The 72,089-nt window shown below is 47.5% G+C and overlaps 2 protein-coding genes across 2 annotated transcripts; one reads left to right on the forward strand and one right to left on the reverse strand.

Annotated features, from left to right (window-relative positions):
* The first annotated feature begins 11,314 nt into the window (after positions 1 to 11,314).
* Positions 11,315 to 21,295, forward strand: LOC123145545 (dynamin-2B). The gene is made up of 22 exons (XM_044564976.1): positions 11,315 to 11,655; positions 11,742 to 11,792; positions 11,884 to 12,004; positions 12,103 to 12,201; positions 12,634 to 12,695; positions 13,046 to 13,163; positions 13,251 to 13,593; positions 13,851 to 13,998; positions 14,211 to 14,312; positions 14,398 to 14,517; positions 14,981 to 15,064; positions 15,154 to 15,281; positions 15,719 to 15,803; positions 15,928 to 16,030; positions 16,374 to 16,450; positions 16,595 to 16,651; positions 16,892 to 17,030; positions 17,104 to 17,261; positions 17,500 to 17,613; positions 17,690 to 17,757; positions 18,639 to 18,811; positions 20,736 to 21,295. The coding sequence occupies exons 1-22, from the start codon at positions 11,500 to 11,502 to the stop codon at positions 20,954 to 20,956; spliced, it is 2,727 nt and encodes a 908-aa protein (XP_044420911.1). The 5' UTR covers positions 11,315 to 11,499; the 3' UTR covers positions 20,957 to 21,295.
* Positions 21,296 to 21,903: 608 nt separating this feature from the next.
* LOC123145546 (endoglucanase 7) lies at positions 21,904 to 25,556 on the reverse strand. The gene is made up of 4 exons (XM_044564977.1): positions 24,674 to 25,556; positions 23,940 to 24,140; positions 22,934 to 23,188; positions 21,904 to 22,838 (listed from the first exon to the last, which is right to left on the reverse strand). Exons 1-4 carry the CDS (start codon positions 25,154 to 25,156, stop codon positions 22,143 to 22,145), a joined length of 1,635 nt encoding a protein of 544 aa, XP_044420912.1. The 5' UTR covers positions 25,157 to 25,556; the 3' UTR covers positions 21,904 to 22,142.
* Positions 25,557 to 72,089: the final 46,533 nt, after the last annotated feature.

Raw genomic sequence — 72,089 nt, forward strand, 5'->3', positions numbered from 1 at the left:
AGCACGACGGCGTGGTGGTGGAAGCAGCGGGGATCTCGGCAGGGCTTCGCCAAGCTCAGCGAGAGGGAGAGGTGTCACGGGAGGGAGAGGGAGGCGCCAGGGGCTTGGGGTGCGGCTGCCCTCCCTCCCCCCCTCTTTATATAGGGCCCCTGGGGGGCGCCGGCCCTAGGAGATGCAATCTCCAAGGGGGGCGGCGGCCAAGGGGGTGGCTTGCCCCCCAAGCCAAGTGCGGCGCCCCCACCCCTAGGGTTTCCAACCCTAGGCGCAGGGGGAGGCCCAAGGGGGGCGCACCAGCCCACCAGGGGCTGGTTCCCTCCCACTTCAGCCCATGGGGCCCTCCGGGATAGGTGGCCCCACCCGGTGGACCCCCCGGGACCCTTCCGGTGGTCCCGGTACAATACCGGTGACCCCCGAAACTTTCCCGGTGGCCGAAACTGGACTTCCTATATACAATTCTTCACCTCCGGACCATTCCAGAACTCCTCGTGACGTCCGGGATCTCATCCGGGACTCCGAACAACTTTCAGATTTCCGCATACTAATATCTCTACAACGCTAGCGTCACCGAACCTTAAGTGTGTAGACCCTACGGGTTCGGGAGACATGCAGACATGACCGAGACGACTCTCCGGTCAATAACCAACAGCGGGATCTGGATACCCATGTTGGCTCCCACATGTTCCACGATGATCTCATCGGATGAACCACGATGTCGAGGATTCAATCAATCCCGTATACAATTCCCTTTGTCAATCGGTACGTTACTTGCCCGAGATTCGATCGTCGGTATCCCAATACCTTGTTCAATCTCGTTACCGGAAAGTCACTTTACTCGTACCGTAATGCATGATCCCGTGACCAAACACTTGGTCACATTGAGCTCATTATGATGATGCATTACCGAGTGGGCCCAGAGATACCTCTCCGTCATACGGAGTGACAAATCCCAATCTCGATTCGTGCCAACCCAACAGACACTTTTGGAGATACCTGTAGTGCACCTTTATAGTAACCCAATTACGTTGTGACGTTTGGTACACCCAAAGCATTCCTACGGTATCCGGGAGTTGCACAATCTCGTGGTCTAAGGAAATGATACTTGACATTAGAAAAGCTCTAGCAGACGAACTACACGATCTTGTGCTATGCTTAGGATTGGGTCTTGTCCATTACATCATTCTCCTAATGATGTGATCCCGTTATCAATGACATCCAATGTCCATGGTCAGGAAACCATAACCATCTATTGATCAACGAGCTAGTCAACTAGAGGCTTACTAGGGACATGTTGTGGTCTATGTATTCACACATGTATTACGGTTTCCAGTTAATACAATTATAGCATGAACAATAGACAATTATTATGAACAAGGAAATACAATAATAACCATTTTATTATTGCCTCTAGGGCATATTTCCAATAGTCTCCCACTTGCACTAGAGTCAATAATCTAGTTCACATCACTATGTGATTGTAATGAATCCAACACCCATGGGGTTTGTTCATATCTCGCTTGTGAGAGAGGTTTTTAGTCAACGTGTCTGAACCTTCCAGATCCGTGTGTGCTTTACAAATCTCTACGTCATCTTGTAGATGCAGCTATCACGCGCTACTTGGAGCTATTCCAAATAACTGCTCTACTATACGAATCCAGTTTACTACTCAGAGTCATCCGGATTAGTGTCAAAGTTTGCATCGACGTAACCCCTTACGATGAACTCTTTTACCACCTCCATAATCGAGAAAATTCCTTAGTCCACTAGATACTAAGGATAAGTTCGACCGCTGTCATGTGATCCATTCCCGGATCACTATTGTACCCCTTGACTAACTCATGGCAAGGCACACTTCAGGTGCGGTACACAACATAGCATACTGTAGAGCCTACGTCTAAAGCATAGGGGACGACCTTCGTCCTTTCTCTCTCTTCTGCCGTGGTCAGGTCTTGAGTCTTACTCAATACTCACACCTTGTAACACAGCCAAGAACTCCTTCTTTGCTGATCTATTTTGAACTCCTTCAAAATCTTATCGCGGTATGTATTCATTTGAAAGTACTATTAAGCGTTTTTTGATCTATCCTTGTAGATCTTGATACTCAATGTTCAAGTAGCTTAATCCAGGTTTTCCATTGAAAAACACATTTCAAATAACCCTGTATGCTTTCCAGAAATTCTACATCATTTCTGATCAACAATATGTCAACAACATATACTCATCAGAAATTCTATATTGCTCCCACTCACTTCTTTGGAAATACAAGTTTCTCATAAACTTTGTATAAACTCAAAATCTTTGATCATCTCATCAAAGCATACATTCCAACTCCGAGATGCTTACTCCAATCCTTAGAAGGATTGCTGGAGCTTTGCATACTTGTTAGCATCTTTCAGATTGACAAAACCTTCTGGTTGTATCACATACAACCTTTCCTCAAGAAAATCGTCGAGGAAACAAAGTTTTGACATCCTATCTGCAATATTTCATAAATAATGCAGTAACTGCTAATATAATTCCAACAGACTCTAAGCATCGCTACAAGTGAGAAAGTCTCATCGCAGTCAACTCCTTGAACTTGCCGGAAAACATCTTAACGACAAGTCGAGCTTTCTTAATGGTGACACTATTGTCTGTCTTCTTTTAAAATCCATCTGCACCCAACAGCCCTACGACCATCAAGTAGTTCTTCCAAAGTCTACACTTTGTTTTTATACATGGATCCTCTCTCGGATTTTATGGCCTCGAGCCATTCGTCGGAATCCGGGCCCACCATCGCTTCTCCATAGCTCGTAGGTTCATTGTTGTCTAGCAACATGACTTCCAAGACAGGATTACGTACCACTCTGAAGTAGTACGCATCCTTGTCGTCCTACGAGGTTTGGTAGTGACTTGGTCCGAAGTTTCATGATCACTATCATAAGCTTCCACTTCAATTGGTGTAGGTGCCACAGGAACAACTTCCTGTGCCCTGCTACACACTAGTTGAAGTCATGGTTTAATAACCTCATCAAGTCTCCACCATCCTCCCACTCAATTCTTTCGAGAGAAACTTTTCCTCGAGAAAGGACCTGTTTCTAGAAACAATCACTTTGCTTCCAGATGTGAAATAGGAGGTATACCCAACTGTTTTGGGTATTCTATGAAGATGCATTTATCCGCTTTGGGTTCGATCTTATCAGCCTGAAACTTTTTCACATAAGCGTCGCAGCCCCAAACTTTTAAGAAACGACAGCTTAGGTTTCTCTAAACCATAGTTCATACGGTGTCGACTCAACGGAATTCCGTGGTGCCCTATTAAAGTGAATGCGGTTGTCTCTAATGCCTAACCCATAAACGATAGTGTAATTCGATAAGAAACATCATGGTATGCACAATATCCAATAGGGTGCAGTTATGATGTTCGGACACACCATCACACTATGGTGTTCCAGGCGGTATTAGTTGTGAAACAATTTCCACAATGTCTTAATTGTGTGCCAAACTCGTAACTCAGATATCTCTATGATCATATCATAGACATTTTATCCTCTTGTCACGACGATCTTCAACTTCACTATGAAATTACTTGAACCTTTCAATAATTCAGACTTGTGTTTCATCAAGTAAATATTCTTAGCATCTACTCAAATCATCTGTGAAGTAAGAACATAACGATATCCACTGCGTGCCTCAACACTCATTGGACTGCACACATCAAATGTATTACTTCCAACAAGTTGCTCTCTTGTTTCATCTTACTGAAAACGAGGCCTTTCAGTCATCTTGCCCATGTGGTATGATTTGCATGTCTCAAGTGATTCAAAATCAAGCGAGTCCAAACGATCCATCTGTATGGAGTTTCTTCATGCATATCTACCAATAGACATGGTTCGCATGTCTCAATCTTTTCAAAAATGAGTGAGTCCAAAGATCCATCAACATGGAGCTTCTTCATGCGTTTTATACCAATATGACTCAAATGGCAGTGCCACAAGTATGTGGTACTATCATTACTATCTTATATCTTTTGGCATGAACATGTGTATCACTACGATCGAGATTCAATAAACCATTCATTTCAGGTGCAAGACCATTGAAGGTATTACTCAAATAAACAGAGTAACCATTATTCTCCTTAAATGAATTACCCTATTGCGATAAACATAATCCAATCATGTCTATGCTCAACGCAAACACCAAATAACAATTATTTAGGTTTAACACCAATATCGATGGTAGAGGGAGCGTGCGATGTTTGATCACATCAACCTTGGAAACACTTCCAACACACATCGTCATCTCACCTTTAGCTAGTCTCCGTTTATTCCGTAGCCTTTTATTTCGAGTTGCCAACACTTAGCAACTGAACCGGTATCTAATACCCTGGTGCTACTAGGAGTACTAGTAAAGTACACATTAATATAATGTATATCCAATATACTTCTGTCGACCTTGCCTACCTTCTCATCTACCAAGTATCTAGGGTAGTTCTGCTTCAGTGACCGTTCCCCTCATTACAGAAGCACTTAGTCTCGGGTTTGGGTTCAACCTTGGGTTTCTTCACTAGAGCAGCAACTGATTTGCCGTTTCATGAAGTATCCCTTCTTGCCCTTGCCCTTCTTGAAACTAGTGGTTTTACTAACCATCAACAATTGATGCTCCAACTTGATTTCTACTTTCGCGGTGTCAAACATCGCGAGTTGCTCAAGGATCATCATGTCCATCCCTGATATGTTATAGTTCATCACGAAGCTCTAATAGCTTGGTGGCAGTGACTATGGAGAACCATCACTATCTCATCTGGAAGATTAACTCCCACTCGATTCAAGCGATTGTAGTACTCAGACAATCTGAGCACATGCTCAACGATTGAGCTTTTCTCCCTTAGTTTGCAGGTTAAGAAACTTGTCAGAGGTCTCATACCTCTTGACGTGGGCACTAGTCTGAAATCCCAATTTCAGTCTTTGGAACATCTCATATGTTCTGCGACGTTTCAAAAACGTCTTCGGTGCCTCAATTCTATACCGTTTTAACATTACGCACTGAACTATCACGTAGTCATCAAAACGTGTATGTCAGATGTTCACAACATCCACAAACGACGCTCGAGGTTCAGCACACCGAGCGGTGCATTAAGGACATAAGCCTTCTGTGCAGCAATGAGGACAATCCTCAGTTTACGGACCCAGTCCGCATAATTGCTACTATCAACTTTTAACTAAATTTTCTCTAGGAATATATCTTAGTAGAACTAAAGCGTAAGCTACGACATAATTTGCAAAGACCTTTTGACTATGTTCATGATAATTAAGTTCATCTAATCAAATTATTTAATGAACTCCCACTCAGATAGACATCCCTCTAGTCATCTAAGTGATACATGATCCGAGTCAACTAGGCCGTGTCCGATCATCACGTGAGACGGACTAGTCATCATCGGCGAACATCTCAATGTTGATCGCATCTACTATACGACTCATGTTCGACCTTTCGGTCTCTTGTGTTCCGAGGCCATGTCTGTACATGCTAGGCTCGTCAAGTCAACCTAAGTGTTTTGCTTGTGTTCCGAGGCCATGTATGTACATGCTAGGCTCGTCAACACCCGTTGTATGCGAACATTAGAATCTATCACACCCGATCATCACGTGGTGCTTCGAAACAACGAACCTTCGCAACGGTGCACAGTTAGGGGGAACACATCTCTTGAAATTTTAGTGAGGGATCACCTTATTTATGCTACCGTCGTTCTAAGCAAATAAGATGTAAACATGACAAACATCACATGCAAATCATAAAGTGACATGATATGGCCAATATCATCTTGCGCCTTTGATCTCCATCTTCGAGGCGCGGCATGATCACCTTCGTCACCGGCATGACACCATGATCTCCATCATCGTGTCTTCATGAAGTTGTCTCGCCAACTATTACTTCTACTACTATGGCTAACGGTTAGCAATAAAGTAAAGTAATTACATGGCGTTTTCATTGACACGTAGGTCATAATAAATTAAGACAACTCCTATGGCTCCTGCCGGTTGTCATACTCATCGACATGCAAGTCGTGATTCCTATTACAAGAACATGATAAATCTCATACATCACATATATAATTCATCACATCCTTTTGGCCATATCACATCACATAGCATACCCTGCAAAAACAAGTTAGACGTCCTCTAATTGTTGTTGCATGTTTTACGTGGCTGCTATGGGTTTCTAGCAAGAACGTTTCTTACCTATGCAAAAGCCACAACGGTGATATGCCAATTGCTATTTACCCTTCATAAGGACCCTCTTCATCGAATCCGATCCGACTAAAGTGGGAGAGACAGACACCCGCTAGCCACCTTATGCATCAAGTACATGTCAGTCGGTGGAACCTGTCTCACGTAAGAGTACGTGTAAGGTCGGTCCGGGCCGCTTCGTCCCACAATGCCGCCGAATCAAGATAAGACTAGTAACGGTAAGCAAATTGAACAAATCATCGCCCACAACTACTTTGTGTTCTACTCGTGCATAGAATCTACGCATAGACCTAGCTCATGATGCCACTGTCGGGGAAAGTAGCAGAAATTCAAAATTTTCTTACGTGTCACCAAGATCAATCTAGGAGATGCTAGCAACGAGAGAGAGGAGTGCATCTACATACCCTTGTAGATCGCGAGCGGAAGCGTTCAAGAGAACGGGGTTGATGGAGTCGTACTCGTCGTGATCCAAATCACCGATGATCCTAGCGCCGAACGGACGACACTTCCGCGTTCAACACACGTACGGAGTAGCGACGTCTCCTCCTTCTTGATCCAGCAAGGGGGGAGGAGAGGTTGATGGAGATCCAGCAACACGACGGCGTGGTGGTGGAAGCAGCGGGGATCTCGGCAGGGCTTCGCCAAGCTCAGCGAGAGGGAGAGGTGTCACGGGAGGGAGAGGGAGGCGCCAGGGGCTTGGGGTGCGGCTGCCCTCCCTCCCCCTCTTTATATAGGGCCCCTGGGGGGCGCCGGCCCTAGGAGATGCAATCTCCAAGGGGGCGGCGGCCAAGGGGGTGGCTTGCCCCCCAAGCCAAGTGCGGCGCCCCCCACCCCTAGGGTTTCCAACCCTAGGCGCAGGGGGAGGCCCAAGGGGGGCGCACCAGCCCACCAGGGGATGGTTCCCTCCCACTTCAGCCCATGGGGCCCTCCGGGATAGGTGGCCCCACCCGGTGGACCCCCCGGGACCCTTCCGGTGGTCCCGGTACAATACCGGTGACCCCCGAAACTTTCCCGGTGGCCGAAACTGGACTTCCTATATACAATTCTTCGCCTCCAGACCATTGCGGAACTCCTCGTGACGTCCGGGATCTCATCCGGGACTCCGAACAACTTTCATATTTCCGCATACTAATATCTCTACAACGCTAGCGTCACCGAACCTTAAGTGTGTAGACCCTACGGGTTCGGGAGACATGCAGACATGACCGAGACGACTCTCCGGTCAATAACCAACAGCGAGATCTGGATAGCCATGTTGGCTCCCACACGTTCCACGATGATCTCATCGGATGAACCACGATGTCGAGGATTCAATCAATCCCGTATACAATTCCCTTTGTCAATCGGTACGTTACTTGCCCGAGATTCGATCGTCGGTATCCCAATACCTTGTTCAATCTCGTTACCGGCAAGTCACTTTACTCGTACTGTAATGCATGATCCCGTGACCAAACACTTGGTCACATTGAGCTCATTATGATGATGCATTACCGAGTGGGCCCAGAGATAGCTCTCCGTCATACGGAGTGACAAATCCCAATCTCGATTCGCCAACCCAACAGACACTTTCAGAGATACCTGTAGTGCACCTTTATAGTCACCCAGTTACGTTGTGACGTTTGGTACACCCAAAGCATTCCTACGGTATCCGGGAGTTGCACAATCTCATGGTCTAAGGAAATGATACTTGACATTAGAAAAGCTCTAGCAGACGAACTACACGATCTGTGCTATGCTTAGGATTGGGTCTTGTCCATCACATCATTCTCCTAATGATGTGATCCCGTTATCAATGACATCCAATGTCCATGGTCAGGAAACCATAACCATCTATTGATCAACAAGCTAGTCAACTAGAGGCTTACTAGGGACATGTTGTGGTCTATGTATTCACACATGTATTACGGTTTCCAGTTAATACAATTATATCATGAACAATAGACAATTATCATGAACAAGGAAATACAATAATAACCATTTTATTATTGCCTCTAGGGCATATTTCCAACAGTACTCACCCGCTGTCCTGAGCTAGCACAATACGTGTCAAGAACCCTCTTAAGAGTGTTTGCATTATGGTTAGAGTCTTTCATCAGAACCAAGGAATCATCTGCAAATAAGAGATGGCATCCATGCATACCTTTATACCTTCACTACCTCCTGTTTCCTCCTCAAAAGATAGCATGCTCGACAGCCCCTCAGAACAAAACAAGAACAGATAAGGGGATATAGGGCCCCCCCTGTCTCAAGCCCCTGGCTGGTATGAATTCCTCCGTTTCAGTGTCATTGAATCTGATTCTATAGCTTATCGAGGAAACACACTCCATGATAAGTTCTATCCATTGGGTATGGAATCCCAACTTAATCATCATTTGTCGCAGAAAACCCCATTCTACCTTGTCATAAGCTTTTAGCATATCCAACTTAACTGCACAGATTCCATTAGAGCCATGGGTTTTCTTTTTTATCAAATGGAAACACTCATACGCTACTAGCACATTATCAGTGATTAGCCTGCCTGGTACAAAGGCACTCTGGGTGGGGGAAATTACCTCAGGCAGGATTTTCTTCAGTCTGTTGGCTAGCATCTTCGAAATTATTTTGTAAACCACATTACATAAACTGATGGGTCTGAACTGGGTTATTACCTCCGGGCTGTCCACTTTTGGGATTAGCACCACATTTGTGGAATTCCACCCATCCGGAATCTTCTTATTGTTGATTGCATCAAGCACTTCCTTTGTAAGTTCATCACCTACAATATGCCAGAACCGTTTAAAGAAAATCGCATGGAGCCCATCCGGTCCCGGGGCCTTCAAATCGCTTATCTGGAAAAGAGCTTTTACTTCATCCTTTGTATAAGGTGCAATCAACAGTGCGTTCATTTGCGGTGTAACCACCGGCTTGACAGTGGATAATAAGCCATCATCAATCAACCCTGCGTTAGTATTAAAGAGATTAATAAAAAATCAAGGGCTTGAGGTTATTACCCTCAACCCAATCATTATTAATATTTTTCAGCTTCTTGATCAAATTACGGCGTCTACGGGCCGAAGCAAACTGGTTAAATTTTTTGGTGTTCCGGTCACCGCGACGCAACCAATTCGCATGACTACGCTGGGCCCAGTATATCTCCTCCTGCCCTAGGAGATTCTCTATCAACATCGAGAGATCCTGCTGTTTTGCCTTCACCTCTGAACTATATGGCTCTCTCATGAGCATATCTAGCTCCCGCTGAGCTGAACGTAACCTGTGTTGTGGTCCCTTCAGAGCCTTGCGATCCCACGTATGAAGTTCTTTATGGACAGCAGCAAGTTTATCGCTGGCCGTAGGACAGAGCCCACGAGTAACCGCCTTTAGCCATGCAGTTTTTACCACTTCCTCAATCGCTTCTTCAGCTAGCCATCTCGCTTCGAACTCGCGACCGGCACTAGGGCTCGGCGAAGCTACACCTGCCAAATACCCAGTATCCAAGCAGATAGGTCTGTGATCCGACTTGCCCATTTTTAAGTTACTCAAACCGCATAATGGGTGCATCTCCATCTAGTCTGCATTCGACACCGCTCGGTCGAGCCGTTCCCTTAGTCCTCCTCTGAAGAAGGTGAACTTATCACCATGGTAACCAATATCCTCGAGGGAACAGTCCATGAGCGCGTCCTGAAAAGCTTGCATCCGGCTGTGTTGCCAAGGGGCTCCTCCCTCCTTTTCCGACGAGAATAGAATCTCATTAAAATCACCAACCGCCACCCACGGGAGAGTGGACTGAGCATGGAGATCGCGCAAGAGTTGATACGTCTCTCCTTATTGTCCCAGTTTGGTTCACCATACACTCCCGTTAACCTCCACATTCTGCCATCACTTTCCTCCACTGACACATCAATGCAGCTAAAGGTAGTAGTCCGGGAGTAGATCCTCGCCTCCTTCCAGACTAATAGCAAACCACCCTTCCTGCCATCGAGACATGGTGCCACAATCTTGTGATCCATTCCCATCGTCCTCATCAGAGCCTCCGCCTTATCCTCGTCCAGGTGCGTCTCAGACGAAAAAAACGCATCTGCATTATTTTGCCTCTGGATATCCAGAAGCGAGCGAGCTGTCGGGGCACCGAGAAGACCCCGGCAATTCCAACTTATGAGCTTCATTGTTTCTGTAACTAGTTGACTTAGCAGACGAACAAAACCTGTCGTAATCTGAATGATATTGAGGGACAGAAAACCGATCACAACGCCTTGAAAGGCAGCGGAGTTGCGCCGGGGCAGAATACCGGCTTCGCGAGACGCGCGCCGGGACAAACTATCAGCTTCACGAGGCTAACCAGGTGACTGATCCTTGATAGCAGCCATGTAGCAGACCACAAGAACAAATAACCAGGCTAAATCAGCTGTTCCTCTTCTCTCATGAGGGCAGCAGGTTCGCCAACACTGGGAACCCATAGCCCCGCGAGGTCAGACGACAGGCAGAAGGGCAGGCAAGCAGCACGCGAGGGAACGCGTCGAGTATTCTTCCAGCTTCATGCGAGGACAGGCGTCGGGCTGGCGGCGGCGGCAGTCAAACCCTAGATCGCCAACAAATCGCCTCCCTGAGGAAAACAAATCGCCTTCTCTCAAAAAAATTAGATGGCGGCTTATTTCTAAGCTGGGGAGAGACAGCTTTATTTTTTAAGCTGCCCAAAAAAACTGTCCCTAAATAACAATGTCCGCCCTAATCATATAAATAACCCGCAAAAAAATCTTACCTAAGTATCTATGTGCAATTAATATACCGTGTCAAATATCAACACATACATTTGCCAGTCACAGCACCAGTAGCATTTCCTCTTCAGATTCACCAGTAGCATTTTATTCAGATTGTGAGTAATAATTAATAAAGCTCCCGAATTGCAAAAAAAAAAAAACACGCAGCAGGCTGAAACGTAACCCAGCCCGTTTCCGCGTAGAGCCGAGCTCCACTGCCGAGCCAGATCTGCAACCAAACCCGACCGACGCGACGGAACGAACAAAACGTCCCACACCCCACCGCACCGCACCTCACTGGTGGGTGGTCCCGTCACTTGAAAAGCAGGGGCGTAACTGCAAGTGCGCAACGACTCCCCCTCCCCTCCCCCGTGTGCGCGTGTCAAATCCCATTCCCATTCCCAGCCCCCCCTACACTCGCCCGGCGGATTCCAACTGTTTGCAGGAGTCCGCCTCCAAATTCCTCGCAACAGCAGCAGCTCCCCCACCCCACCCCACCCCGAGATCTCCCCGACCAGCCCCTCGAGATCCCTGCGCCCATGTCGTCGTCGGCCATGGACGCCATCGTCGAGCTCGTCGAGCTCTCCGAGTCCATGCGCCAGGCCGCCTCGCTCCTCGCCGACGACGACCCCTCCGACGACGCCGCCCCGCGCCGCCCCTCCACCTTCCTCAACGCCGTCGCGCTCGGCAACGTCGTAAGTGCCGCCGCCCCAGAACCCTCCCTCCCGCCCCCGCCCCGCCCGCGCCCCGATCTGACGCGATCCGGTTTTGTTCCGTGCAGGGGTCCGGCAAGTCGGCCGTGCTTAACTCCCTCATCGGCCACCCCGTGCTGGTGAGTGCCTCGTTCGTCTCTAGCTCTGTCGCTATCCTCCGCCGCTTTAGGCGTTCGTTTGTGCTGAGTACTGGTGGCTGGTGTGCTGCAGCCGACGGGGGAGAACGGGGCCACGCGGGCGCCCATAGTTGTCGACCTGCAGAGGGATCCGGGGCTCAGCACCAAGTCCATAGTCCTGCAGATCGACAGCAAGTCGCAGCAGGTTTCTTCGAGTGAGTGAGATCTCCCCCTGGCTAGCCAGATCTGGCAATGTACGCGGTTGGTCGGTGTGCTCAGTTTGGTGACACTTTGTGGTTGTGTTGGCGTGCAGGTGCGCTCCGGCATTCGCTGCAGGATAGGCTTAGCAAGGCCACCGGACCCGGGAGGAGCAGGACTGATGAGATTTACCTCAAGCTGCGGACAAGCACAGGTTTGTCGCTGGATCGCACATGTTTACTCTAGTAGTTTGGGCAATGTTGCTAATCTAGTTGAAGCTGTATAGTCAGGCATTCCTGAGGGTATGGTATGTTTGAGCAAGTTTCCAAACTGTTTCCATTGGTATTGATAGCTTAAGTTTTATGTGCCATTTAAAGCTGAAGTGGTAAGACCTTAAGATTGTGGAAGGTGCCAATTAGTACTCAAATCTAGCGTGTTCTGGTATGGTTATTACTAGTTACTCAAAAGTGCGCTCTCTTAATTTTCCAATGGTGCAATTAATCTGATTCGGAATGCCAGCTGCATATAATTAATCTGATTCGGAAATACCAGTTCAATATCCGAGAGTTGTGCTACATGCTAGACAGTAATTCCTTATCTTTCCTTTGCAAATGATTTCTCACTGTATCTCTCTTTGTTTTTCCAGCTCCTCCACTAAAGTTGATTGATTTACCTGGCATAGACCAACGAGTTATTGATGATTCAACAGTGAGTACTGCTCACACAGTATTTTTTATCTTACCCCTCAAGTAGTAAGCAACGCCTGACCAATCTTTTGAATATCCATAATCCTTGTGGTTAAAATATGATTGTGTCATTGTACATCAACTTAACCAATATAAACTGGAATAATATTTAACGTATAGGAATGGCTGGAATATCAGATCAGTGACAGCATGTTATGCACTTGAACTGAGAATCACTTACTGCCTGGCGTAACTATGCTACTCATTCCCCCTCCCCATCCGCTTACAGCGTGGAAGAGAAGCAGCAAAACTGCAATGTTGTCTATCATGTTTCTATAATCTCATGTTAACATACTGTTGTTAACATTTCAGATTAATGAGTTCGCTGGCCACAATGATGCAATATTGATTGTTGTGATACCAGCAATGCAAGCCCCTGAGGTTGCATCATCCCGGGCTCTTAAACTGGCGAGGGATATTGATCCAGAGGGTCTGTCATTTGAATCTGATCATACATCCTCCAGAAAAGCACAGTCACTCTCTTCATAGCAACTGATGTCTTTTCTTGTCCTTGTAGGAACCAGAACAATAGGTGTCTTGAGTAAAATCGATCAAGCCGCATCAGATGCAAAAACAGTTGCATGTGTTCAGGCCATTTTGTCTAATAAAGGCCCACGCACAGCAGCTGAAATTGAATGGGTTGCTTTAATAGGGCAATCTGTTGCAATTGCGTCAGCTCAATCAGGGTCAGTTGGGTCTGAGAATTCACTGGAAACAGCCTGGCGAGCTGAGGCGGAAAGCCTTAAATCAATCTTAACCACTGCTCCTCAGAATAAGCTGGGAAGAATTGCTCTTGTTGATACCATTGCTAAGCAGATACGTAAGCGGATGAAAGTGCGGCTACCTAACTTATTGACTGGGTAAGCATCATGACCTATATGTTGAAGCTGAAATGTTAAAGTATACCATCTTTCAAACTCCTTACAGAAATTTGCTATGGCCACTGAACTATTCTGCTCAACTAGCCATCCATTCTATTTATCAATTTAATTGGTCATCAGTTCACCATGAAACATGGATATTTCTTGTCTTTTGTCTTTTATGTATAAAAAATAACCTCATTGTGATTTCTGGTGTTTAATTTTGCAAATAACTGTACCCTTGCTCTGTCTGTCAGGCTTCAGGGCAAGTCTCAGGTAGTGAAAGATGAACTTGCAAGGCTTGGAGAATCGATGGTACAAAGTCCGGAAGGAACCAGGGCTGTTGCTTTGGAGCTGTGCCGAGAATTTGAAGATAAGTTTCTCGCTCATGTTACTTCTGGTGAGGTTAGTAATAAGCTTGAGTTATGATCATTGTCTATACCTAATTTAGTACTCCCTCCGTCCGGAATTACCTGATGCTCAAGCTGATGTAGGAATTACTTGACGCTCAAGCGGATGTATCTACATCCGTTTGAGCGTCAAGTAATTCCGGACGGAGGAAGTACTTGTCAAGTAAAGTACTGATTACAATTCATTGTGCTGTTCTCAATCAATAGGGGTCTGGTTGGAAAATTGTTGCAAGTTTCGAGGGCAAGTTTCCAGATAGGATCAAACAGCTTCCGTTGGACAGGCATTTTGATCTGAACAATGTCAAAAGGGTAAATCTAAAAGCTCTTCTATATTAAATACTAGAGTGGAATACTATATTGGCCAACAATGGAAATCATTCTCTTCATATTCTAGATTGTCTTGGAAGCTGATGGTTATCAACCATATTTGATATCCCCGGAGAAAGGTTTAAAATCTTTGATTAAAGGAGTGCTTGAAATGGCAAAGGAGCCATCACGACTATGTGTTGAAGAGGTATGTCTTGGCTTAGACATATGTTATGCCTTTGGATGAAGAACAATGTAGTTTTCTTGATGAGCTATTTGTACCCTGCTAATATTCAGTATTATGTTTTATCTGTAAAATGCTCCTTGCTCAAATATGCAACTGTTTGTGTAGCTTACCAGTTATTATGTTTGTCAATACACTAGTATTAGAACTATCCAAAGAGCAAAACACTTGGGCTCAGACATTTGTAATTACCTTAAGCAGTTAAGCTTATAGAATGGGGTTGAGCTAGGCTCAAATGGACACTATATATATTCAAGCCTTATCAATCGGAGCTCAAGCCCATAATGTACCCATGTGTGTAGAGTTAAGTTAAGGAGGCAAGTTCCAAGCTTGAATACAAACATAGGCTTGCTCAGCCTAATAGGTATATTTTGCATTGGTGGGTACTGTCTATGTAGCTTCTGATATATCAGTTTTCTTAAACTAGGTACACCGTGTATTGTTAGACATAGTAAATGCCACTGCAAATGGCACGCCAGGGCTCGGAAGATATCCTCCGTTCAAACGCGAGGTATCAACTTACTCCCCCTTTTACTGTTTGTATACATAAATCTTACTTATTAGTTCTGATCACAACATTCCACCATTTCTTTTGGCAAGATCATTACAATTGCATCTAATGCGTTGGATACATTCAAAAGTGACGCGAAAAAGATGGTGGTTGCGCTCGTTGATATGGAGCGTGCCTTTGTCCCCCCACAACATTTCATCCGTTTAGTACAAAGAAGGTAAGGTTAGCTGGGGCCTTAACAAATATGTTGGTAATTGGTTTCATTTTATTTGATCAACTTAAGTATAACTTTGGCAAGTAATCTGTTTTTTCTACTTCTATTTTCCTATTATTGGTAAATTGGTAAGGGAAGTTTTTAAGATTCTTAACTCATTTTTTTAAACCAGAGAAAGCTAATGTTAGATCATATTAGTGACAAATAGAGATAGCACTAGCAACCTAAATTATACTGTGAAAATGCTGAATCTTTTTCCTTACAAAGCGACACAATAAAGTGCACTACTTCATTTTTTAACTTCTACGTTAAAAAGATTGATCTCACTTGTAATGATATGTCGTACTATAAGCAGTCTATAAGTTGAGCTGCCCTTTCAGAGCTTTCATGATCATATTCACATAGTTAAGTTATCTTTTTGCTTGGCATGCTATTCACAGAATGGAAAGGCAGCGCCGTGAGGAGGAGGTGAAAACTAAATCATCTAAGAAAGCACAAGATGCTGAGCAAGCCATGATGAACAAGGTATCACTTCTGCGTCTTTGCTTGCATGAATCTGCATACCTACAAAACTGTATGCAGATTGATCACCCTATATTTGTGTTGGTCTGGCTGTTCATAACTTTACATTGGTTGTATTTCATATTAGGAGCAAGCTAAGTCGTCAAAAGACAAATCCAATCAGCAAGATAAAGATACCAAAGAGGGACCTAATCTGCAGGTTGCTGGTCCTGGCGGCGAAATAACTGCAGGTATAATACTGCACCGTAGTTTGGCTCAACTTTAGCTTTTCTCAGAACAATTTGCTAGCACTTTTGCTTATATGCGACTATGATTAAAACTGGAAGTCACAGATATTTATCTGACGTAGCTCCCATGCCATTTTTTATCTAGTAAAATGAAATAAGCCTTTTGATAAGAATCAACCTTTTTGGCCGCTTGTTAATTCCATGCTTACTCTGACATAATCTTCCATTGTCTAGTATACAATGCATGCATAAGGATGTAACAAATTACATGATTTTGATGATTTCTTTTCCAGTAATTTGGGTTTGATTTATTGATACACAAGCATATGTTTTCTTCTCTCTTTAGGTTACCTATTGAAAAAGAGTGCAAAAAACAATGAATGGAGCAAAAGGTGGTTTGTCCTAAATGAGAAGAGTGGAAAGGTAAATAAATCTGTCCTGGTGCCCACTAGTCTCAACTGTTCTGAACTTCTGAATGCAATCTTTTGATACTATTCTTGACATTTTCTGCTGATTTTTAATATTTGAGGTGGTTGGTGTCATTTACTTTGAACTTTCCCTGTCCAGCTTGGCTACACCAAGAAACAAGAGGAGAGGCATTTTCGAGGCGTCATTGTCTTAGAGGTGTGCTTGATTATATATTTTACCATGTTCATTTTGTTCTACTTGACATTGAGTAATCTGTGATGCATTACTTTACCATTCTTGGTTGTAATAGACACAGTAAATGTTTTCTTAGTCATCGTGGATAGTTCCAGTTTTTAAAACTTTTTTAAAAAGATATTTGGACTTAGAAATATCATGTCTACAACTATGGGAGCTGTCATATAAACTTTTGTAGTAACAGTATGTCGTGTGATTCAGGAATGTAACCTGGAAGAGATAGAGGAGGAAGAGCTTTCTAAAACTTCTAAGGATTCAAAGAAGGCGAATGGGGCAGAGAAAGGCCCAAGTCTCGTATTTAAGATTACTAACAGGGTTGCCTACAAAACTGTGCTGAAAGGTTTCTGCCTCTAAACCAACTATCTCAAGGTTTACTCTGACTCTACCGCATTAATGTTTATTTCATGTTGCAGCTCATAGTGCCGTTGTATTGAAGGCTGAGAGTATGGCTGACAAGATTGAATGGGTGAAGAAGATAAAAGGTATTATTCAGAGCAAAGGTGGGTCTGTCAAGAGTTCAAATACTCCTGAGGGCGGTTCCATGAGACAAAGCCATTCAGATGGATCTCTTGTAAGCTCCACACTATGTTTGAGTTGTGTCCTTTTCCAGTATCCACCGTTAAGCTTTTAGAACTTACTTTCAAGAGTTAGTTGCCTCAGCTTATTTTCTGTGAACTGTCTTGTGTTCATGCTTATTTTGAGTTAGCATGTTTCTCATTTCAATGTGTGATCTTATCAAACAAAAGCTCACCTCTTGTTGTTGCTTTGTTCTACAACCAATGACACATGATTACACCTTTTCTCTCAAGGATACGATGGCCCGGAGGCCTGCTGATCCTGAAGAAGAACTCCGATGGATGTCTCAAGAAGTTCGCGGTTATGTTGAGGCTGTGTTGAACAGCCTGGCAGCAAATGTTCCAAAGGTATATTTGCCCCTGTCGTTTATTTTAACATTGTTAAATGTGGTATTCATTATCTGATGCATGATCAATTGATCAGGCCATTGTGCTTTGCCAAGTGGAGAAAGCAAAGGAAGATATGCTAAACCAGCTGTACAGCTCAATAAGGTTGGATTCTCTGTTTGTTCTGAAACAAAATTTGATACCTTGGTTCCGTGTCCACTTGTCCATTCATCAGTATCCTCTTTCGTTTACCCAATTGACTGAAAAATGGACCACCCAGTTGGAAGAACCATAATGCTTTTGTGTACTCCTACCTAAACCCTAGTTTAACTCGCAGTTAAGGCCTTATGGGTCCTTGCTACTAATGGGTAGGTTCATTTTGAATAGCTTCATTATATTTATTTTCCTTCTAATTATGTTACTTTTATGAGGTGTATTTTATACTGGGAAATGCTTCACGACTAAAAAGTTGCATCCTTATTTACAAAGTGATATGCACCGATCCAATTGATTCACACCGTTCTGGCTCCAATCACTTTCCGCAGTCGCACGCCTACACCTAATATTCACCAACCCAAGTATAGCTCATCTGGGTTTTGCTATTTAACCATTTTTTGTGACTTGATAGTCTGCCCTTGTTTATTTATGCTATTCACACTGTTTTGATTAAACCCAAGTCTGCAAAGCTCAATCATGTGATGGTCCCATTCACACTTGGGTCTTGCAGGTGAGCAGCTGCTAACCCTTCTCCGCAGAACTCTTCACATAACATTTTTATTTTTATTTTTCTTATTTTATTTTATATTTGATTCATTGCATTTTGGGGCATGAAATATCCAAACTAGAAATAAGGCGATGGCCATGGTGCAAATCCCTCCCAGCTACCTACCCAAAATACTGTCTTCCACTTGAAACATTATTCATTTCTTACTCCGAACTTGTAGAAATGTTGAAAAAGTGTGTGCCTGTTCCATTGTCACTCTATTTAACTATCTTTGTATAATGTGTTGTAGTGTTGCTAACGCTGTCTCAATTTTCACTTTCAGTTCACAAAGCAATGCAAGGATTGAAGAACTTCTCCAAGAGGACCACAATGCTAAACGTAGACGGGAAAAGGCCCAAAAACAATCGACTCTCCTGTCAAAACTTACTCGTCAGCTCAGCGTCCATGATAACAGAGCTGCAGCTGCATCATATTCTGATGATACTTCTGGTCCGGGTAAGCGGGTTATTTCAATTATCTGTTTCATACTACCTCCGTCCTGGTAGTATTTTGTGCCAAATTCTGACCATGGATTTAATTAACTAAATGTTAATGCATGTCACAAAAAATAGTATCATTGGAAACTATGTTTAAATACGAATCCAACGATATAATTTCTTATGACATGCATTGACATTTTGCTAGTTAAATCTATGGTCAAATTTTGGCACAAAATACGAAGAGGACCAATAAACCAGGACGGAGGTAGTACCTACAAAGCATGGATACGGCAGAAACTGCCGTATTGCCGTTCTAGTACGGGGGGACACGGGGATACGCGTGGATACGCCGGGATACGCGAATCCCGCAGTATCCCATCTTCTCTGAATAAAAAAAAGAGAAACAAATCGGGATACGGCATAGATACGGAGGGGATAGGTTGGGGGACTCGGGAGCCGGCCTCCAGCGACCACGACGCTGCTTAGCTCTCCTCTGACGGATGCCACGCTCGAGCTGGCAACCTCGACGGTTGCTAGCAGGGAAGAAGATCCAGTCAGAGAGGAGAAGGCGAGGTGGTTGCAGGCGAGGAAAAAGCTCCGGGCAGGGGGAAAGAAGATTTGGGTGGATTGAAAGGGAAGCTGTAGACGAGCAAGAAGGTACAGGCGAGGAGCGGTCGTCTCATCTCCTGCTACAGATCTTGGCGGCTGGGACAGGGAGGAAAGAGGAGCACGGGATAGGGAACAGCTGGAGGAGCACTTGTGTAGGGTTTCCTGGAATTGGGCCTTTGTGGGCTCTGAGTGGAGAGCTACATGAGCTCTGAGTGACCATGTGATCCTCAAAAGAAAAAAAAATCTTTCATCTAAAAAAGAGGCAATATATGTCCAGTACTAAATAACAATCTTTCATCTAAAATTTACCACTATATCTTTATTACACGTTGTTTATTTTCTAAATACTTATATATCCTGCCGTATCCCCGAATGGCTATTTTTGAAAAAAGCCGTATCCCGTGTCCCCGTATGCGTATCCCCGTCTTTCCTTCCCCGTGTCCGTGCTTCTTAGGTACTCCCTCCGTTCCAAAATAGATGACCCAACTTTGTAGTACAAAGTTGGGTCATCTATTTTGGAACGGAGGGAGTACTTCAGTATCAGCAGCCAGCCGAAACCTCGATATCGGTCGATGCAAATGATATCTAGAACTTACTAATGGCTTTGTAGAAGTTAAGCATTAAAATCCCTCAAAAGTAATTCATCCGCACTGGTTATTTGTTCCAAGCAAAGATCATTTATGTTCTTTAATTTCTTTGTACTGTATGCCAATTTTCTGATTAGCTGATGGTTGTTCATATCATTGCCACCTGGACAAGCACTTCTTGAAGGCTACTTACAATGGGTGCACCTTTCACTAGTTTTGCATAGCGGCTGCAAAAAACCTCAGACCTGTTCTCTATGCAAACAAACCTGGAATACACTAGGAGAAGTACCTGCTTCAAAGCTCAGATTTGTTATATCGAGGTTGGGCTGTGGCGGCACACATCTTTGGCCAAAACTTAGGAGGGGCAATATGCTTGCGTTAGGTTCAGGGGGCTTGTGGTCACCACTCGTGAGCAGGCTAGTTTCGAGTTGCTAAACATTCTTTCCTTGGTTTGAAATTATCTCGATTGTATTTTATTTTGTATTAGTAGTTATCACCGACTGAGTAAGATAAAATATGCATCTAAAGGGATACTACCAGATATAAAATAAAGGAGATTATGTAGGAGAGGGTGAAAATAAATGAAGGGGCAAAGGAGAGGTGAATTTACATGCACCTTTTATTCTGAAACGTGATTAAAGATATTAGTAATACCCCTGGGATGTTTTTTTTTCTTCATTTTATTCTGCTTTCCTGGTGCACAAACCAAACCTTTACCCTGACGAAATGAAACATCACTTGCAGAGAGTGGCCCACAGAGTCCTGGCCAGTCAGGTGAGGACTGGAGGTCTGCCTTCAGTGCTGCAGCAAATGGCTCTGCCGACCGATCCAGTTCACAGAACGAGTCGAGATCGAGAAGTGCTGACAGTCGTGGTCGGCGGTATGAAAATGGGGATGCCAACGGTGCCAATTCAGGCAGCCGACGCACACCAAACCGGTTGCCACCTGCACCGCCGAAATACTAAGCATGTTGATTGGCATATGTGAGAATCATATTTTTCATGGCATGCTCTCACTCCCACCTGATAGTGATGGGAAAACAAATTGGAATGAAGAATAGAGAGCTGGCGAGAGATCGCATGAATGGTGTGTATCCAGAGGACCTCAGTTGTTTATAGAAATATGTAGGTTATCTACGGTGGTTGTTTCGCGATCATTTTGCTATATTGATCAGTCTGATGCTCTCTCGGCCTGTGAGATTTTGTTACCACAGATCAGTTGATCTTGGTTCTGAACTCTGTTGTTGTAACTTGCAAGTCTTCCATCAAACTGGCAATGTATCCTTTTCACCCATTGGTGTATTATATTCCTTCCATTCTTTTTGACCTCACGAGACTCATGTTTTTATTTCGAGGTGATATGCTTGGTGTTCTATGCAAGTGATCTGGATCGTGATTCTTTGATTAGCACGAGAAATCTTGAGCATTCTTGTTCATATCGGTTGTGTTCTTCTGGCCACCTTTGTGTAATTGCTTCATCGTTGGATTTTAATATCCTGGTTTTTCTCTTGCTGTCCTATGGGCATCAGTTAATGTGTTCCCTGATTCAAATTTTAGTGATTAAAAGATAGCAGACCCTGACTAGAATCTCGAATGATTGTATAGGGAGCTATGAAAAAAACTGGTCACTTTGTGAAGGGGATGTATCGTTGGAAATTCAATTCTGCTCTTGAGCTCACATGCATTTGGGTGAACAATAAAACAAAATTTAAAACATTTTTTAATAGGAACTCTTTATTTTGCAATAACTATGTTTGAGTGCTCTACCTACATGTAGATTTTCAGAAAGAAAGAAGAATAACATCGTGGTGCTCTGGGCCTTCTTTCGTGCTTTGCTGTTGATCGATCTACCCTTTGCCACTAAAATTGGCAAACACCCGTTGACGAGCGATCACATACCCAAGCGTAGACAACTAAGCAAACTAGAATCATCGATATATAACTTGAATTCTCATTTTCCTTTTCTCGTATGTACAGGCAGCGAATTTACATTTGCACGTCAATGCCTCCAGCCCTTTTTCTTTTCTCGTATACTACACCCATCTCCATCCTTCCTGTGTATCAAGAAACCTCCAAAGAAGGAGAAGAAATGAACAAAAGAATGGGGAAAATTGTACAGCCCCCTCGAGACCTATAACCTATCTAAATCCATTTACACCTCGGCCGCCGTGCCGCTTCTCGCCGTGGCAGCTCTCCGCTCCCTCTCCTCCCTCGCCATCCGGTTGAGCTTGGCGAACATCCCCACCATGGGCGCGGTGTTGTAGGTGCACGCCTCCGTCTGCATGTAGTTGTCCCGGTTGTCCCTGAACCGGTCCCTCCGGTCGGGCCCGCCGACGATGGCGCCGACGAGCACGTTGGGGTTGGAGCTGCGGCGGCCGAACCAGTGTTCGAACCCCTGCGAGCACCCGATGAACTGCTTGCTGTGCTTGTACGGCACGATGGAGGCGGCGCGGTGGTGCACCCTGGCGGGGTACTTGGCGCCGTAGCCCACGAGGTAGCTGACGCCCCTGGGGTTGGTGCCCAGCACGTAGTCCACCTGCGCTCTGGCCAGTGCCGCCACCTCGCCGGCGCCCGCCGTCTCGCCGCCGGCGCAGGTCACCGTCCCCACGCCGGCCTCGGCCAGGTAGTCGGCGTACGTGGACAGCAGGAACGCCGCGTTGGTCACGTACTGCATGTTGTTCCACTGCCGGATGTAGAGCATCCCGCCCGGGCTCCGCTCCACGTTGGCGTCCTCGCCGCCGGCCTGCGCGTTCCGGCCCAGGCACGCGCACACGTAGTGCTCCGCCTTGGCCTGGTACCGCTCCAGCGTCCTCTTCTGCTCCGCCGTGTGCTCTCCCCTCAGCAGCAGCTGAAAATTAACCAAGAGGCAGCCGTTTTCGTCAGTGATCGTTCACCCGATGACCGTCTGCCGATCATAGTGCGCTCTGTGGATGTTGGGCTTACTCTTGCGGCGAGGATCTGGACGCCCGCGTACTTGACGTCCCAGCTGAACTCGGTGATGGCCCAGCCGGTGCCGCCGAAGTCGTGGGCGTTGTCGACGACGTAGTCGAGGTAGCCGGGCTTGCCGGTGGCGCGGTGGAGCCACAGGGCGGCCCACAGCAGCTCGTCCTTGTACCCGCTCACCGACGCGTAGTAGCTCTTCACCTCCGCGATGCTGCTGTCGTACTGGCCCCTGTACCCGTCCGCGAACTCGAACAGCTGCACGCACGTTCACAAAAGCGAACATCAGCCAACGTGCACGTACACCCAACAACTAGTAAGATTGCATAAACTACTAGCCAAAAATAATTAAGAAAAAGCCCTAAGAATAATTAAGGTTGCATATGTATGTATCATTCATTGATGCATTTTATAGTTGACACTTGAAAAGCGGCAGGTAGGTAGCCAAGCCAGGCCAGTGGGTGTGAATACGGACCGGTTCAATTAGCACATGATGACACGACGACCGCTTCCTAATAATTTCCCAGTTAAGCCGCTGGTTCAACATGGGATTGAACTGGCCACCTAATCATGGCCGGAGGCGGCAAATGGAAAGTTCCCCGTCCACCAGATAGAGGTTGCGCCCCGGCCCCACACGGCAGCCAGCCGACAGAAGAGAAAAATCTCCGTTTTCCCGCCCGATCGATCGACGTCGATCGTGTCGAGCTGTTGGCAACTTGGCATGTGCGGCACAGGGCACAAGAAAAGAACACACCTCATATCACAGTATCACACCCATGAAAAGACCGGCGCCCCTTGACCAAAGCTACCAATATCCATGTAAAAAAAAAAGCTACCAATATTCGTACGCTACGTTCCAAAATCCGGTACGCAGACAGACTGGTGCTACGTACGCTATGCTCCAAACTCGCACCGATATTTTTCTCTCATTTTTCCACATGAGACTTTGCATGTAGCACTACGTCAACGTACACGCTGTGTGTATGCACATGAGGCAGCGTGGTGTTACCTGCTGGGCGTGGTGCAGGAGGAGGTGGGCGTAGTGCGGGTTGGACTTGCGGAAGACCATGGAGGCGGCGGCCATGGCGGCGGCCGTCTCGCCGGCGACGTCGGAGCCCGGGTGGTCGCGGTCCACCTTGTACGCCTGCCGCGACGTCGTCATGTCCTCCGGCCGCTGCCAGCAGTAGTGGTCCGTGTCGCCGTCCCCCACCTGTTCAAGAAAAAGCTAGGCGATTAATCCGACGGCTCTGGTGCATCATGGACGACCAACGAAGCTGTGAAACATATGCACGCCATGTGTGGGAGAAAATAGTTTAGTGCTGCCGTTCGTTGGTACGTACGTTCATCAAATCAAACTGGCCGCCTACCTAACACGCTTGTTGTTATTCACCAGAAAAGAACCTTTTTCTTTTCTCCCCTAACCAGAAAATACTCCTATATCTATATAATTGTTATTCGTACATAAAAGATTTTGTATAGTATGTAAATGAAGAATCTAATTGATCAAAGTGCAACAAGCTAGCAAGGTGTGCATAATTGAATTGGTCTCTCTCTTTCTTGGAACGATCGCTGGCTTGCGTGCGCAACAGCTAGCTTGGAACCGGTCGGTCTCATCTCATGCTGCATGTCATGATCGATCGTATCTGAACACAGCTATGAGCTAGCCAGGGGATGGATCATGGATGGAGGTGACGCACGATCGCCGCCGTCGGCCGGCTCGTGGAGTGCTGCGTACGTACGTACCTCGGCCCACAGCTCGTCGGGCTGCGTGTGCGCCTTGATGAAGTAGTCGGTGCCCCACTTGATGGCCTCGAGCGCGTGCGCGAGCTCGCCGGCCGCCGCGACGTCGGCGCCGTACTCGAGCATGCTCCAGGACAGCATGGTGACGGTGAAGGCCATAGGCAGGCCGAACTTGACGTGGTCGCCGGCGTCGTAGTAGCCGCCCACCAGGTCCACCCCCTGCTCCAGGCCGTCGGTGAGGCCCGAGTGGTCGCGCCACGGCACGCGCTGCCCGTGCGGCAGCCGCCCCGACCGCTGCGCCTCGAAGTAGAGCAGGCTCTTCCGCAGCGCCTCCTCGTAGTTGTGCGCCTTGCCGTCGCCGCTCCCGCTCTTGCTCCCCTCCGCCGCCGCCGCCGTTGCCGCGATCAGAAGCAGCACCAGCAGCAACACGGCTCCGAGCCGTCGAGACAAGATTACGGCGGCGGCCGCGGCGCTCCCTGATCTCATTGCGCAAGAAGATGCTACTCGGATTGTTGGTGTGCCTTCGCTTGTGCGTGCCCGGGGCGCGCCCTGTGATCACCGCCGCGCCGCCCTCTGCCGGCTCTGCTAGCTTAGCCTGTGTGCGAGCGTAGGTGTTTGTGTTTGTGTGTGTGATCTCTCTCGCGCCGTTGTGTGCTGTGTGGAGAGCAGGGCGGGGCAGTGTCCTCCGACCTGAGGCCGTGGGCTGGCGCGCTTATATTCGCGGCCGGCGTCCGGGTCCAGCACACGCACGCGCACCGCGTTGAACCGGTTCGGCGGCCGGGCCGGGCCGGGGGAATATAAAACTCGAGAGGTAGTAGATAGCAAGAGAGGAGCAGGCAGGCAGGCAGGAAAGAAACGATGCAAATATGAGCGAGCGAGCGAGGGAGCGAAGCTGCGTTTTGGAGTTGGAGGGGGTGGACTCGTTCGGGTTTTGTATGGTTTGTTTGGTGAGGTCGTGATTGGGATGGTTGGGTTGGGTTCTGGGTTAGCGACGACGCACGCAAGGGAGGGAGGGAGGCAGCGGAGCAGATTTTGACCGGGACGCGTTACGTGTTTTTTTCAGAGCGGGCGCGCGTGTACACGTGAGTCGGTTGGGGCCAGCCGGACACGTACCGCCAGGTACCAACACATGGCCGAAGCACGCGTGCGACCGGCGTAGCTCCTTCGGGCCAAGTCGCCGGTCGATCGACCGGCCGGCCCGTGGCCTGTAACAGCTTTCATTTCACCGTGAAATCTTAGCAGGCAAGCTATCTAGCTCAGGCGGTCGGTCAAATAAAAAGACCCGTTTTTTTTCTCTCTCTTTCCACCTCCCGTGGAAAAACATATTAGTTTTTTTTGTTTTGAAAAGGAGATTAAACCCCCGGGCCTCTGCAATATGAAAAACATACTATTAGTGATAATGCGGTACACGTTACGCGGTAGTTATAAGTGGTTGGCTGACGTACGTTTAACTATAGGCAAATTATAAGCTTTGTGTGTGCCGTGGGATTATTGTTCCGGCCGGCCGCCGGGGCGGGGCATGTTTTGTCGGGGGCGAGCATGTTTCTCCACGATCGGTTGGTCAATCGTGTAGTCAGCTGACGGTTGCAGCATGCTTCGCGATGATAATACAGTACTACTACATGCATCCACCACTAGATCGATTGCTAATGCTAGCAAGATGATTATTAGGTTGAGCTAGCCAGGTACTACTGTCAATGATCAACAGTTCTTCGTCCGCTCGTCGGCGCCGCCATCGATCCGCCCCACCTCCGGCGGCCTTTGGGTTGTGGAGGTGCGGAGGATCTCGGCCACCCGCCGGCGGAAGGGACTCCGTTCTCGTTTTTGTTAGGTTGAACATCTTGGTTGGGGCTGTGTGGCGGTGGCGATGTCCCTAGGTAGGAATAATGTATCCTATGTCCTATCTCCGTCCCGATGATGCAAATAACGTTGTCGGAGGATGTGTGGAGGTGTGTCTCCGTCGGATCTCATGGGATTCGGTCGGTGCTAGTCTTCGCTGGATCTATTTGGATCCAGTTTTTGTTCGTCTTCGTTCATGTGGTTCCAGGTTTGATCTTTCCGATCTACAACTCTCTTCATCGACGATGGTTGCTGCTCTGGTATGCTGGTCCTTTGGGGCCTTAGCACGACGACTTCCCGACTTTTTATTACAACAAGGTTTGCCCGGCTTCGATAATGGAGGGGCAATGACAACGGCGCGCCTTCGACTTGCTCCAGCGCTTGTAGTCGTCACTAGATGGTCCATAGACCTGATTGTAATTTTTATTACTTCTTGTGTTCTATGTACTAATTGATGAATATGATTGGAAATTTCTCTCTAAAAAAACTGTATAGCACGAGCTGATTAAGCTGCACCATATATTCTGCAAAACGAATATATGTACATGCAAGTATACAAGGCTAGCTACCTGCGTCTTTTGCTGAAGCTAGCTACAGGCACACGTCCTTTCCCCATCGGTTCTCGTGCGTGTACGTGAAGTGAACGTGACTCCCTTTTCCCCGTGGTGAAACTAGTGATTCGTTTCCCCGTGGCCGGACAGGGACTCCCCGGCGGCAACGATTTGATGCCTCCCTTTTCTTCCGCCGGTTGCGCAATCCTATTGCCATCCTGGTAGACCCTAGATACATGCATGGGTACATCTATCTGGTACTGGTAGGCACGGTTTGTACCGCGACATATGTGCTTTGCCAAACCATAAACTACTGCTACTAGCACCCGATCCCTTGGAAACTTCTCCTGATAGCTCTCTCCGTCTCTCCCATGTGGCGTAGTCAACCATTGTTCCTCGGAGAGGGCCGATTGAACCACCACATTTTGACCGTGCTCTGGCACCGCACGCACCCGTCTAACAGTCGTCGTCGTTTTCTATTGCTCGTCGTAGAAGAAAATTAAAGATCTAGACGTATGTTGTATCGATTACGATGTGCTTAATGTATGTGTGTGTGAGGTGCTCCTGGTCAGTAGCTTCCTCTCTACTAGCTAGCTCAACCGGTTCCGTTTTTTAGGCGCTTCTTCTTCTCCTCGTAGCTCAACCAGACGTCTGGTTTGTCCAATTTTCTCGTGCGGTTGGGAAGTCCTACTCCCTCCGTAAACTGTTCTGTCAAGCAAAGGCGGGAAAATTGAAGGAGGCTACTAAGCTAAACACCACCTCATCGCCCTCCTTTTTGTACGTGGTTAGATCACTAATTAATGGCTGCCTTTTGGTGGCCGATGATGACGTTGATATGTATTTGTGCCACGGATTTTTCGTGCCCTTGCGATTACTTTTTTTGAATTTGCTAGCTAGTTTTCATATGTTTTTCTTTCTAGACTAGAGATCGAGTGACGGAGGTTGATTGAACCAATGACCTACCTCTTGTTGGGGTGATAAAGACTTTCTTGCTTCCAAAAACCTTTATCTGAGGATACCTTTTTCCTTCGTCGTTTTCAAATTCCAGTGCGATGCCACTAGCCAGGTGTACGCAACTACACAGGCTAGCTAGGTCCACCTCAGGTATGCAAGTGCAGTATAGTTTCTTTCATGGTTTATGACCTATATATGTTTTCTTTGAAATCATGAACACGCATATATTAAAGTATGATGGCATTGATGGGGATTTTTGTCGCACCGCTTCACCAAACCATAGTTTGCCTGTCTTAATTGTAACCATGTTTGTTTATTTATGTATCTCTTTTTGTGATAATATCTATTTATATATTTCAACGATTTGTAGGACAAGTACTTGCATAACTACATATTGGAAAGCTATTGGTTAGGTCCACCTCAGGTACGCAGGGACACTATAGTTTTTTTCATGGTTTATGATTAATGTTTTCTTTATCATGAACACACATACCCCCTCCGTTCGGAATTACTTGTCTCAGAAATGGATGTATCTAATTAACGTTTAGATACATCCATTTCTGAGACAAGTAATTCCGAACGGAGGGAGAGTATAAAATATGATGACATTGATCAGGAATTTTGTCGCACTGCTTCACCAACCATACACTTGTTTGCTTATCTTAATCGTGACCATGCTCATTTCTTTATATATTTATGTTTTTCCAAATATTCATTTATACATTTCGACAAAGGATCTAATATGTACTCCCTCTGTAAACTAATATAAGAGTGTTTAGATCACTAAAATAGTGATGTAAGCACTCTTATATTAGTTTACGGGGAGAAAAGTCTGCATGAAGATTCTTATCTAGAGGTTTATGCTCTCGACCCCCCTCTCGACCGCGACCGCGCCGCCCCCGCAGGCGGCCGCCCGCGCCTCCCCTCCTTCCCCGCAAGCCCTCCCCCTCTCTCCTTCTACTCCCCGCCGCCGTCGCCGGCGCCCGCCGCGGGCCTGGCCCGGGCGACGTTGGTGGCAGCGGCCCCTGACCCTTACCCGTCTAGGGTTTCTCCGGCGCGGGACGGAGCGCTCCGGACGGTGTCTTCAGGCGGCGGTCCTGTGCAGCGGCGGGGGCGAGTTCTGGGCGGCGGCGGCGCTGCTGGCGGCGGGGCTGCGCGGGCTGGCGGCGCCCGCCCGGCCCAGATTTGGGCCCTTCAGGCCCCATCTGGGCCTGGGCGGGCCGGCGACAGGCGTGGCGTTGGCGTGGCCATCAGGAGGCGGTGGTGAGCGGCGATGATCGGCGGGGGCTGGTGGCGTCGACGCCAGCCTGCTGCAGCGTGGCCGGCGGGGCTTAGCGGGCCCATTTCGGGCCTGGCCGGGCCAGGGGTGGCCTGGTATGCCCCGCTGCCGTGTCCGGACGGCTACCGCGACGGTGCCAGAGGCGCGAGCCTCCCGCACGACGGCGGTGGAGGTGGTTCCCTCCCGCTCGGCCTCGGTGCTGCTGCTCCCGTCGCTTGGATCTTCTCTCCGGTCTTCTTGGCCTCGTGGTGGTGCTCGCAGCGAGACGGCGTTGGTGGCGGCGCAACCGTGATGGCGCATGGTTGGGCGGTGGTTTGGCTGGTCGGCTCCGATTGGCCGGTGGGGTTTGGCGTGCGGGAGAAATCCTTGCCGGTTCGTCCGGCTCCGACGGTGACACCGGCGGGTGCCACTATCCCTTCTTGGAGGGTGTCGGGAGTAGCTATCCCCCACCTCCCTTCGCGTACTGGGGGAAACCCTAGGTCTTGTCCGGGCAGCAGCGGCGTCGGCGTCGCATCCCTTCTTGGAGGTGCTGCTTAGTTCGCGGTAGATCGGAGCCTCGGGCTGTGATGGTTTGTATCCGAAGGGCGCAGCGGTTGCGGGTCTGCCACGCTTTGTCGAGCTGCCGTTGTTGGCATTTATTTCTTTTTCTTTTTCTTTGGGCTTGATGTGCTGCTCGCCCCAGCATTGCGTTGTGTACTATGATGGTTTGCTTTGGAATACAAAGCGGGGGGAAACACTTTTTCGGTATATTAGTTTACGGAGGGAGTAGATGTTAGAGTGAGTTATGCACCATCAGGTTTTTTTATTTTGATTTCTTTTGTTGATTTGTAGTCTGCATTAAAAAAGGAGCTACAGTAACAATTTTCTGATTGTAAAAGAAGGGTTTGATTTTTTTTTCCACAGCTCAAAACTCGGTAGTGATTTTCATGAACCATTGTATCTAGATACAATGATGAGTCATCTAAATGTGAGATTCTTTTTTTGTACATTTTGGAATATATTTTTGTGAAAGGGAGCAGGTGCTTCCGAGCACCATTAATTCGGTATGGCACGACGCATATTCGATGTGGAGGAAGGCAATTGCAACAAGACTACGCCTGTTGGGCAAATTGGCACTCGTGAAGCTGGCAACACGGTTTCCATGCTTGATCGATCGCCAGCACAAGCTAGTATCCCCCCATGATTTGGGAGCATTTTGTTGGTATCCAATGCATCATCAATCAGCAAGCGATGGATCGGGCGACAGGACGGGAGATGACAAATGAACAGGAACGGGTCTCAGTTTAGGATCGTGATTTTTGCACCTAATAATGGCTTATCCATGTATCCATGTGCCCGTACGTCCACATATATGTTCCATATAAACTTGTAGTCCTACCTAGTCGCGAGTGGTGTCCAACCAATGGCCTGGCTGGCCGCGACGTGACGCGGATAGATGTTTGGATGCATGCATGCATCCCATGCGTATGTATGAACACGACGACGGCAGCGACCACTAGTATAAGCGTATAAAACCCTACCCCATACTGTCTACTGATGAAAACGAGAAGGATTCCTGCTCAAACCGCGTCAGGAGGAGCACATATGTATGGTCAGTTATTTTTTTTGTATATAAAAAAGAATCTTCTAAGATAGTACAATAGACAATATATTATACGTACATGCATGTATGTATGGTCAGATCTTAAAAGAAAAGCACAAAATCTTGTTACATATGCATGCAAATGGCCTTATGCGATCTGTTCGGCGAGAGGCGCCTTTTCCATTTCGTCTGCATGCGTTGGTTCGGCCGCGCGCGTCCCGCCATGCACATATCCTGGCTCTGGCTGCATGCTCTGCCTTGCGGCGACGTTGTCAACGGATGGGACGGTGCGTGCGTGGCCTACGTACTACGTGGGCCGAACGGAATGGTTTGTCTTCGCGCGCGTGCTAGCTGCATCCGGTCAAAACGGATGATGCGATGACGCACCGTGTACGAACGTACGTACGCGCTAGTACAAGTTAGGCGATTGATTGCACAGTGTAATACTATGACTCACCGATGCACTGCGTTGTAGGGTTGACGAGTGGAGCAGATGATCCATGCGAGCCTTCTTCTTTGGTGCTTCCTGCCCTACTTTTTTTAGGGGAATTTTAGGCGTACAACTTGTCTTGGAGCTGCTGGTGTAAGTAACAGCAGCCACAGACACAAACGGAGCTTGTCAAGAGTCGCCGGAAATGTGCTTGTTCCTTCCCAACGGGTTCACGGCGACGTGCGTTTTGTTTGGTTCTAGGGTTAGGGTGGGAATTTCTTTGTGGGCCGGCCGTCCTGGCTGCTACCGAATGAGCATCGGCATCGGTCGCTCGGCCGGGCCGGTGTGCCTGTCGTTGAACGTCTGTGGAGTATCACAGTCAAAAGAACTGTTGGGGGTTGGGGACCTCACACAGTCGTTCTAGAGGAAGTTAGAGCAACTCTAGCAAACCCCGAAAAACTTGACCCGCAAAACGCGTTTGTAGTTTCACGAAGATCGCGTTTGCGGGTCGAAAACTAGCGCGGCCGAACAGATATTGTAAAACTGGAATAAAGAGATCATTCCTCCAGTCTGGCCGTTGCCGCCACTTCCTCCAGCCGGCCGCGCTGGCCACGCCGGCCGCGCCCAACCCCGTCGGCTGCGCCCCGTCGCCCGCAGGCCATGCCCCGTCGCCCGTCGGCCGCGCCCCGTCCCTGCCGGTCGCGCCCAGCCTCGCCGACCACGCCCCGTCGCCTCCGTCGTCCGCCCAGCCTTGTCGGGCACGCCCCGTTGCCTCCGTCGTCCGGGCCTTGCTCTATTGCCAGGCGAGCCGTGCCCCTTTGCCTGCCGCGTCGGGAGGATTCCGGCGGCCAGGCTGAGGTCATGGGAGGCCACGACGATGTCGAGCTCGTCCAATTCGAACCGGCGGCGATCGATTGCGGCGTCTAGCGGCCTTTTCTGATGTGCGGTGATGAATTCCGGCGAGTTTAGGGCGGATTCCGGCAAACTCCGCGGCGACATGTTTGCTCCGACGAGGTTTGACCGGTATACGAGGCCCCCTATATTCGGCCTTCCAACCTCCAAAGATAAGGGTTTCGGGTGTGCATTTGCGGTGGCCCTTAATTTTTTTACGGGTTTGACTACTTTTACGGTTTCTGTTTTGGACACTTTTTTGCCCAAAACTGTAAAACGTAATTTTTTTACGGGTTTGACCACTTATGCGGGGTCTGCTAGAGATGCTCTTAGAGATTCTTGGTCTGCTTCTATAGTACCACTTATGATCAAGGAGAACATCTTTTTTTTGCAGGTAAAAACTTATATTACTCAAGTATCAACCGTACAATCCTTCTTACATAACTGAATGACTTCTTGGAGGCCAGAGCCCAACCAAACTACAGTTCTACTACGAGTTCTAGCAAATTTAGCTAGAAAATCACTTACACAGTTTTGACCACGATTGATATGAGTAATATGAGTCATACGAAGAGACTTCAAATGCATGATCTCCTGCACCAGCGCCGCATAAACAGATCTGTTCACGCCACTGTCATTCAACATGTTCACCGCTAGTATCGAATCCATCTCAATGCAAATTGGGAGATCCGTACGCTGAATGGCTAGAGATAAACCCTCCATGCATGCACTTATTTATGCTTCTAAAGCATCTCGACATGAGAAGAGTTCCCTGCAGGATGAATAAATGATATTGCCGCGATCATCACGAAGCACCATACCAGCTCCAGCTTTACCGTCCTTCGTCCATGATCCGTCCGTATTAAGTTTGACCCAACCAACGGGTGGAGGAGACCACTTTGTAGGATGTATTTCGATTAGTTATTATCCATATGATCCCCACATGTACACATTCATATGACATCACCGGAAACACTGCTCATTTTGCCACTTGAACTAACTGTGCATGCATGTTTGCTAGAGTACGTAGTATTGACTAGATGACCATCCATGTACATATCTAAAGAAACGGCCTCATTAGACAGGTTAGGAGGGTCCACCGGTCAGTCGCGACAACCCCGTGCGCCATGTTTCCATGGTTCCACGTACCACACGGCCCATCTTGTCCACGCCCGGAGAATGAGATGAGACGCGTGAACAGGTTGATGGCGTCCTGCTGGCCTCACGGTGACGTCTCAAACAGCCAGCTCCACTTGCCAGTCAGATTCCATGCCGTCGTCGCCTGCCAGGCTGCCACGGTGACTCGTCCATGGAAGACAGATGTTTCTGCAGAATTTTTCACGCAGGTCACTAGCTTCAACAGCTACTACATGCCAACATGCAGTTACTACCACATTGTCGTTAACGCTTCTTCCTTTCTCACGTAGGATGACGACGTGGCAAAATTGACATGAGTAGACTGCAAGAGCTAGTTTCTAGTCATTTCGAGCTTAGTATGGATTATTTATTTGCAATCGAGTACATGTAACTCAATGCAAATTCTAGTTTCTAGTCATTTCGAGCTTAGTATGGATTATTTATTTGCAATCGAGTACATGTAACTCAATGCAAATTCAAACCATGTCTCGAGTGCAGGAAATCTCACGCTAAAAGGTTCATTTCATATTTCATACATAAACTAGGAAACTTCCGGTGGGACTTAGTAGGTGAATCTAAAAATGTTGTACTACCATGGCCATCCAAGAGAGTAACCAAACTCGCGGTCACTCTCATGGAACCAAAGACACGGATGACAATTGGATCAAGCGCAAATTCCTCAAGGCAATGATGCCTTACCACAAGGCCATGTCCTCCCTCATTCGTCAAAGGTCGGACTTCCACACCTTGTCCTCAAGTGAAGTGTTGGATGAGTTCGTGGCTATGAGCATCTTGGACAAGACCGCCGACAATGCGGTGCTACGCTCTCAAAGAGCAAAGAAGCCCAACCTTGCACTAAAGGCCAAGATTAATGTGGAGGAAGAGGACGAAGAGGAAGAGGAGGAGAGCAACCCCGAAGATACAAAGTATGCCTATCATGAACACATGGCTCTTGCTTCAAGGCAATTCTGGAGCAAGAAGAACTCAAGGCCCAACTTCAACAGGAACAATTCAAGTGGCGCAAAGGTCAAGCAACGTGTGAGGACTTGCTACAATTGTGGCAATGTGAGCCACTTTGTTGCGGAGTGCCCGTATGAGAAGAGGGAAGACAATGGTGGCAAGCTCATCCGAAAGGACAAGGCCAAGTCTTTCCCCAACAAGAGAAACTTCACCAAGAAGACCCCTCCCAAGGCATTGGTGGTACAAGAAGAGTACAATGAGGATGATGATGATGATGAAGATGGTGAGTCGGGTGCCATGGCCTCCGTTGCCATTGCGACGACTCCACGGGTGTCTCTCTTCGACTCACCCAACGAGAGCATCACCGCCAAGTGCCTCATGGCTAAAGCCACCAATAAGGTAACCCCCAACATCAAATCTACCATCATTAATCACCCTTCTTTGATGGATTGCATTGATAAACATGAGGGATCTAATGTGGAGGAGAATGAGTTTGAGTCTTTTATGGGTAAACTCAAGGGTAAATCCAAGAAGCATTTCGTTGCTCTCTTGGAACAACTTGGTGAAGCCAATGACATGATCGAGGCTCACGAAGATACCATCTCTAAGATGGAGGGGCATAGTCGTGACTATGCCGATGAGATTTCGGATCTTTCCAATGCTCTTGAGGAAGAGCGTGGTCTTCGTTTGGCTCTTGAGGAGTCATACAACGATGATCATGCTAAACTAAAGAAAGATCTTGATCATGCTCTTGTTGTATCTCGTGCGCTAAATTCCGAGAAAGCCAAACTTGAGATTGATCTTGCTAGACTCAAGGAGGAGTTTGATATACTTGACAAGGCTCGCAAGGCCTTGAAGGGTATTCATGCTAGTCTTAAAGAGTCTCATGATCAACTTCAAGTGAAGCTAACCAAGGAGAAAGCCACCTTTCCTCATATGGTTTTAATTGATAATGCAAATGCTACTAACCCTTGTTGTGAGCATGTGCATCTTATTGAGGAGAATGCAAAGTTGAAGGAGCAACTTGAGAAAGGCCTTGTGTCGTGCATACAAGGTGAGAAGAACCTCAACGACCTTTTGAGTAATCAAAAGGAAGTTGTAGCCAAGGAGGGGATTGGGTTCGCACCCAAGCCCAAGAACAAGAAGAAGAATGACAAGACCAAACGACCTCCTCCTCTCAAGCGAACTTTTGTGAAGGAGGGAGAGAGTGCTTCCAAGGAGAATAAGAACAATGCGAAGGGTGGTGGTGTCAAGAAGGGCAATGCCACTCCTTCCAACAAAGCCGGCGACTTTAACCCTTCTTATGTGTTGTGCCGTGCTAGTGATGGGCATGTTTATGCCAAATTTGTTGGTTCTCCTTATGAGTACATTGAATGGTCTATTTGGGTTCCTAAGACCCTTGTCACTAACATCAAAGGACCCATTACAAAATGGGTACCTAAAACCAAGCATTGATCTCTTGTAGGTGTTTGCTTCCGGTGGGGGATCATGGTTGCTCGATAGTGGAGCTACAAATCATATGACCGGAAGCAAGGACTTGGTGGTGGACGTGCACAAGATTCCATCTATGCCCACCAATATCGAGTGGGGTGATGCCTCGTGTTCTAAGGTATTGGGACTCGGCAAGGTTGTCATTTCTCATGATCTCACGATCGAGAAGGTCATGCTTGTTGAGTCCCTTGCATACAATTTACTTTCTGTTTGTCAACTTGCACTCATGGGTTTTGCCACCTTCTTTGATATTGATACCGTGGCCCTCTTGTGGAGCAAGACTATTAAAGTAGCCTTTGTTGGGCATGTTGAAAACGGTCTCTATGTGATTAACTTTTCGGAGCAACCCACTAAGACCGCGACATGCCTAATGGCTAAAGTTGACGTGGGATGGCTTTGGCATCGCCGTCTAGCCCATGTCGATATGAGATATTTGCAAAGTCTTCTCAAGGGGGACCATGTTCGTGGACTAACAAATGTTAGTTTTGCTAAAGATCATGCTTGCAGTGCTTGTATCGAAGGGAAGCTACATCAGAAGGCTCACCCTCCCACGACTATCATTTACTCGAAGAGGCCTTTGGAGCTCCTTCACATGGATCTCTTTGGGCCTCCATCCTTTGATAGTCTTGGGGGTAGAAAGTATTGCTTGGTGATTGTGGATGACTATTCAAGATACACATGGGTATACTTCTTCAAGAGGAAGAGCGAGACCCAACAAACCGTCATTGACTTTGCGAATGAAGCCCAACGTCAACACAATGCAAAGATCTTGACTATAAGAAGCGACAACGGCACCGAGTTCAAGAACCACACCTTGGATGAGTTTCTTAGTGATGAGGGGATGAAGCATCAATATTCCGCTCCATACACCCCTCAACAAAATGGTGTAGCAGAGAGGAAGAACCGGACGTTGATGGATGCGGCAAGGATCATGATGGCGGAGTTCAAGTCTCCATACAACTTTTGGGCCGAAGCCATCAACACCGCGTGTCATGCATCAAATCGGCTCTACCTCCGCAAGGGCTTGAACAAGACTCCATATGTGATTCTCACCGGTAACAAGCCCAACCTCAAGTACTTCCGGGTGTTCGGGTGTAAGTGCTTCATTCTCAAGAAAGGTGTTCGTTTGTCTAAATTTGAGGCTAGAGTTCATGAGGGCATATTTGTTGGTTATGCTACAAACTCCCATGCTTACCGTGTTCTCAATAAGTCCACGGGCCTTATCGAGGAGACATGTAACGTGGAGTTTGATGAGAATAACGGCTCCCAAGTGGAGCAAAGTGGTACTTGTGATGTAGGTGATGAAATTCCTCCCCAAGCCATAACAAGAATGGGTGTTGGTCATATCCAACCCATTGAGGAACCCCTTGTGGCGAAGGAGAAGGACAATGTTCTACTCAAGTGGAACCATCACCAACCCGAGACCCACACGCTTCCGAAAAACAAAGTGAAGGCCCTCAATCTCATGAACATGACCAAGGGCAAGATCAACCTCAAGACAGTGTTGAGTCACCAAGTGATGCCCAAGGTCAAGTTCTCTCCTCCGAGCAAGTTCAAGATCAAGAGCAAGCTCAAGATCAAGAACAAGCTCAAGACGACGCTCAAGATGATCAAGTGACCGCTCCTCAACTCACCCCCGAGGAGGAATTGGAGCGTCGTGCCGCCAAGATTGCATCCAAGCTCTCTACCAAGGGTCATCTCATGAAGAATGTGCTTGGAAGCATTCAAAAGGGGGTAAGCACTCGTAGACAATTGGCAAACTATTGCGAACATCACGTGTTTGTCTCTTGTGTTGAACCCCAAAAGGTCTATGAGGCTCTTGAAGATCCGGATTGGCTCAATGCCATGCGTGAAGAACTCAACAACTTCGAGTACAACAAGGTGTGGAGATTGGTGCCAAGGCCAACGGGGAACCACAATGTCATTGGAACCAAATGTATATTCAAGAACAAGCAAGATGATCATGGGACAATAGTTCGCAACAAGGCAAGATTGGTAGCACAAGGCTACTCCCAAGTCGAGGGTATCGACTACGGTGAAACTTTTGCTCCCATTGCTCGCCTTGAATCCATTCGTTTATTGATTGCTTATGCTTCTCATCATAACTTTATGTTGCAACAAATGGATGTGAAGAGTGCTTTTCTTAATGGTCCTATTAATGAGTTGGTATATGTCAAACAACCCCCCGGGTAGGACCCCTACTTCCCCGATCATGTGTATCAACTCGATAAGGCATTCTATGGCCTTAAACAAGCCCCACGTGCGTGGTATGACCACCTTACCGAGTTGTTGCAAGATCGTGGATTTGAAGTTGGGAAAATCGACCCCACTCTTTTTACTAAGAAGGTCAAAGGGGAGTTGTTTGTGTGCCAACTATATGTTGATGATATTATATTTGGTTCTCCTAACAAAGCTTTCAATGAGGAATTTGCCGCTCTCATGACCTCAAAGTTCAAGATGTCTTCGAGGGGAGATTTGAAGTTCTTTCTCGGGTTCGAGATCAAACAAAGAAGAGAAGGAACCTTCATCAACCAAGCCAAATACACTCAAGACATGCTAAAGAGATTCAAGCTAAGTGATGTCAAGCCGGCTTCCACTCCAATGCCCACCAAGTGCCAACTTTACATTGATCCCAATGGTAAAGCGTGGATCAAAGGTATATCGCTCCATGATTGGCTCCTTGCTTTACCTTTGTGCATCTAGACCGGATATCATGTTGAGTGTGGGAATTTGTGCACGGTTTCAAGCCGCACCTAAGGAAAGCCACTTTGTGGCGGTCAAGCGAATCTGTCGATATTTGGCTCATACCCCAAACTTTGGCTTATGGTACCCAAGAGGAGCAAACTTCAAGCTTGTAGGTTATTCGGACTCGGATTGGGCGGGAGACAAAGTGGATAGGAAGTCCACTTCCGGAGGGTGCCAATTCCTTGGTTGCTCTTTGGTAAGTTGTTCTTCTAAGAAGCAAAGTTGTGTGTCTCTCTCGTCCACCGAAGCGGAGTATGTAGCGGACAGTAGTTGTTGTGCACAACTTCTTTGGATGAGGCAAACTTTAAAGGATTACGGTGTCATTTGTGACAAAGTGCCTCTTTGGTGTGACAATGAAAGTGCCATCAAGATTTCTCCCAACCCGGTTCAACACTTCAAGATGAAGCATATTGAGATTCTGTATCACTTCTTCCGGGATCACATTAGGTGAGGGGAGATCGAGCTCAACTATGTCAACACTCATGATAACCTTGCAGATATTTTCACGAAGCCCTTGGATGAAGAACAATTTCGCGAGTTAAGGCATGAGCTAAATATCATTGATTCGAGCAATGTGACTTGAACCCTTGCACACCCCACCATACTCAACTTGTTGTCTCGTTTAGGTGTAGGCATGGACATAGGGGGGGTGTTGTTCTCTCAATGAAGTCTCCCTCCCCCATTATGCATAAATTGATCAAGTCTTTCACATTAGCCATTTTTGATGGTAGTTGTGCTTCAAAGACGAGTTTTGGTCATGGGCCCAAGGTTAAAATCTTCGCGGCGCCATACCTCATGACTCAAACATAGGTGACCTCGGCCACCACCCTCTCTTGAAGAGGTGTGTGTTTCTTGTCCTCTTGCTGGTGTTCTCGTTGCTGAGTCTTAGTTTCCTCTTCTTGCCGTTTGTTTTCTTTTCTTTTTGAGTCGAGCCGTTTTGTGTCTAGTCGTGAGTCTTGCCGGGCGGTACTACCGCTGGTGGTGCGCGGTACTACCGCTTATGTTGACAAGCGGTACTACCGCCCACCCTAGCGGTACTACCATTGAGGGGCGGGACCAGGGGGTTATGTCGGGGCAGGGGGAGGTTTCGTCTCCACCATACCCATTCATACCGCCCCCTCATTCCTCTTCGTCTCTCCAGCGTCGACTCGCCGCGGGAGGGCTCCGGCGGGCCGCCGTCTCCGGGCCGTCCCTCTCCATTTCCTTTGGTGGAGTCGATCCCCACCCCGTCCTCTTGCCATGGATGCCGGTATTGCCCCCGTTCCTCCTCTCTTTTTGTCTAGATTTCAGATCTAGTGTCTTAGGGGCAATAGTGGTTGCATCTCTTGATTTTTGGCTAAATCTAGGCTTGAGTAGGTTGGAGAAGGCGACTAAACTGTTTGGATTGATTTTTGGTAGGAGTATTTTTGAATTTGGCAGTCCGGTAGTGCCGGATTTGACCACGGCAGTAGGGAATCGCCGTTTCCCCGTCTTGAGCGGTACTACCGCTCCCAGTGGAGCGGTACTACCGCTTGGGCGGTACTGCCGCTTGGGCGGTACTGCCGCTTATGGATCGCGGTACTACCGCTGTTTGCCCCATTCCATCCTATTGCTGCCATTTTTTGATCTCTTTTGCTATGTTTGGTGGTTTATGCTCGTTCTTTCTGGTTGTTTCGTGTGTCCGTGTGTTATGTCCCAGGTGATGGTCCTTTTGAGCAGCATGCGCGCCGTGTCAACCCCGGGCGTGCAACTTCCAAGCGCTACCGCACCTCTAAGACAACGGCGGCCTCATCCAACGTTCCGCCTCCTCCTCAAATGAAGAAGATTAGTGCGTCCAAGCCCAAGCCAAGGACCAAGTCTGTGACAGAGATGTCTGCCAAGGAATTCTGGGAGAAGCGTCAGCACAACCCCTATGAGGTCGATCAAGAACCCGCCTTGGTCAACCGCCCGTTCTGGAACCCTTTTTAGTATGCCATCTACTTTGATGTGATCAAATCCAAGAAGAATCTTCTTGTTGCTGTTCGCTCCATCGATGTTGACTTTATGGAGAAGGATCATGTCTACTTTGGGGAGGCTCTTCAGATGTGCACTCAGTTGAACATTCTCAGGATCATGCAGTTCAACAAGGACTTTGATGCTGATTTGGTGGCTCAGTTTTATGCCACCGTCCATCTTGGCACAGATGAGGACAGGACTCTGACTTGGATGACAAATGGCAGGCTGCTCTCTATCAAGTGGAAGGCCTTCATGGAGCTTCTTCAAGTTGAGGATCAAGGTCTTGAGAACCCAGTTGGCTTTCGTCCTCACCGCAATGCAACTTCCACTCACAAGCAATCTCTCTGGCCATACTGTACCTTGAAGATTCACCCAGTGACTCAGATGGAGACCTATGAGCTGCCTGCATTTCTAGACATTCTCCATCGCATCTTCAGGGAGACTCTCTTCCCTCGCATTGGCAACTTGGATATGGTACACTCTTTCCTTGTGGACATGCTTCTTTTCTGTCAGCATGAGAAGGAAGAAAACACTTGAGAATCCTTGGATATCTCTCATGTCATGTGGTCTGAGTTGGTTTCCGCCATCTCTGAGCGCAAATGCCCTATCTATGTACTGTTTATCATGTTGCTCATTGAGAAGGCCTGGGAGCGTGTTTATCCTAGGGTATTGTTGCAGACTGGGGATCTAGTTTCTCATGAGATCAAGCGTCTGAGGAAGAAGGAGAACTGGGGCACCGCAGCTCCGAGTTCTGGCATTCCGTCTGGAGCTGCTGACATGGAGACCGAGGCTGATGCTGATGATGACGATGACTATGAGCCTTCTGGAGCAGAGCCCTCTTGGGCAAAGAAGCTCAAGCGCAAGATGAAGAAGCTCTTCTGCATGGAGTCTCATGGTCAGTTCATGACTCATGTGGCTGAGAAGCAGGCCAGGGGTCGTAACAAGGAGCTCATGCGTCAGTTGGGTGCGACCGTTGCCAGCGGTTCTGAGGGCCAGATCACTGAGGAGGAGGAGTGGATTCAGCAGCACTGTCCGTGGACCGATTCAGACCCCGAGCAGTTTCCGACTGACGATGGCAGTGCAGACGATCCCGCGAGGATGTGATGATAGAGCCCCTCGGTTTGCTATCACCTGGAGTCTTAGCTGCGCTCTTTGCCTTTTTGGTGTCTCGATGCCAAAGGGGGAGAGAGCTTAGGGATTTGTCGTTGTCGAGTTGCGAGCGTGTGTTTGTGTGGCCTTTCTTGTCTTTCTCGCAAACTCTTTTCTCGGGTTGAACCTTGTTTGCTTTGGCTTGGTTTGTGCTCGTGAGACTTTTCTTTCATATGGTGTAAGACATATGCACTCTATCGCATCTTTTTAAGCTTATGTTATCTTGTGTTATTTATATTATGCTCATATTTACTATCTTGCTTAGTGTTAGCCTTATTGTTGCAAGTTATGCATTGTCTATAAAATATAGGGGGAGTGTTGGTCCTAGTATGTGTGCCGTGCAGTCCAAAGCACCTATCTAGATAGCACACATCTAGGGGGAGCCCGTCTATATTTTAGAGATGTGGGGTTTGCTTATGTCCTATCTTTTTTTCCCATTTGTGCAAATCCCGTATTGTCATCAATCCACCAAAAAGGGGGAGATTGTAAGGGCATATTTATCCCTAAAGTGTTTTGGTGATTGATGACAATGCTTTTGCGGACTAATCATGTGCGCTAAGTATTTCAGAGATTCATCATTTGGCACGAGACGATTCCCTCCCCTCGGAGTTTGAAGCGAAGACGGTGTAGCCCCTTCGATTCAGTTTTGGTGGACTTGTGTCGTAGGAGTCACCGTACTATCAAGAGGGGGTCCGCATTGGTTAGGCTAGGGTGGAATAAACACGTACACATTCCCTTTGCACCCTCTGAGCCTTTCCGCTTCGTTGAGGGCTCCCTTGCTGCCTCCTCCCCGAGGTTTGGTCCCAGCGGTAGTACCGCGGACCACAGCGGTAGTACCGCCCGAGTGCTACAAGCGGCAGTACCGCTCCATAGCGGTAGTACCACTTGGAGCCCTCGGCCGTAGTACCGCTGTGGCTCCGTGCTCCTAGCGCCTCGACTCGAGGGCTCTCTTCTCGTGTCGGGTTTTGTGGCACTAGTTGCGGTAGCAGAAGCAGTAGTACCACTTGTAAGTGGTAGTACCGCCCTTACCACCACGCTAGTACCGCTATGGGTCCAGGTCTTGCTCTGCTTCTCGCTCTCTTCTTACTGCGCGGCAGTACCGCTGGCCACAGCGGCAGTACCGCCCACCCCAGCGGCAGTACCGCCCACCCCAGCGGTAGTACCGCCCTATGCGGGGCTGAGCGGGGGTAACGGCTGGATTGTCACTCCCCTTATAAAAGGGGGTCTTCTTCTCCAAGTTGACTTACCTCTTTTCCCCCAAGCTCCATTGTTGCTCCAAAGCTCATTTTCATCCCATCTCTCTCCCTACCCAATCAAACTTGTTGATTTTGTAGGGATTGGTTGAGAAGGCCCAGATCTACACTTCCACCAAGAGAAATTTGATTCCCCCACTCATCCCTTGCGGATCTTGTTACTCTTGGGTGTTTGAGCACCCTAGACGGTTGAGGTCACCTCGGAGCCATATTCCATTGTGGTGAAGCTCCGTGGTTTCGTTGGGAGCCTCCAATTCGGTTGTGGAGAGAGCCCCAACCTTGTTTGTAAAGGTCCGGTCGCCGCCTTCAAGGGCACCAATAGTGGAATCACGGTATCTCGCATTGTGTGAGGGTGTGAGGAGAATACGGTGGCCCTAGTGGCTTCTTGGGGAGCATTGTGCCTCCACACCGCTCCAACGGAGACGTACTTCCACTCAAATGGAAGGAACTTCGGTAACACATCCTCGTCTTCACCGGCTCCACTCTTGGTTATCTCGTGCCTTTACTTGTGCAAGCTTATTTGTGTTATCTCCATTGCTTGCTTGTGTGCTTGTTGTTGTTGCATCATATAGGTTGCTCACCTAGTTGCATATCTAGACAACCTACTTTGATGCAAAGTTTAATTTGGTAAAGAAAAGCTAAAAATTGTTAGTTGCCTATTCACCCCCCTCTAGTCAACTATATCGATCCTTTCAATTGGTATCAGAGCCTCGTCCCTTTATTAAGGGCTTTGCCGTCCGAAGAGTATGGTTGACACCGTAGACGGTGCGGAGGAGCACTCCGATGTGAATCCAATCTCGTCTACGGCCGATGGGGGAACCGCGGTCTCTCGTGAGGAATTTAATGTGGCTTTGGACACATTGAAGACCTCCATGACGACCGAGGTTGAAAGCATGTTTAATAAATTCATAGAAGGGCTTAAACTATCCACCGTATCGTTGAAAGTGGGTGAACCCACTAACAAGGTGACGGATGCTAACTCCGACAAGGGGGAAGCTACTAGTGAGAAAGCTCCTTCTACTAGTGGTAAAAATGGCACCGGCATCTTTGCCCATGTGGAACCTCCACTTGTTTATGGTGGACCGGTTCCTTCCACTCATTTGAATCATGCCGGCCCTGCCCCTAAGATTGTGAAGAATGAGGACTTTGATTCTTGGGTCTATTGCTTTAAGCGTCATTTAAATCATGTGAATACTAATCTTTGGAGAATCATTGAAGAAGGTTTCTATCCGCATGACCGAAGCAACTTCACGCCTAGAGAAGCCGCGGATAATCAATTCAATGAGAATGCTCTCTTCATCATCCAAGAAGCAATTCCACCCGAAGATCTTCCTCATCTCCGACCCTACTCCATGGCCAAAGATGCTTGGCACCAAGTTGTTTCCCTCTATCGGGGAAGCACAAGCATTCAACGCTCTAACTATGAAGTGGTGCAAGATGAAGCCGATGAGTTTGCAATGAAAGAAGATGAAGAACCTCGTGAGCTTTATCGGAGAGTAACCAAACTCGCGGTCTCTCTCCCAGATCATGGAAGCAAAGACACGAATGACAATTGGATCAAGCGCAAATTCCTCAAGGCTAGCACAAGGCCATGTCCTCCGTCATTCGTCAAAGGCCGGACTTCCACACCTTGTCCTCAAGTGAAGTGTTGGATGAGTTCGTGGCTATGAGCATCTTGGACAAGACCGCCGACAATGCGGTGCTACGCTCACAAAGAGAAAAGAAGCCCAACCTTGCACTAAAGGCCAAGGTTAATGTGGAGGAAGAGGACGAAGAGGAAGAGGAGGAGAGCAACCCCGAAGATACAAAGTATGCCTATCATGAACACATGGCTCTTGCTTCAAGGCAATTCTGGAGCAAGAAGAACTCAAGGCCCAACTTCAACAGGAACAATTCAAGTGGCGCAAAGGTCAAGCAACGTGTGAGGACTTGCTACAATTGTGGCAATGTGAGCCACTTTGTTGCGGAGTGCCCGTATGAGAAGAGGGAAGACAATGGTGGCAAGCTCATCCGAAAGGACAAGGCCAAGTCTTTCCCCAACAAGAGCAACTTCACCAAGAAGACCCCTCCCAAGGCATTGGTGGTACAAGAAGAGTACAATGAGGATGATGATGATGATGAAGATGGTGAGTCGGGTGCCATGGCCTCCGTTGCCATTGCGACGACTTCACGGGTGTCTCTCTTCGACTCATCCAACGAGAGCATCACCGCCAAGTGCCTCATGGCTAAAGCCACCAACAAGGTAACCCCCAACATCAAAACTACCATCATTAATCACCCTTCTTTGATGGATTGCATTGATGAACATGAGGGATCTAATGTGGAGGAGAATTAGTTTGAGTCTTTTATGGGTAAACTCAAGGGTAAATCCAAGAAGCATTTCGTTGCTCTCTTGGAACAACTTGGTGAAGCCAATGACATGATCGAGGCTCACGAAGGTACCATCTCTAAGATGGAGGGGCATAGTCGTGACTATGCCGATAAGATTTCAGATCTTTCCAATGCTCTTGAGGAAGAGCGTGGTCTTCGTTTGGCTCTTGAGGAGTCATACAACGATGATCATGCTAAACTAAAGAAAGATCTTGATCATGCTCTTGTTGTATCTCGTGTGCTAAATTCCGAGAAAGCCAAACTTGAGATTGATCTTGCTAGACTCAAGGAGGACTTTGATATACTTGACAAGGCTCACAAGGCCTTGAAGGGTATTCATGCTAGTCTTAAAGAGTCTCATGATCAACTTCAAGTGAAGCTAACCAAGGAGAAAGCCACCTTTCCTCATATGGTTTTAATTGATAATGCAAATGCTACTAACCCTTGTTGTGAGCATCTGCATCTTATTGAGGAGAATGCAAAGTTGAAGATGCAACTTGAGAAATGCCTTGTGTCGTGCATACAAGGTGAGAAGAACCTCAACGACCTTTTGAGTAATCAAAAGGAAGTTGTAGCCAAGGAGGGGATTGGGTTCGCACCCAAGCCCAAGAACAAGAAGAAGAATGACAAGACCAAACGACCTCCTCCTCTCAAGCAAACTTTTGTGAAGGAGGGAGAGAGTGCGTCCAAGGAGAAGAAGAACAATGCGAAGGGTGGTGGTGTCAAGAAGGGCAATGCCACTCCTTCCAACAAAGCCGACGACTTTAACCCTTCTTATGTGTTGTGCCGTGCTAGTGATGGGCATGTTTATGCCAAATTTGTTGGTTCTCCTTATGAGTACATTGAATGGTCTATTTGGGTTCCTAAGACCCTTGTCACTAACATCAAAGGACCCATTACAAAATGGGTACCTAAAACCAAGCATTGATCTCTTGTAGGTGTTTGCTTCCGGTGGGGGATCATGGTTGCTCGATAGTGGAGCTACAAATCATATGACCGGAAGCAAGGACTTGGTGGTGGATGTGCACAAGATTCCATCTATGCTCACCAATATCGAGTGGGGTGATGCCTCGTGTTCTAAGGTATTGGGACTCGGCAAGGTTGTCATTTCTCATGATCTCACGATCGAGAAGGTCATGCTTGTTGAGTCCCTTGCATACAATTTACTTTCTGTTTGTCAACTTGCACTCATGGGTTTTGCCACCTTCTTTGATATTGATACCATGGTCCTCTTGTGGAGCAAGACTATTAAAGTAGCCTTTGTTGGGCATGTGGAAAACGGTCTCTATGTGATTAACTTTTCGGAGCGACCCACTAAGACCGCGACATGCCTAATGGCTAAAGTTGACGTGGGATGGCTTTGGCATCGCCGTCTAGCCCATGTCAATATGAGATCTTTGCAAAGTCTTATCAAGGGGGACCATGTTCGTGGACTAACAAATGTTAGTTTATCTAAAGATCGTGCTTGCAGTGCTTGTATCGAAGGAAAGCTACATGAGAAGGCTCACCCTCCCACGACTATCATTTACTCGAAGAGGCCTTTGGAGCTCATTCACATGGATCTCTTTGGGCCTCCATCCTTTGATAGTCTTGGGGGTAGAAAGTATTGCTTGGTGATTGTGGATGACTATTCAAGATACACATGGGTATACTTCTTCAAGAGGAAGAGCGAGACCCAACAAACCGTCATTGACTTTGCGAATGAAGCCCAACATCAACACAGTGCAAAGATCTTGACTATAAGAAGCGACAACGGCACCGAGTTCAAGAACCACACCTTGGATGAGTTTCTTAGTGATGAGGGGATCAAGCATCAATATTCCGCTCCATACACCCCTCAACAAAATGGTGTAGCGGAGAGGAAGAACCGGACGTTGATGGATGCGGCAAGGACCATGATGGCGGAGTTCAAGTCTCCATACAACTTTTGGGCCGAAGCCATCAACACCGCATGTCATGCATCAAATCGGCTCTACCTCCGCAAGGGCTTGAACAAGACTCCATATGTGATTCTCACCGGTAACAAGCCCAACCTCAAGTACTACCGGGTGTTCGGGTGTAAGTGCTTCATTCTCAAGAAAGGTGTGCGTTTGTCTAAATTTGAGGCTAGAGCTCACGAGGGCATATTTGTTGGTTATGCTATAAACTCCCATGCTTACCGTGTTCTCAATAAGTCCACGGGCCTTATCGAGGAGACATGTAATGTGGAGTTTGATGAGAATAACGGCTCCCAAGTTGAGCAAAGTGGTACTTGTGATGTAGGTGATGAAATTCCTCCCCAAGCCATAAGAAGAATGGGTGTTGGTCTTATCCTACCCATTGAGGAACCCCTTGTGGCGAAGGAGAAGGACAATGTTCCACTCAAGTGGAACCATCACCAACCCGAGACCCACACGCTTCCGAAGAACAAAGTGAAGGCCCTCAACCTCATGAACATGACCAAGGGCAAGATAAACCTCAAGAAGGTGTTGAGTCACCAAGTGATGCCCAAGGTCAAGTTCTCTCCTCCGAGCAAGTTCAAGATCAAGAGCAAGCTCAAGATCAAGAACAAGCTCAAGACGGCGCTCAAGATGATCAAGTGACCGCTCCTCAACTCACCCCCGAGGAGGAATTGGAGCGTCGTGCCGCCAAGATTGCATCCAAGCTCTCTACCAAGGGTTATCTCATGAAGAATGTGCTTGGAAGCATTCACAAGGGGGTAAGCACTTGTAGACAATTGGCAAACTATTGCGAACATCACGCGTTTGTCTCTTGTGTTGAACCCCAAAAGGTCTATGAGGCTCTCGAAGATCCGGATTGGCTCAATGCCATGCATGAAGAACTCAACAACTTCGAGTACAACAAGGTGTGGAGGTGCCAAGGCCAACGGGGAACCACAATGTCATTGGAGCCAAATGGATATTCAAGAACAAGCAAGATGCTCATGGGGCAACAAGGCAAGATTGGTAGCACAAGGCTACTCCCAAGTCGAGGGTATCGACTATGGTGAAACCTTTGCTCCCTTTGCTCCCCTCGAATCCATTCGTTTATTGATTTCTTATGTTTCTCATCATACCTTTAAGTTGCAACAAATGGATGTGAAGAGTGCTTTTCTTAATGGTCCTATTAATGAGTTGGTATATGTCAGACAACCCCCCGAGTTCGGGGACCCCTACTTCCCCGATCATGTGTATCAACTCGATAAGGCACTCTATGGCCTTAAACAAGCCCCACGTGCGTGGTATGACCACCTTACCGAGTTGTTGCAAGATCGTGGATTTGAAGTTGGGAAAATCAACCCCACTCTTTTTACTAAGAAGGTCAAAGGGGAGTTGTTTATGTGCCAACTATATGTTGATGATATTATATTTTGTTCTCCTAACAAAGCTTTCAATGAGGAATTTGCCGCTCTCATGACCTCAAAGTTCAAGATGTCTTTGATGGGAGAGTTGAAGTTCTTTCTCGGGTTCGAGATCAATCAAAGAAGAGAAGGAACCTTCATCAACCAAGCCAAATACACTCAAGACATGCTAAAGAGATTCAAGCTAAGTGATGTCAAGCCGGCTTCCAGTCCAATGCCCACCAAGTGCTAACTTGACATTGATCCCAATGGTAAAGCATGGATCAAAATGTATATCGCTCCATGATTGGCTCCTTGCTTTACCTTTGTGCATCTAGACCGGATATCATGTTGAGTGTGGGAATTTGTGCATGGTTTCAAGCCGCACCTAAGCAAAGCCACTTTGTGGCGGTCAAGCGAATCTTTTGATATTTGGCTCATACCCCAAACTTTGGCTTATGGTACCCAAGAGGAGCAAACTTCAAGCTTGTAGGTTATTCGGACTCGGATTAGGCGGGAGACAAAGTGGATAGGAAGTCCACTTCCGGAGGGTGCCAATTCCTTGGTTGCTCTTTGGTAAGTTGGTCTTCTAAGAAGCAAAGTTGTGTGTCTCTCTCGTCCACCGAAGCGGAGTATGTGGCGGCCGGTAGTTGTTGTGCACAACTTCTTTGGATGAGGCAAACTTTAAAGGATTACGGTGTCATTTATGACAAAGTGCCTCTTTGGTGTGACAATGAAAGTGCCATCAAGATTTCTCTCAACCCGGTTCAACACTTCAAGATGAAGCATATTGAGATTCGGTATCACTTCATCCGGGATCACATTAGGCGAGGGGAGATCGAGCTCAACTATGTCAACACTCATGATAACCTTGCAGATATTTTCACGAAGCCCTTGGATGAAGCAAGATTTCGCGAGTTAAGGCATGAGCTAAATATCATTGATTCGAGCAATGTGACTTGAACCCTTGCACACCCCACCATACTCAACTTGTTGTCTCGTTTAGGTGTAGGCATGGACATAGGGGGAGTGTTGTTCTCTCAATGAACTCTCCCTCCCCCATTATGCATAAATTGATCAAGTCTTTCACATTAGCCATTTTTGATGGTACTTGTGCTTCAAAGACGAGTTTTGGTCATGGGCCCAAGGTTAAAATCTTCGCGGCGCCATACCTCACGACTCAAACATAGGTGACCTCGGCCACCGCCCTCTCTTGAAGAGGTGTGTGTTTCCTGTCCTCTTGCTGGTGTTCTCGTTGCTGAGTCTTAGTTTCCTCTTCTTGTCATTTCTTTTCTTTTCTTTTTGATCCGAGCCGTTTTGTGTCTAGTCGTTGAGTCTTGCTGGGCGGTACTACCGCTGGTGGTGCACGGTACTACCGCTTATGTTGACAAGCGGTACTACCGCCCACCCTAGCGGTACTACCGTTGAGGGGCGGGACCAGGGCGTTATGTCGGGGCAGGGGGAGGTTTCGTCTCCCCCATACCCATTCGCACCGCCCCCCTCGTTCCTCTTCGTCTCTCCAGCGTGACTCGCCGCGGGAGCGCTCCGGCGGGCCGCCGTCTCTGGGCCGTCCCTCTCCATTTCCTTTGGTGGAGTCGATCCCCACCCCGTCCTCTTGCCATGGATGCCGGTATTGCCCCCATTCCTCCTCTCTTTTTTTCTAGATTTCAGATCTAGTGTCTTAGGGGCAATAGTGGTTGCATCTCTCGATTTTTGGCTAAATCTAGGCTTGAGTAGGTTGGAGAAGGCGACTAGACTGTTTGGATTGATTTTTGGTAGGAGTATTTTTGAATTTGGCAGTTCGGTAGTGCCGGATTTGACCACGGCAGTAGGGAACCGCCGTTTCCCCGTCTTGAGCGGTACTACCGCTCCCAGGTGAGCGGTACTACCACTTGGGCGGTACTGCCGCTTATGGATCGCGGTACTACCGCTGTTTGCCCAATTTCATCCTATTCCTGCCAGTTTTTGATCTCTTTTGCTGTGTTTGGTGGCTTATGCTCGTTCTTTCTGGTTGTTTCGTGTGTCCGTGTGTTTGGTTCCAGGCGATGGTCCTTCTGAGCAGCATGCGTGCCGTGTCTACCCCGGGCGTGCAACTTCCAAGCGCTACCGCACCTCTGAGACAACGGCGGCCTCATCCAGTGTTCCGCCTCCTCCTCAAATGAAGAAGATGAGTGCGTCCAAGCCCAAGCCAAGGACCAAGTCTGTGACAGAGATGTCTGCCAAGGAATTCTGGGAGAAGCGTCAGCACAACCCCTATGAGGTCGATCAAGAACCCGCCTTGGTCAACCGCCCGTTCTGGAACCGTTTTCAGTATGCCATCTACTTTGATGTGATCAAATCCAAGAAGAATCTTCTTGTTGCTGTTCGTTCCATCGACGTTGACTTTATGGAGAAGGATCCTGTCTACTTTGGGGAGGCTCTTTAGATGTGCACTCAGTTGAACATTCTCAGGATCATGCAGTTCAACAAGGACTTTGATGCTGATTTGGTGGCTCAGTTTTATGCCACCGTCCATCTTGGCACAGATGAGGACAGGACTCTGACTTGGATGACAAATGGTAGACTGCTCTCTGTCAAGTGGAAGGCCTTCATGGAGCTTCTTCAAGTTGAGGATCAAGGTCTTGAGAACCCAGTTGGCTTTCGTCCTCACCGCAATGCAACTTCCACTCACAAGCAATCTCTCTGGCCATACTGTACCTTGAAGATTCACCCAGTGACTCAGAAGGAGACCTATGAGCTGACTGCATTTCTAGACATTATCCATCGCATCTTCAGGGAGACTCTCTTCCCTCACATTGGCAACTTGGATATGGTACACTCTTTCCTTGTGGACATGCTTCTTTTCTGTCAGCATGAGAAGGAAGAAAACACTGGAGAATCCTTGGATATCTCTCATGTCATGTGGTCTGAGTTGGTTTCTGCCATCTCTGAACGCAAATGCCCTATCTATGGACCGTTTATCATGTTGCTCATTGAGAAGGCCTGGGAGCGTGTTTATCCTAAGGTATTGTTGCAGACTGGGGATCTAGTTTCTCATGAGATCAATCGTCTGAGGAAGAAGGAGAACTGGGGCACCGCAGCTCCGAGTTCTGGCATTCCGTCTGGAGCTGCTGACATGGAGACCGAGGCTGATGCTGATGATGACGATGACTATGAGCCTTCTGGAGCAGAGCCCTCTTGGGTAAAGAAGCTCAAGCGCAAGATGAAGAAGCTCTTCTGCATGGAGTCTCATGGTCAGTTCAAGACTCATGTGGCTGAGAAGTAGGCCAGGGGTCGTCACAAGGAGCTCATGAATCAGTTGGGTGCAACCGTTGCCAGCGGTTCTGAGGGCCAGATCACTGAGGAGGAGGAGTGGATTCAGCAGCACTGTCCGTGGACCGATTCAGACCCCGAGCAGTTTCCGACTGACGATGGCAGTGCAGACGATCCCGCCAGGATGTGATGATAGAGCCCCTCGGTTTGCTATCACCTGCGAGTCTTAGCTGCGCTCTTTGCCTTTTTGGTGTCTCGATGCCAAAGGGGGAGAGAGCTTAGGGATTTGTCGTTGTCGAGTTGCGAGCGTGTATTTGTGTGGCCTTGCCTGTCTTTCTCGCAAACTCTTTTCTCGTGTTGAACCTTGTTCGCTTTGGCTTGGTTTGTGCTCGTGAGACTTTTCTTTCATATGGTGTAAGACATATGCACTCTATCGCATCTTTTTAAGCTTATGTTATCTTGTGTTATTTATATCATGCTCATATTTACTATCTTGCTTAGTGTTAGCCTTATTGTTGCAAGATATGCATTGTCTATAAAATATAGGGGGAGTGTTGATCCTAGTATGTGTGCCGTGCAGTCCAAAGCACCTATCTAGATAGCACACATCTAGGGGGAGACCCGTCTATATTTTAGAGATGTGGGGTTTGCTTATGTCCTATCTTTTTTTCCCATTTGTGCAAATCCCGTATTGTCATCAATCCACCAAAAAGGGGGAGATTGTAAGGGCATATTTATCCCTAAAGTGTTTTGGTGATTGATGACAATGCTCTTGCGGACTAATCGTGTGCGTTAAGTATTTCAGAGATTCATCATTTGGCACGAGACGATTCCCTCCCCTCGGAGTTTGAAGCGAAGACGGTGTAGCCCCTTCGATACAGTTTTGGTGGACTTGTGTCGTAGGAGTCACCGTACTATCAAGAGGGGGTCTGCATTGGTTAGGCTAGGGTGGAATCAACACGTACACATTCCCTTTGAACCCTCTGAGCCTTTCCGCTTCGTTTTGGCTCCCTTGCTGCCTCCTCCCTGAGGTCTGGTCCCAGCGGTAGTACCGCCCGAGTGCTACAAGCGGCAGTACCGCTCCACAGCGGTAGTACCGCTTGGAGCCCTCAGCCGTAGTACCGTTGCGGCTCCGTGCTCCTACCGCCTCGACTCGAGGGCTCTCTTCTTGTGTCGGGTTTTGCGGCACTAGTTGCGGCAGTAGAAGCGGTAGTACCGCTTGTAAGCGGTAGTACCGCCCCTACCACCACTTTAGTACCGCTCTGGGTCCAGGTCCTGCTCTGCTTCTCGCTCTTTTCTTACTGCGCGGCAGTACTGCGAGGTGGGACGGTAGTACCGCTGGCCACAGCGGCAGTACCACCCACCCCAGCGGTAGTACCGCCCTATGTGGGGTTGAGCGGGGGTAACAGTTGGATTGTCACTCCCCTTATAAAAGGTGGCCCTAGTGGCTTCTTGGGGAACATTGAGCCTCCACACCGCTCCAACGGAGACGTACTTCCCCTCAAATGGAAGGAACTTCGGTAACACATCCTCGTCTTCACCGGCTCCACTCTTGGTTATCTCGTGCTTTTACTTGTGCAAGCTTATTTGTGTTATCTCCATTGCTTGCTTGTGTGCTTGTTGTTGTTGCATCATATAGGTTGCTCACCTAGTTGCATATCTAGACAACCTACTTTGATGCAAAGTTTAATTTGGTAAAGAAAAGCTAAAAATTGTTAGTTGCCTATTCACCCCCCCCTCTAGTCAACTATATCATCCTTTCAACTAGTAAAGTACACATCAATAACATGTATATCAAATATACCTTTGTTCATTTTGCCATCCTTCTTATCCGCCAAGTATCTAGGGCAGTTCCACTTCCAGTGACCATTTCCTTTGCAGTAGAAGCACTCAGTTTCAGGTTTGGGTCTAGCTTTGGGCTTCTTCATGGGAGTGGCAACTTTCTTGTCATTCCTTTTGAAGTCTCCCTTTCTTTCCCTTGCCCTTTATCTTGAAACTAGTGGTCTTGTTAACCATCAACACTTGATGCTTTTTCTTGATTTCTATCTTCGCCAATTTCAGCATCGCGAAGAGCTTGGGAATCGTTTCCGTTATTCCTTGCATATTATTGTTCATCACGAAGTTCTAGTAACTTGGTGACAGTGACTAGAGAACTTTGTCAATCACTATCTTATCTGGAAGATTAACTCCCACTTGATTCAAGTGATTGTTGTACTCAGACATTCTGAGCATATGCTCACTGGTTGAGCTATTCTCCTCCATCTTCTAGGCAAAGTACTTGTCAGAGGTCTCATACCTCTCGACATGGGCATGAGACTGAAATACCAATTTCATCTCTTGGAACACCTCATATGCTCTGTGGCGTTCAAAACGTTTTTGAAGTCCTGGTTCTAAGCCATAAATCATGGTGCACTAAACTATCAAGTAGTCATCATACCGAGCTTTGTCAAACGTTCATAACATTTGCATCTACTCCTGCAATAGGTCTGTCACCTAGCGGTGCATCAAGGACATAATTCTTCTGTGCAGCAATGAGGATAATCCTCAGATCACGGACCACGTCCGCATCATTGCTACTATCATATTTCAACTTATTCTTCTCTAGGAACATATCAAAAATAAACGGGGAGCTACATCGCGATCTATTGATCTACAACATAGTTATGCAAATACTATCAGGGCTAAGTTCATGATAAATTAAAGTTCAATTAATCATATTACTTAAGAACTCCACCTAGATAGACATCTCTCTAATCATCTAAGTGATCTCGTGATCCATATCAACTAAACCATGTCCAATCATCACGTGAGATGGAGTAGTTTTCAATGGTGAACATCACTATGTTGATCATATCTACTATATGATTCACGCTCGACCTTTCGGTCTCAGTGTTCCGAGGCCATATCTGCATATGCTAGGCTTGTCAAGTTTAACCCGAGTATTGTGCGTGTGCAAAACTGGCTTGCCCCCGTTGTATGTGAACGTAGAGCTTATCACTCCCGATCATCACGTGGTGTCTCGGCACGACGAACTGTCGCAACAGTGCATACTCAGGGAAAACACTTATACCTTGAAATTTAGTGAGGGATCATCTTATAATGCTACCGCCGTACTAAGCAAAACAAGATGCATAAAAGATAAACATCACATGCAATCAAAATATGTGACATGATATGGCCATCATCATCTTGTGCCTTTGATCTCCATCTCCAAAGTACCATCATGATCTCCATCGTCACCGGCATGACACCATGATCTCCATCATCTTGATCTCTATCAACGTGTCGTCACATGGTTGTCTCGCCAACTATTGCTTTTGCAACTATTGCTATCGCATAACGATAAAGTAAAGCAATTATATGGCGCTTGCATCTTATGCAATAAAGAGACAACCATAAGGCTCCTGCCAGCTGCCGATAACTTTAACAAAACATGATCATCTCATACAACAAATTATATCACATCATGTCTTGACCATATCACATCACAGCAAGCCATGCAAAAACAAGTTAGACGTTCTCTACTTTGTTGTTGCAAGTTTTACGTGGCTGCTACGGGCTTAGCAAGAACCATTCTTACATACGCATCAAAACCACAATGATTTTTTTGTCAAGTGTGCTGTTTTAACCTTCAACAAGGACCGGGCGTAGTCACACTCGATTCAACTAAAGTTGGAGAAATAGACACCCACTAGCCACCTGTGTGCGAAGCACGGTGGTAGAACCGGTCTCATGAACGCGGTCATGTAATGTCGGTCTAGGCCGCTTGATCCAACAATACCGCTGAATCAAAGTATGACATGCTGGTAAGCAGTATGACTATTATCGCCCACAACTCTTTGTGTTCTACTCATGCATATATCATCTACGCATAGACCTGGCTCTGATACCACTGTTGGGGAACGTAGTATTTCAAAAAATTTGCCTACGATCATGCAAGATCTATCTAGGAGAAGCATAGCAACGAGCGGGGAGAGTGTGTCTACGTACCCTCGTAGACCGAAAGTGGAAGCATTTAGTAACGCGGTTGATGTAGTCGAACGTCTTCGCGATCCAACCGATCAAAGTACTGAACGCACGGCACCTCCGCGATCAGCACACGTTCAGCTCGATGACGTCCCTCGAACTCTTGATCCAGTTGAGGCCGAAGGAGAGTTCCATCAGCACGACGGCGTGGCGAAGGTAATGATGAAGTTACCGGTGCAGGGCTTCGCCTAAGCACTACGATGCTATGACCGAGGTGTGTAACTATGGAGGGGGCACCGCACACGGCTAAGAGAAGGCTTGGTGTGTCTTTGAGGTGCCCCCTGCCCACGTATATAAAGGAGGGAGGAAGAGGAGGCCGACCTAGGAGGGGCGCGCCTATAGGGGGAGTCCAACTAGGATTCCCAATCCTAGTTGGAGTCCCTTTCCTTTTCCAAGAGGGGAGAGAGGGAAGGAGTAGGAGAGGGACAAGGCAAGAGAGGGGGGCGCCGCCCCCTCCCTAGTCCAATTCGGACTTTCCATGGGGGGCGCGCGACCACCCCTTGAGGCCCTTCTCTCCTTTCCCGTATGGCCCATTAAGGCCCACTACTTCCCCCGGCGAATTCCCGTAACTCTCCGGTACTCCGAAAAATACCCGAATCACTCGGAACCTTTCCGATGTCCGAATATAGCCTTCCAATATATCGATCTTCCCCTCTCGACCATTTAGAGACTCCTCGTCATGTCCGTGATCTCATCCGGGACTCCGAACAACCTTCGGTACATCAAATCACATAAACTCATAATACGAATCGTCATCGAACGTTAAGCGTGCGGACCCTACGGGTTCGAGAACTATGTAGACATGACCGAGACACATCTCCGGTCAATAACCAATAGCGGACCTTGGATGCTCATATTGGCTCCTACATATTCTACGAAGATCTTTATCGGTCAAACCGCATAACAACATACGTTGTTCCCTTTGTCATCGGTATGTTACTTGCCCGAGATTCGATCGTCGGTATCACCATACCTAGTTCGATCTCGTTACCGACAAGTCTCTTTACTCATTCTGTAATGCATCATCCCGCAACTAACTCATTAGTCACATTGCTTGCAAGGCTTATTGTGATGTGCATTACCGAGAGGGCCCAGAGATACCTCTCCGACAATCGGAGTGTCAAATCCTAATCTCGATCTATGCCAACTCAACAAACACCATTAGAGACACCTGTAGAGCATCTTTATAATCACCGAGTTGCGTTGTGACGTTTGGTAGCACACTAAGTGTTCCTCCGGTATTCGGGAGTTGCACAATCTCATAGTTAGAGGAACATGTATAAGTCATGAAGAAAGCAATAGCAATAAACTAAACGATCATAGTGCTAAGCTAACGGATGCACTACAAAAAAAAGACACATACGTGACATTTTGGGTCGAACGAATTTTTTTCTGTCATACATATGACACTTCTATGACGATAATTATGACAAAACCCGGTATCATCATAGATGTGGTCGGCTCCTACTTCTATGACAAAAAATCATGACAGAAAATGGGCTTTTCGTCCTGGGCGAGCCGGAGACGCAGCTGCATGACATTCTTTGGGCCGTCCATGACAGAAAAACCGTGGATGAACAGGTGCCCGTGGAGGCTGGAGGAGGTCGACGGTGGAGATGAACAGTATCCCGTGGAGTCCCGTTTTGCGGTACGCCACACCCCTCCCGATCAACAGGATCCCCGTTTCGACCGTAGAGCTCCAACACAAGTCCGTTTCCTCCGTTTTGCGGTACGCCACACCCCTCCCGATCAACAGAACCCCCGTTTCGACCGTAGGAGGTCCGTTTCCTCTGTTTTGCGGTACGCCAGACCCCTCCCGATGAACAGGATCCCGTTTCGAACATGGCCGGTCGAACACAAGGCCGTTTCCTCCATTTTGCGGTACGCCATGCCTCGTTTCCATCGCCTGTTCCGTCCAAGCCCTCCCGATGAACACGACCACGCATTCCGTTCCGACCCAGCCGGTTGGCTCCCACACGTTCCGTTGCCTCCCGATGAACACGACGCATTCCGTTGCCTCCCCATGAACACGCCGCATTCCGTTGCCTCCCCATGAACACGATGACGACCCTGTTTCTCCGTTCCGACCCAGCCATGTACACGAGCCCTGGCCGTACGTATGCGCGAGTAGGCGTTCGAGACCCTGCCCGTATGTACGTACGTGGCTGTATTTTCTTTCTTGCACCCTGGCCGCCGTACGTACGTGTACATGCTACGTGCGCGCCTCTACTACGACACATACGCGCCTCTACTACGACACGTGCGCGCCTCTACATCGACCAGTATATATGTACGTACACGTTCGCGACCAGAATGACAACGCTACGTACGCTTCGACCAGGTGGGTCCCGACTGTCAGGCACTTCCTTGCCTGGGAAGATGTAGCTGGTGGGTCCCAGCAGTCAGGGGGCGGATCGTTTTTTTTGCCCGGACGCACTTCCTTGCGTGCGAATGTGTAGCTGCTGGGTCCCAGCAGTCAGGAGGGAATCGTTTTGTTTTTTTGCCCGGACGCACTTCCTTGCGTGCGAAGATGTAGCTGGTGGGTCCCAGCAGTCAGGGGGGCGAATCGTTTTTTTGGACGCACTTCCTTGCGTGCGAAGATGTAGCTGGTGGGTCCCAGCAGTCAGGGGGAAACGTTTTTTTCGCGAAATACGGTGGCCCGTCCGGTGGGTCCCCGCTGTCAGGTGGAGGACTAATTATTTTGCGCGTAATAAGGAGGCACTTCCTTGCTGCGGCCGTGGACCCAGCTGTCAGCCTCTCCACGTCCAGTCCACATCCGATGGAAGCCATTCCTTGACCACGTTGACCACGCCGCGCCGAGAGCACCAGGGCGGTGGACGATGGCGAGGCCTAGGAAGGGGACGACGCGGAGCCGGGGAAGACGCGGCAGTGGATGCCCACGCGTAGAGGAGTATGAGGGTTCACTCGTTCGGCCGCGGTGTGAGGCTGCTGTCGCCGCAGAATAACAGGGGGTGTGGGTGCGTAGAGGGATGGCCTGGCCAGCGGTGGGAGTAGTAGGGGGCGGTGAGGCCTCCGCGGCATCATAGCCGGCCACGGGCGGCAGGAGCAAGAAGACCAGAGGTTGAAGAAGCACTACGGCCGTTGGATGGACATCGTACGGTCACTGGAGCTAGAATCGTTCATATATTGACTAAAGTTGACAAAGGCCTCCGTCCGAGTCAACTTAGTAGGCCCACAAGTCAGCCTCCCACCAAGGTGGGTCCCAGCTAGCAGGGGGTATTCATTTTTTTGTGCGTAATAAGGAGGCACTTCCGGTAGGTCCGAGCTGACAGCGGGGGGAACATTTTTTTCACGAAATACGGTGGCCCGTCCTGTGGGTCCCAGCAGTCAGGGGAAACTTTTTTTTTCACGAAATACTGGTGGCCCGTCCGGTGGGTCCCTGCTGTCAGGTGGAGGAATAATTATTTTCCGCGTAATAAGGAGGCACTTCCATGCGGCTGCCGTGGACCGAGCTGTCAGCCTCTCCACGTACAGTACTCTTCCGATGGAAGTCGGTCGTTGACCACATTGACCACGCCGCGTCGAGAGCACCACGGCGGTGGACGACGGCGAGGCCTAGGAAGGGGATGACGCGGAGCCGGGGAAGACGCGGCAGTGGAAGCCCGCGCGGAGAGAAGTACGAGGGTTCACCGGTTCGGCTGCGGTGTGAGGCTGCCGCGCCTGCTCCCGTCAATCAAAAAATTAAAAATCCTGCCGCACCCAAACACCAGAGCAACGCCGCGGTGGATATTTAAATTTACCTGCCGGCAAGTATATAAAAAAAGGGGTGAAAAAACAAATGTGGCGGCAGCCTAGCTAATCGGTCGAACTAGCCCAACTAGCTAGCCACCGTGCTTCACTGATGTACTCGGCGGGAAAGGTGGTCTTTCGTGATTTGACGACTCATTTACTTGCGTCGGCGCTACGACCGAGGAGGACCCAGAAAACGCGCGGTAGGGCGTCCCACGTCAGGAAGAATATATGCGTGCACCACCTGGGAGGACCCCGAAACCGTGCGGTAGGGTGTGCCACGTCTCGGCACGGAGGAAAAATGTGCGCGTAAATATATACTGTATCAGACGTAGTACCTATGGTTCGACCTCGGGACCCAGCCAGTCGGTCGAAAACATCCCACTAGCCACACAACTTCATCATGCAAACGTGGCACGGAGGATAGATGTGGTTAGCTCCGTCTCGACCAGCCACAATGTCTCTTGTTCTAGGCGATTCTTCTATTTTCCAAGCTTTTTTTAGTTGTAATAACACCATGGCAAGCTAGCGCCGCTCTTCGTGTGTGCCCGTGCAAAGGTTAGATGATGGAGAGAAGAGAGATTGAGATCGCAGACCTGGGACCCACCAGTAAGTGAGACAACGGTCATGCACGTGTTGACGAGGCACTCCCTCTACTCTACTCAACGCAAGTACTGTATAAAATCAAGTTATGGGACAAAGCCAACAACCATTCGTTTTTTCAGGCTATCGACTTACGCTTTGTAGTCCAGGTTGCCAGTTCGAATCTCGTCCTTCAGATTTGTTAGTTTTAGGTCCAAATTTGATTAATGACAAGTGGGACCCCCGTGTGTTGTTCCGATATTTCAGTGTAGGATGGGTTTTTTGAACAAACACTTTGCACGGTTAGACAAGTAACGGCACGAGTTACACGTATTTTGCAAGTTTACGAACAAAAATGACAGCGGCATAGAATATCACATCCACCCCGCAGCTTAGATACTATGGTGATACGAGTTTTTACACCGTTGGAAGTGAGATCCAATGGCTTGGGAGTAGTCTTTGTAATTATGCGCAATTTCCAAACTCTCCAAAGGTTTTTTTGCAAATAAAACATTCAGGCCTCATGTGTGCCGCTGCATCTTCGATCCAACGGCTCCTCGGTGCTCATATTAGGTGCTCCCCGTAGCTTAATTACCCGCTACGGTGATATGAGCATCTAGGTCGTATGATCAGTGATCAGATGGCACATGCGTAGTACTTGTACTTTCTGCGCATTTCCCAAACTCTATCAGTCGTATATTGCAAAAACATTCAAATCTCCTACTGTGGGCCGTTAGATCTCAGTGAACTCGTATCACCATAGAATCTACGGTGCGGGAGCACCTCATACTCTCCCGTGCGAGAAAACATAAGGTGCTATCGCAGCTTGGATGCTACGGTGATACGAGCTTGGAGGTCGTTTGATCTGAGATCCATTGGCATCTGAGCAGTCTTTGTGCTTGTAAGCAGTGGCCGAACTCTTTTGGGGATTTTCTGCAAAAAACCATTCGAACCACTGAGGAGGTGTTGGGTCACAAATCCAACGCCTCCGAAGAGCTTGTATCACCAAAGCATCTAAGGTGTGGTAGCACATGATATTCTTACATACAGGAGAATATAATGTCCTCCTTCATCTTAGATGCTACGGTGATACGAGCTTCGAGGTCGTTGGATATGGGATCAAAGGGCATCTAAGTAGTTTTTGTACAAATTGTGTGCAATTCTCAAACTCATCAAGGTTTCCTGCAAAAATATTAAGACACAACATGTGAGCTGCTATATCTCAGATCTATAAGCTCCAAGCAACTCGTATCGGCATATAGCATCTAAGGTATGGGGGCACATGATATTCTCCCGGGGAGGAGGGGTGGGGGTGCACAACCAATCGGTGGTTGGGAGGGTGGGGACAAATATAATCTAAACAACCCTAAACAGAGCTCCACAATTTTATCTAAGGTCGAGGGGTTGACCCCCGACAATCATAGCTCCGCCTAAACACAATATTTGCATGTACTGTAGTACTAGACTTAATATTCATGTTTCAGTTTCATGTTCATTTTAAATATTGAACTGAGGACCATGGATGTCTTACATTTTACTCCCTTCGTTCCTAAATATTAGTCTTTTTAGAGGCTTCAAATGGACTGGCACATACGGATGTATATAGACATATTTTAGAGTCTATATTCACTCATTTTGCTCCGTATGTAGTCACTTGTTGAACTCTCTAAAAGACTAATATTTAGGAATAGAAGGAGTATTTTTGAATTCGTGTCATACATGCATGGTTTGGAAAAATAGATGCACTATACTTATTGGATTGTTGTTGTGTTCGTGCGTGTGTGTCTCTCTCTGTGTGTGTGTGTGGTCATATGCTTGATACATACAAAGTTTTCTCACCTCCATATTGTTCATCTTTTAAATTTGAATTTGCATTGGAAAACTTACTAGGGATACCATGAAATGTGAAATCCACATTGAGATCACTGTATCACAAACTCACTCTAATTCAACAACTCGTCATAAATCAATTACCACGTTGAGATTAGTATTTGCAAGGAAAATACGGGTATTGTAATACACATAGATTCGTTCGGCAATTTAAAAGGTTCCTTTCGTATTCTCGAATGGTAGGACCCAACGGCGTACCAGCCAGACCTTGGCTCGTGTTGATCCTAAAAAAACCGGGCTCGTGTCCTTCGGTGGCGTGCGTGGTACGCACATTAGGCAACCCCAACCAGTCGAGCCTCAGCGTTTCAAGTCGAAATATCTGGCGGCCAGAATTCTAGCCCTAGGAAATTCCCCTCATGTCCCCGGTCCATAATGACTACCGATGAACAACGGAGGGATGCTTTAGTAACTAGACAACGTTACCTACCGTGCCGAGCACGGTTCAATTCCCTCGGTCGCCGCTCGTCAAGGTCACCCGTCAACTGCATTGCCTAGTACTACTACTACTACACCAGGATGAGTACATAATTGAGCCCATTTATTCGTGCCTAGTACTTGAGTTAATATAGGCAATGCACTGGTATGGAGGGATTATCCTTTTACTCTGCATATATAACTTGTCTGAAGTCTAACTAAGCAAAATGTTTGACCAAATCCTTTCTTAAGAAATACAACAGGACAGATGTGTGGCTTGAAAATTTATTGCATGATGCAGGTTATGATATTGTTTCGAATCCTGGATCTTAAATTTCAGAAAATCCAAAAGTGAGCATAAATTCTTGAAACTAAGCATGGTCACGTGATATGGCACAAATATTACTTCGTAAGTTTTTTCTTCAATTTGAGACAAGCTGCTTATGACAAGTTGCACAAATGAAGAACCAAGGTATTTTGGAACAAAGACCTATCACGTTAAGGCGAACGCTGTCACTATTGAAACCGTGGGCGTTTACGTGCCGCCACGAGTCCCCGCTTCTCATCGGCAGGTGCCGTCCGAGCAAGCGTCTGAGTCGACGGGAGGCGTGCGAGCAGACCACTGCGCCGGCTGTCAGGGAGGCGTGCGAGCAGACCGCTGTGCAGGCTCACCGGGAGGCGAGCCCTTTGACCAGGCTCCGCCACCCACCGTCGTCCCAACTGCTCCCACTTTTAATGTCGCCGGCGCCGCAGTTTAAAATCAACCCCGCACTACCCGGTATCGCTACAATCCTCTCTCTTCCTCTCCGATTCTCCTGTCGTCTACCTCCAACTAGCCTAACCTAAACGTACGCCATGCCGCATCACGATGGTCTGCCCTTAGTGTTCCAGTTTCCTGAGGAAGACACCCAGCCGGAGTCTCAAGAACATAAGGCGCTTTGGGACGAGCTTGAACTGGCCTTGCGGGAAGATGCCGCGCCTGTCCCCGCTCCCGTTCCGGCTCCCGTCGCCCCGACTGCGCCAGCGCCCATCCCCGTGGCATTGATGGGCTGGGAGCCACACATTGTCGCCGAGCTTGATCCCACTGGGTTCCACGAGGTCCCCGCCGACTTTCACGCGCCCGTGTACCTGCCAGCGTATGCGCCTGCGCGTGCACTGACGCACACGCCCGTGCCGGTGCCCGTGCACCTGCCAGCGCATGCGCCTGCGCGTGCACTGACGTGCGCGCCCGTGCGGTGCCCGTGCACACGAATGTCTCCGCCGCGCCGTTGACAGCGCCTGTCCCCGTGTGGGTGCCAGTGCCCCCCTCAGCGGCATGGATGGCCGCCGTCGACCGCTTCCTTGCACCAACGCCAGTCGCCTCGTCCCGCCAGTTGACTCGCTACGAAGTCCAGAACATTTTGGCCTTCCTTGAAGCTAGGTCAACGTCCAGGAGTACGCCAACAACGGCGCAAGACGGCGCCGTCGCCGTCGGTCAGTGGCCCGACAACACACAGAGCACGGCAGAGGAGCCGCTTCCCACCGCGAGACGCCCCCGCCTCCGCGTAATCTAAATTTTCCATGAAAAACGTTCGGATTGCCATGCTTAAAATCCGAACGTTTATCATTTCCGTTTATTTTATATCGATCGTCGTATAATTTAAAGTCGGAGTCAGACTGAACGAAATGTATGGTTTGATCGATTGAATATTCTGCTAGAGCCGTATCAAATTAAATATAAAACGTCATCAAGCCACATGTATTCCTTGTCATCCAACGACCTAGACTGCTTCAATGTCGAGCGCTCAACACGTTTAGCGTGCAGTTAATTTCATGCCAAAAATAGTGCTAATCACATGACAACACGCAAATAATATCCTAGTAGTTAATATCCGCATGCACTTAATATACTTCCAAATTAACGTGCATTGCACGTACACACTGACTAGTGCTGCTAGTACGTGAAACTAGTGCCGTGACTTGTGAACGCGTCCAGATATGGTCAACGGCAACATCGCCCGCGAGTTCTTCCTGTTTGCCCGTGCGTCTAGACGCAGAAGGGGAGGAGAGAGAGAGAGCACACATGGAACCCACCAGTAAGTGAAGGCGAATAGTACTAAAAATAATATTACATGTTATCCATTAATTAGGCTGTGGTAATATAAAAACATTATGTGAACAAAGGGGGTATAACAAACATTGCTATCCTACGTATGTTGCCTATTGACGTGCGGCTTGAAGGCCCGGTCGCATGTTCGATCCTCGTCCTTTATTTTTTAATTTGTATATGGGTCCAAATTTGTTTCATGACATGTGGGCCCCTCGGTGTGTAGTTTGTAGCACTTTAATTTATGGGTCGAAATTTGTTCCATTCCAAGTGGACTATCGGTGTGTAGTTTTGTAGGTTATTTATAATAATTAAAGAGAACAACATAGTTTTTTCAATAATACCATGGTGCGACGTTGAAGGCGAGAAAGGACGTGCGAGAGAGCGATGACCGAGCCAGAGGGAAATCAACTAGGGGAGTTGCGTGGGTTGCAACGGTGTTTGGAGTAGTTGTGGGCCGAATGCTACGAAAATATAATCTAAACCGACCGGAATAAATGCCTACACAAATTAATCCAAGGTTGGAGTGCCCCTCGCAATGTAAATAGCTCCGGCTTTGTGAGGGATGGAGAGGTAGTAGCTTCAACGCGTGGAAGATACGGTGTGAGAAAGCGAGGTCAATCGAGAGACATATAGATAGAGAGACAAAGTGAGTGTGGTCCGACATTCATTGAACAAATATATATGCTCTGGAGAGATATTGTCCGATTGAGCTTTTTGGCAAGGGTGAGGGCTGTAAGATAGAGCTTGAGAGATGATCCAGTCACAGACGTGTAGATATATTTTGTGCGTGGGAGGAAGCAAGGTCAACCGATCACATAGGGTCGCCGTGCGATCGAAAGAGTGAGACGGGTTGGAGAGAGTGACCTAGATAGACGATGTGCGTGAGAGAGTATACAATGTGAATAGGTCGAATTGGGCTCAAACATGGTGATATATCGTTTTTGTCCGAGAAAGAGGGAGGTCAATCGAGACATGGGAGAGAGAGAGAGAGATTGAGTGAGCGTGGCCCACCATGAGGTCGAAAGAGCGACGGCGACTTGGATGGACTGACCTAGATAGACAATCTGCGTGAGAGAGTATAGAGTGTATCGATCGAGGCCCGAACAAGGAGATATATCATTTGTGTGTGAAAGAAAACGAGGTTAAACGAGACTCAGATAAAGAGAGCGAGATTGAGCGAGTGTGGCCTGCCGTGCGGAAGAAAGAGTGAGACAGTCTCGAGGGAGTGACCTAGATATACAACGTGCGTGCGTGCGCACAAGAGGTTGGGGGGGCTAGATAGGCAATGCATGTATTTAGCGCGAGAGGGTGAGAGGGAGAGGGGGGAGAGAGAGAGAGAGCTTGGCATGGGGTGCAATGGTGGGTGTGTGAGGTAAATACATTTGGTAACAGAGTGGAAAAAGGGGTTGTGTAGTTGAGAGACTTAGAGATCGAAACATGGAGAGAAAGAATGAACGTGTGTTGGAAACCGATAGCTTCCTAAGGTGGTTAGGAGAGGAAGATTGACCGATACAGGAAGTATGTAGCGTTTGTGCGGGGGGGGGGGGGGCTAAAAACAACATTTGAATGTACATAGTACGAGACTTAATATCGATGTTTCAATTCAGTGTACATTGTAAGATTTGAACCGAGGACCAGGCATACGGGTAATTATTTCGAATTCGTGCCATACTAAGTTTCGAAAAGTTGACATGGACTCAGTTTGTTGTGCTATTTTGTAGGTCATATGTTTGAATCCATCCAAAAGTTTTCTCACTACCATGGTGTTCATCATATACATATGAATTTGTATTAAAAAAGTAGCATGGATACAGTGAAATGCGAAATCCACGTTAGAATTGGAGATCGCTACGTGACACACACTCTAATTCAAATAACTAACTACGTGACACACACTCTAATTGAAATAACTAATTACGTGACACACACTCTAATCCACGTTAGCGTGGGTACCGTTTCGATTTTTTCAAATAACTCCTCATTAATTAATTTATGGTACTCCCTCTGTTCACTTTTATAAGACCTTGAAGACATTTCAGACAATGTGCAAAACAGTTCATTTTAAGTTGTCTGAAACGACTTACAAAAGTAAACGGATGGAGTATCTCGTTTCGAATGGCTAATTATTGCAAGGAAAACACGAGCATGGTAATACATACATATTCGTTTGCAAATGAAAGAAGATCGTTTGCATTCTCAAATGTAGGCGCACCAGGCAGTCCAGGGTCGTGTCGGGGTGGACACTGCTTCGGTGCCTTAAAGGCAACTGCCTTTGGGTCACTGACATGTGGGCCAGCCACCTGTTGGGCCCACATGTCATGGACACAAAGGCAGGTGCCTTAAGGCACCGAAGCATAGTCCTGTCGGGGTGGTCGCGTGTGTCGGACGGACGCGTAGCACCCAGCCACCCACCCCCCTCCCTCCCAAAAAAGGACGATGACAATATAAGTTCGCGCTTCCACGTTTCGGATTGAAATATCTGGCGGCCCCAATTCCAGCTGTGCAAAATCTCTCTTCTCCACCGTCCCCTTCCGCGCCCAGATTGCTCAAATCCCTAATTCGCCGCCAACCCTCGAATCGCCCCTCGTCTCGTCTCTTTCCCCACCGTTCCCCACCTCTGTGTCGGGCGACGATGACGAAGACGACGGTCGCGCTTCATCACCGCACCGGAGCTACCTCATCTACGCCCTCGTCCACCGCACCGGGTGGTCCACCGACAACGTCGGCCGCCGCAACCGACGTGCCTCACAGACACGGAGTTCCACTGCATCAGGTGCGCTTCACCGACGCCGTCTCCCAGCTCACCGGGGCTACTTCACCGAGCACATCGTCGCACCTCCGCCCCCCGAGGCCGTTGGGGCTTCACCAACGGTCTCGTCCACCTCATCGTAGCGCTCCGCTGCCACTCAAGATCTGCATCCGTGCGCGGCCAGCCAATGCCAGCGCATCACCCTCAACGGCTCTGAAGTGACCCGCACTCTAGCTAGGCGAGCATGCCCAAACGCCGGCCCGAACTAGGTATCCACACATCACTCCCTTGTGCACTGTTCCGACGATGTTTGGATATCCTTTCACTGCTCTCTTAGCTTACATGCCTATGAAACTCTGACTTTAACTCTTATTTCTTCTGGAGATATCATCTGAAACAAGCAAATCCATTTTTAGCGAAGCATGACGGCGCTACAGGATCTGGTACACATCCTGCACACCCATATAACCTTGTAAGTATCTGTCCTCCGGTACAACATCAAGGTCGATTCCTCTTATTTGATCAACCATTCCCCGTGTCAAAAATGCAGAGGGGGATGCAAGGAGCACAAGGCCTTCACATCCAAGCAAGTGGTAACATGGACTTGTACATGGAACATCCCAAGCGCAAGCAGAGCTGCAGTGAGCCTATAAGCGCAAGTCCCTGCATTTCATTTAATTCATACTGGCATTCGTGTATGATTTGTGTGCAGTAGCTGATCCACGAATTCAAGTTACCAGGGGCGAACATTTAACTTAAAAAATACGAAGGCACTTGCACTCCGGAAATCAACATAACTTGAGAAATGTGAAGCTACATGCACTTTGAAAACCAGCTAATGATCCAAAGTAGTTCAGATTATAAACACTAAATGATGCAAGCACCAAAAAACACAAAATGCAACATGGTGTATAAGGACTACAAACATGGTCTGTACCTGCTTGAATGATTCGTTCTCTGGCTGAAAATATCGAAGTGTAATTGCACGTATAACCAGTGCGCAAACTGCATATCAATATATCTATCCTGCACAAGTATGGCAATAGTTTCAAACAACAGATTAGAAAAGTATTTATGCTATGTTGTCATGATACGGGGACTTTCTGGTAGATGGCCTCGACGTTTCCTCAAGCTATGAAAATGCACTATAATTTGCTTGTCATCAATGCCTGCAAATCTCTGTCTCTCTCAACATAGTAGATCATCATTAGACACTGAATCCTTCAATGAGCTTGCAAAATGCTTGCATTAGATCCCTCATTAGACACTATATGTTCATCACCAGGAGCATGTAAAATGTTTGCATCAAATCCTTCATTAGCAGTATGTTCATTAGACATTTCAGGCTCAAGAACAACATGAGCTTGTATGTTTGCACCGGAAACTTGATTAGATACATCAGATTCAGTCAGTTCAGTATTGATTGGGGGAGTTATAAAATAAGTAGAATTTGGTTTCATTTTCTCATAGATTCGCTACATACAAGCAGTTTTACAACACCGTCAGGTTTAACTATTGGCCAGATATTGAAGAGTTGAATTAGATATAATCAGAGATGTGATGTACCTGCTCGTTGCGCATGCTACTCTTGCAAGCTGCGACTGTCCGTTTGCGCAAGATCGATGCCATGCCCATGCTGCCGCCGCTGCCTCCCACGCAGGCTACACCCAGGGTTGGATCTTCATCTTCTTGTCCTTCCGTTCGCTTGAAGCCCGGCGACCGCCCTCCAACGAGGGCGCGAGGAAGTGCTGTGTCGGTCTGTCCAACGGCGGCTAGGTTAGGAGCGAACCAGACTGGAGGCTGGAGCGAATGAATTGGGATTTTTCCTGCTATCGATCGATATGGGAGGCGCTCGTTTGGGCCGCGAGCCTGCTATAGGGCCTACCTTGCACTTGTGTTATTGGCCCATCCAAATTGAAACATTTTTCTTCATTTTTTACATTGCCTGCTCGTGCGTTGGGACGAACAAAACTAGCGTGGGCCAACCTGGACGACTCAAACTAGGTGCACACTTTCCAGCCACCTGAGGCGGCCGCCCATACCAGCCCCTATGGTGGCGTCGCCCCTTTTTGCGTGTATGATTGGATAGTGAAAAATATTCCAGTGGCGCTTTTGATTTACCGACAAAATGGTTGAATTGCTTGTTTCTATGAACTGAGTTCGCCAATAATGTGAAGGATGCCAGTCTTTTCATCCTATTGTAGATTGCTTAGATCTCGATATGCCAAAAGTAATCACATGAAATATACAGTAAAAGCCAGTGTGATGTGTTTGGCTACAACTAGTCTGACTACACGTCCTCATATAACATATCAAGGACGCACCATCTTACCAGATTAACCATTCGACTTACCCATGCAGTGTGGGAAGAAAGAAGTATTGGGACTGCGTATCCAAGCAATTGATGCCATGGACTTCTTCGTAGAACCTTGTAAGCGAAAAAGAAGTTGTAGTGTGCCTGTACAAAGAACTAGCGTAAGTTCAGTTACCTGCTTCTCGGAATTTTAGTTAGCCACTTATTGCAAAATTGTTCAATTACGTTGCTTGGCTTAATTTAGTTTGCTACTGATTACATAATGACACAGCCTATTAATCATATTGTAGACTGCGCCTATCTATGTGTTTGATACTTACTGTTAAGAATTACCTGTTTGCCTTAACTTAAATATCTACTTGTTTGTTTAACTGCTTTGCTGCTGCAACAACGGGTTACAATGATGTTAATAACTACTTTTCAGCATCCAATTGAAACTCTTTAATTCCTTGTTTGTTTAACTGGTTTGCTATTATAACTCCCAGTTGAGATGGTTTGCTAACTTCAACTTTTCTGAATCCAATCGGAACTTTAATGGCAAAACAGGTTAGCCCAAGATCAAAGAGCGAGGTCCCCATGGACGTTGCATCATCCCACAGCAGTGGCACCGGCCCAATCGTGCATTATGAATTGCCAACTGCTGATGCTCTAGAGGCTAAACTAGTGGTAGAAAGAGATTCTGCTTCTGCACTTAGAGATGAAGTTGACATGTTGAGGAAGCAAACAGCACAATCACAAGCAATACTCAAGACAACCATTAAATATTTGGTGGATTTCAAAACGAAGCAAGCTGAGACTGACCAGATTATTAAGGTCCTGAAGGAAAAAAGGAAATTAAATTCCTACTTGGTAAATCATAGGTAAAATTTTCTTTCCATAGTTGAATAACCTTTGTGTTGTCTGTTCATGTAATCAGTCAAACCATTTGTTTTAGAGATCATGTAATAATTGTTTTTTTTGGTTTGTAATTTTATTTGAGCACAAGTCTGTATTAATTGATAAGACTTGGAGACATTTCATTTGGATTGCTGTGCCAGACCTACAAATATGCCAATCGGGCTGAATGTGCATTCAGCAATAGTAGTAGTATAGATGGACCATAAGTGGCACGCATCGGAAAGGGCCAAGATGCTGGCTAAAAAAAGGATGTTGTTGTAGCCAAAAAAAAGTACAGCGGCCTGGCTTATGTATGTTAGTTGATATTATTGATCCATATACTCTATAAGTGTTTATATGTCTGTTAGTTCTGTACATTCTTGGTTGATTGACTCGGTATTTGAATCTTGATACATCGCTTGTGTACATATCTAAATGGGAGTACACATTATGCTACGTGTGACATTTGAGTTGGACATGAAGTGTTCCAAATATTCGAATTCACCTTAAACTGGATTCTAGTTTCTGAATTTGAGTATCGGCATTTGTAAACCATATTCATATATGACAGTGGAATACATCTTTGTCGTCCTTTTGAAGATATATAAAAACACATAGAATGATTTATAAAGATTCATATAGGAATACAAAATGGATTCGAATTTAGTTGCCAATGTAAACGTGGATGCTTATTGTCCCAAAATTTGAAAGAAGCAGCAAAATGTCCACTCCCACATCGGCTGCCCAAAGCCAAGTGTTTGGGAGATGGAAATTACTGTCTACCCATTACACGGACAATCCATCGGCCCGATTTCCACTGCTCTAAATAGGGGTAGGTTAGTAACTTCAATTAGACGTGACACGACCGCCTCTGAGCCCATTCCGACACGGCGCCGCAAGAGAGGTGGTACTTCATATCTCCTCAACTTTTTGATCTCAACCAGAAAATAGATCTTAACTTGGTTACTCTACTTTCTTTTCAGCTCTTAGAATTTAGTTCTTAGTTCGAAGCAAACAATGGATGCTAAATATCATTTTTCTGGTTTGCAGCTTCAAATCTGCCATGGCACAGCCATAATACGGTTTAATTGATTATGCTTAGGGTTTAATTGATCATGTTGGTTCCGTGGTGGTTTCTTTAATAGAAATCGGAGGGGAAACCCTCTTTTGCTAAAAAAATATGCTTAGAGTTTCCCCCTTTTATGATCACTATACGATCAGAATACGTGCTTCGTGTCATAATAACACTGCTCCACCCATCAAGCTAAACAAGCTTAGTTGTTCAAATACGAATCTGGTATTATTAAAACAGAGTTGTTTAATTGGTCAGCTAAATGTTCCTAAATTAGTTTTGAAAATGCATGTTCACCGCTCGGGTGTGTATCTCTACAGGGTGCCCACGGTGGGCCGGCCCACCCTGGGATTTTGGGTCGTCCCAGGCCCCGATTCCCCTCTGTTCTGCTGCGCGCTTCCGATCTCTACTCGCCCTAGCCGCCTGCCTCGCCGGCGACTTGCCGTCCTCGGACGGCATGACTCTAGGAGGAGACGCCGAA

The sequence above is a fragment of the Triticum aestivum genome, chromosome 6D, assembly GCF_018294505.1.
Source record: "Triticum aestivum cultivar Chinese Spring chromosome 6D, IWGSC CS RefSeq v2.1, whole genome shotgun sequence".
NCBI lineage: Eukaryota > Viridiplantae > Streptophyta > Magnoliopsida > Poales > Poaceae > Triticum > Triticum aestivum.

Coding starts and splice junctions, on each gene's coding strand:
- LOC123145545 (XM_044564976.1), top strand. CDS start 11,500: ATGTCGTCGTCGGCCATGGACGCCATCGTCGAGCTCGTCGAGCTCTCC. Junction 14,518..14,980: donor CACGACTATGTGTTGAAGAG/GTATGTCTTGGC, acceptor TTCTTAAACTAG/GTACACCGTGTATTGTTAGA. Junction 17,031..17,103: donor CTACAAAACTGTGCTGAAAG/GTTTCTGCCTCT, acceptor TTCATGTTGCAG/CTCATAGTGCCGTTGTATTG.
- LOC123145546 (XM_044564977.1), bottom strand. CDS start 25,156: ATGAGATCAGGGAGCGCCGCGGCCGCCGCCGTAATCTTGTCTCGACGG. Junction 23,189..23,939: donor TCCTGCACCACGCCCAGCAG/GTAACACCACGC, acceptor ACGTGCGTGCAG/CTGTTCGAGTTCGCGGACGG. Junction 22,839..22,933: donor TCCAGATCCTCGCCGCAAGA/GTAAGCCCAACA, acceptor GTTAATTTTCAG/CTGCTGCTGAGGGGAGAGCA.